The 72,089-nt window shown below is 34.7% G+C and overlaps 3 protein-coding genes across 4 annotated transcripts; 1 reads left to right on the forward strand and 2 right to left on the reverse strand.

The window, feature by feature from the left end:
* The first annotated feature begins 3,976 nt into the window (after positions 1 to 3,976).
* LOC115975123 (MICOS complex subunit Mic10-like) lies at positions 3,977 to 9,316 on the forward strand. Of its 2 annotated transcripts, XM_031095781.1 has the most exons (4): positions 3,977 to 4,090; positions 4,291 to 4,552; positions 7,008 to 7,150; positions 9,001 to 9,316. In XM_031095781.1, exons 2-4 carry the CDS (start codon positions 4,411 to 4,413, stop codon positions 9,013 to 9,015), a joined length of 300 nt encoding a protein of 99 aa, XP_030951641.1. In that variant the 5' UTR covers positions 3,977 to 4,090; positions 4,291 to 4,410; the 3' UTR covers positions 9,016 to 9,316. The 2 variants fall into 2 exon arrangements, with proteins under 2 accessions (XP_030951641.1, XP_030951640.1); XM_031095780.1 differs by lacking the exon at positions 3,977 to 4,090 and having other exon boundaries at positions 4,244 to 4,552.
* A 4,354-nt stretch (positions 9,317 to 13,670) lies between these two features.
* Positions 13,671 to 14,738, reverse strand: LOC115962081. The gene has a single exon (XM_031080957.1). It carries the CDS (start codon positions 14,736 to 14,738, stop codon positions 13,671 to 13,673), a length of 1,068 nt encoding a protein of 355 aa, XP_030936817.1.
* A 16,779-nt stretch (positions 14,739 to 31,517) lies between these two features.
* LOC115975124 (probable aquaporin NIP5-1) lies at positions 31,518 to 39,035 on the reverse strand. Its single transcript, XM_031095782.1, has 4 exons — positions 38,067 to 39,035; positions 34,237 to 34,656; positions 34,075 to 34,136; positions 31,518 to 32,174 (listed from the first exon to the last, which is right to left on the reverse strand). The coding sequence occupies exons 1-4, from the start codon at positions 38,280 to 38,282 to the stop codon at positions 31,976 to 31,978; spliced, it is 897 nt and encodes a 298-aa protein (XP_030951642.1). The 5' UTR covers positions 38,283 to 39,035; the 3' UTR covers positions 31,518 to 31,975.
* Between the last annotated feature and the right edge of the window lie 33,054 nt (positions 39,036 to 72,089).

Genomic DNA, 72,089 nt, shown 5'->3' on the forward strand with positions numbered 1-72,089 from the left:
GAGCCTATGTGAATGTGCGCATACATTTAGGTCTTAGAGTTCGTCTATGAGTCATGTGAATAGATAAAACAGAAAGCAGGAGATAGATCATGTGAAAAGCAAACAATCATGTTAAGGTCAAAGAAATGTATCAGCATATGTATATCTAGTCATGTGAATATCAAAACATGTGGATATGTAAGCATGTAAACATCTAAGCATGTGAACATAGGAGCATCCGAACATGAGAGCTTGTGCTTCGCACAAGTCAATTACTAGTTGTTTCTATGAGAAACTTTTTAAAGTCTTATGTTTCTTTAAAAAAAAAAAAAAAAAAACTTTTTAAAGGCTTCTTCTTATTTTTTTTTTTTTTTTTTTATGTATGATTTTGCTTTTACATAATTTATTTTGTATTAAAATAAACCAACAAAAATAAGCTAATTTATTTTGTGTAAATATCTTTTTGGTCCCTATATTTTGGCAATTTCCACTTTGGTCCCCACATTTTTTGCATTCCTATTTGGATCCCTAAATTTTGAAAATCGTTTTTAATTTAATCCCTACTGTCATCTTATTAATGAAAATTGTTTACGTAGTAGATAGAGTGCACTGTTGGCATGTTAAGCGCTGACAAGACTAATAAAATAATTTAAAAAGAAAAAAAATGTCATGTTAGCTTATGATTTGAAAAAAAAAATATTAAACACAAAAAATTGTTTAATTTCCCAATTTTAAAGATAAAAAGTAAAGGTCGGAATCCTAAATTTTCTTGTATTTTCTTGAACTTTCTTGATAACTAAACACACTCTTCACCAAAGACCCACAACAGCCTTAGAAACCTATGACAAGTCACACCCCATAGATTTTCTTGTTCTTCCCTAAAGACTTATGGTTGAAAACCCATAAGTTTTTCTTATTCTTTGCCACTCTTAAATAGGCTGTTGGGTTCTTAGGGTATTCTTCGGCTTGCCCTCTCATTAGAACAGTTCTTAAGGAAAGTGATAGACCAACACCCATGGGTGAAACCCTTCTTCCCAAAACACTTATGGCCAAAAACCTTCTTCCTTAAAGACACAGATCTAGGAACAAAAAAGAGAAAGACATAGATTTAGGAACCCAACCACCACTAACAGTTTCAGTTCACACCGGCCATTAGTAGTTATCTCTCTCTCTTCCTCTTTTATTTTAGGTGTAAATACACTTTTAGTTCCTATATTTTGGCTTTTTCCATTTTGGTTCATACATTTTAATCTTACTATTTTTAGTCCCTAAACCAATTAACGCGTGTTATTTTCATCATTTCCATCAGTCAACTGACAGAAATATCTGAGGTGGCTGACGGAGGAATTAAAATATTATAAAAAAATGCCACATTAGCATCTAATTTTTTTTTAATAATTTATCAATTTTAACTAAATAAAAAAAAAGAAAAAACAATAAAACACATAAGTTTAGATCTAATTCATTTTGAACAAGAACACACAAGAACACACAAGAACATGATTACAGATTTAAACATCAACACAAGAACATAAGAGCACAAACGCAGAACCAAACACAAACTCAAATTTAAAAACACAAAGAACACAATAACAAACATCAGGTTATTCAAGTCATTTTTGTATTTTATCAAGTTACACATAGCTAAGCAAAGAAAAATTGATCTCCTGCAAAATGTTTCAAACTCGGTGAGTTGGCGGTTACAGTTACAGCTACAACTCTCAAACCTAGATCTCTTGCAAAATCAATCTCCTAGAACCAAATCCGAATCTCCAGCAAAACAACCAAACCTAGAAGACCCATAAACCCAACAACCAAACCAATCTCCAAAAAAGCAAACCTTAACCTTCAAACCCATAAATTTTCTTGAGAAACAAACACAAAAAATCCAGATTGGTTGAATTGTGAGAGAGAATGAATCGTCAATGAAGATCGGATTAGATGCCCATAGGAAAAACAAACCAAAACCCCCAATTTTGTTAAACCCAAACAAAATAATTAAATCCAAAAATTATCAAACCAATGGCGAGCAGATCTGCTTATCCCTCTTTTGGGTTTTGATCATGGATGCTTCGGTGCTTGGTGGGCAACATGGATCAGAGAAAACGATGGGCAACACAGCTTCTCCCCCTTGTGTGTGTTGTGAAACTCAGATCGGTGGTGGTGGCTGTGGTTTCCTTCCTCACCATTCACCGCCACCAGCCACCATCAAGGTAGCCTCCTTGATCTCTCCCTCTATTTCTTCTTTTCTTGGACTCACCCACTCGGTGCCTCTTTCTTTAATCCGTGATGGTGTGGGGAGTTTGGGTTGTTCAATGGTTCAAAATATGTTTGAGTTGTGGTTGAAATTTGATTGTAGGATTTGGTGGTGATGGATCTGGTAGTGGTGGTGCTGGTGGATATGGGTTAGTGTGGCGGATTGTAGTGGTGGTCATTGGGTTTGATGGTTTAGGTTTTGATTTTTGTGGAAGAACACAACACCCATTTTTTATTTAATTTATAATTGATTTTTGGTGGAAGAATGTATACAAATTTTGGAATAGAAATTCTTTGAGTACTGTTCTTGTTATCTGGGTTTGTGTTCTTATGATTTGGGTTCGTGTTCTTGTGTTCTTATGATCTAGGTTCGTGTTCTTGTGTTCCTGTGATCTAGGTTCGTGTTCTTGTTTATTTTTATTCAAATCTGATGTATTTTTATGTTTTTTAATTTTGTTAAAATTAATATATTTATTTAAAATTAGATGCTTACATAGATGCTGACATGATATTTATTATTATTATTATTATTTTGCCACGTTAGCATTTAGCATGCCACCTCAGATATTTCCGTCAGTTGACTGACGGAAAAGATGAAAATAACACGCATTAATTGGTTTAGGGACTAAAAGTGGTAAAATTAAAATGTAGGGACCAAAATGGAAAAAAGCCAAAATGTTGGGACTAAAAGTGCATTTACGCATTTATTTTATTTTCTATTTCTCTATTTATTTTCTTTTCACTTGTGTTGTCTCTTTTGTTTGGGTATGGTCGAGACTTGTCGTTTGTTTTATTTTTGGTTTGGTTTGTTGGTTGGGTTTGATTGCAAGAAGTTGACGAGTTTGGCTCTGTGTTTTGATATGGGTGTGATTTAATTTGGGTTTTGGATTGCTTTCAAAATGGGTCTGTAAATTTGGATTAATGTGTGTATTGTTGAAGTGTTTGTGTTTCGAATTTTGATTTGTAAATCCATGGGATTTGATTTGTGTGAGTACTTGAGTGTTGTGTTTACATTTTAAATGTGTTTCCTTGTTGGGTTAATGAGTTTAATTTGCTGGAGGTTTCAGGTATGTATGTGTTTTCTTGTGTTCTGGAAGTTCATGTGTTTCAATTTTATAGGTTTGTGTTTGTGTATTCAGTGTATTCATATTTAAGATGAACCCATATTGTGTATTTTGAGTTCATTTTTTTTCATTTTTTATTTTGTTAAAATTGATAAATTATTTTTTTAAAAAAAATCAAATTTGATGTGGATGCTAACGTGGCTTTTTTTAATTATTATTTAATGTTGACATGAAATTTTTTAAATACCAAATAAATATATTTTTTATTAGTTAGGTCAACGTCTAACATACCTACTTTACACTCCGTTTATCACATAGACATTTTTTGATGGTATGGACTAAATTGAAAATGATTTTCAAAATTTAGGGATCCGAATAGGAACGCAGAAAATGTTGGGACCAAAGTGAAAATTGCACCAAAAATGTAGTTATTAAAATGGTATCTAAGGGTTTTTGTTTTTTGGGGTGGGGAGCTTTTAGATGTTTAAAAAAGAAAAGAAAAGACAGAGATTGAGTTGGGCCTAATAACTGTTGAATTGAGGAAAACTAAAGCAAAACAAAATAGTGGGTTGGGTTAAGTTGGGGGAATGTTTGAGCCCAAAGCGGTGGCACGAACATATCACATATGAGATGAAGGTGTTTCTTAATTCTTTTCTTTATTTTATTACCCTAAAAAAAATTGGAAATTGGTGAGAAAAAGAAGAGAATCCTAGTCCTAGAGAAAGGGCAGGAGCGAGTGAGTGAATAAAAAAAAGCTAAGAAAATAAAAGAAGCAAACGAGAGGAGAGGAGGCCAACCAACGGTGTCTTGGTCTAGTGGTGCCAGGGGCTAGACTTGGTAGGGCGAACTAAGGTTCGATCCCCCGCAAGCCCGTTGGGAGGAGTTTAAAACCTTAACCCCGGGACCCGCTCCGAAACCGGATTAGTCGGCCCAGTGGGTTCGGATACCGGTTGGGAAACCAAAAAAAAAAAAAAAAAAGAGAGGAGAGGAGGCCTGTCTTTCTCTTTCTATAGCCGAGGAGGCCTCAGACTCAGAGACTGACATTACATACAGATACAGTTACTACAACAAGAAGCAAATCAATCAAATTGAAGAAGAAGAAGGGGGTGGAATGGCGGCTGAGAAGAGCAACCAGATTGTGGGCCAATCCAAATACGACTTGGACGCTAAGTGGGATGCGTGTCTCGATCTGACGGTTCGCCGCTTCGTCTACTCATCCTTCGCCGGCACCTTCGGTGGCCTCCTTTTCTTCAGTTCGTTCGCTCTCTCTCTCTCTCTCTCTCTTAATTCTTATTTTCTTTATTTGCTTCTGAACACAATTAACCTCGATTGGGGGATTATTGGTTGCTTTTACATTTCCATCTAATTAATTTACACTATTCCTTTGTTGTTGTTATAGTTAACAAGGGTTTTTGGAATTATAAATTTTTTAAGATTCTTTTCTTATGATACATAATTTTATGTAATGGAATGGAACAGAATCGAATCTACCGATTTGCTTTACTTGCCTTGCCTGACATACATACATTTTACATGGGTTTGATCATAATCACTATATTTGTACCTGTAAATAAAACACATATCCTAAGTAGAAGTAGGTAATTTAGGAAGGGCAGCAGCAAAGCCTCATTCGTTGGTTCTAGATAGTAGTCAAATGGTAAGTATGGTGACCATGTTTCCTTCTCTACTTGCTCAAAAATCTTTGAATTGAGTCATTGATTTGCCTAGTCTAATGGGGCTGAAGGGATTCAGCAAAGACTGCGTCTCAGTATGTTGGTACTAAGTTTAGTTCCTTTCTGCTTAATACTAGTGCCACTTGAGGCTACAGGCAGGCATTCGATTCTGTTATAACTGCATGTTATGTTAGTATTGTGAGTTCTTTTTCTTTTTGATGTTTGGTTGAATTTAAATTTAACACTTTTTTAAAATTTTTTTTTTTTTTTAATTGGTAAATTACACACCACCCAGTGGACTCTTGAACCCCACAACCTCATCCTCCATCCTATTATTATGAGAGAAGGAAGATCCAGTTGAGCTATAGCTCATTGGCTAAAAAACACAATTTTACATCTTCAATATCCTATTCTTGTTGAAATACTGTTTTTATGTTGTCATTGCGTGCATGTTTTTAACATGTTTCGCATAAAAAATTCCATAAATTTTTAAATTTCTTCCAGCTTTATCTCTTTGATTCTTATATGCTGCAATTATTTTTTTGGTTCATGGGCTGTTTTATGTCCTGGTTGCTGCCTCTCAAATTTAAACTTGCTGTTCAGGTAAGTTGAATTGGGTTGCCTTAAAGGTCAATCTGTTGTGTACTCATATTGGGATTTCTCAATCGAAGCTGTGGGTCACATGATTCCTTTTCTGAATTGTCCAAAACTTAAATATGTCATATAGAATATATTAGAAGTGACTTGAAACAGATTCTAATGTTAGGAAACAATCTTACAGTATGTGAATAATATGGTGTATCAAATGCTTTATAAGCAATTGTAGGCAGGACTCTTTGTTATTACCACAGTGTTGGTAAAAGTGCAGGGCACACTTAAACTCAAAGGCCTCTTGGAGCCTAGGCACAAAGTGCAAGTGTGCGCCTGATTGAAGTGAAGCACACATTTAAAAAAAAAATTATAATAAATTTACAAATAATTATTAATGAAAAAAGAAATACAACAATCAAATTATCATATAAATTTATATAAAACATTTTATATAATTCATATAACATTAATACAAGCCCTACTTTTGCAATTTTAACACAAAAATTGCAAGTCAAGTAATTTTAATTTTTTGGATCAGCTAGATATGAGTACTTCCATGTAATAACCTTTCATAAATCTCCGATAGCCATAATGCCCTATGACTAATTTCTAATATTAGTTAATAATTTAATCACTTATGGACTATAAGTCTTTAAGAATTAGTCTTCTATGTTCAACATCAACTACTAAAGTAAATAAACAATTACCCCAAATATATTATATCATACTTTTTCTTTTTTTTCATGAATGACCTAAGAATATGAAGATGTAGTAGTATGGTAATTAGTATGAAGTAGATATTCAAAAGGGAAAAAATAGAAAAAGAAGAAGAATAAGCTGTGTGGGTAATTGTTTTGGGTAGAAAAAACCAAGAGCAAATACAAATAAAAATAGAGAAGAACTAGGGGGTTGTGGGTTCTTGGACAAGTTACACTCAAACTTGTATGTATTTTTGATATGTAAGTTGCACTAAAAATATGGCAAATCAATTGTTTATATCAATAATGTCAAGATCCTAAAGTTATAATTCAGTTTTGGTTTTTTTTTTTTTTTTTTGGAAAAATATAAGAAGTGCAAAAAAGCGTGCTTTGAGCTTTTTGAAAAAACCCAAAAAAGCACGCCTAAAGCATGCTTCTTTGAGTGCACCTTGCTTTAGAGGCAAAAAGCACTAGAGCCTTGGGGCTTTGCGCTTAATCGCGCTTTTACCAACACTGTATTACCATGACTTATCTCATTGGCACTGAAATTGAAATGTATAATATAATCACAATGGGCATTATACATTTTAAGTTTCTACTAAATGTTCATCTATGATGATGTCACTGGAAGCTTTTATCCCTGGCATAACGATATAAATTCTTTTGCAATCTGTTGATTAGAAGCTAGTGTTTTAACATCCACAAATTAATTATCTTGATCAATGTATCCTGATTTGTCATACCAGGGAGTCCTGTTTCTCGTTGGGCATCTGTAGCTTTTGGTGCTGGAGTGGGTATTGGATCTGCATACACAGAGTGTTCTCATTTATTTGATGGATCTCCTGCAAAGTTGACAGCTCCTAAGATTACAGAGACTCCTGCTCCTCAGGTAGGACTCCTATTTTTTTTTATTTTTTTTTTATTTTTTTAAATAACTAACATAATTTTCTATTTTGGTAGACATTGCCTTCAAAATTAGAATCAGATAAAATTATATGAGGGATGCAATATTGCAATTTAGGTTTGATCAAGTGATTTTGTTGAGAAATCCATTATGTTTTGTGAAGAACCATAAGAAGAGTAGTTTTGGATAGCTCAAACCTAGGAACAGTGCCTGGGTACAGGTACTGCTCTAAGCTGTGCTTTCAAGATACTGGAAAAAAGACGATAAAGCTTAATATATAGGCAGAAGTAATGATGTTCACCTTTAAATAATTTCTACACTTCATATGGACTTGAAAGTCAATGCAAAGTTGGAAATGAGCCAGAGAAATTGATTTAATGTAATACGCTCAATGAAAGTAGCTAATTATTTGAATAGGAAAAAAAGGAGAAAATTGGTGCTGGACACTTAAATTTGAAATGCAACTTTTGTAACTTTCAACAGGATCAATTTTATCCCATCAAGAAGTAGATTAATCATCTGATTACTGTAAATATTAGAACAATTCTACCTATCAAAAAAAAAAAAAAAAAATTAGAACAATTCATAGTTAGTTTAGTTTTTTATTTATCAGCTGTACCCAATGGGACCAATTTGTTTGCTTGATTTTTGACAACTACTAAGTAATGCTTGAACAATGTGAAGTTTAGAGAGAGCAGTGGCATGGTATAGCTAGCCCCTTTATGTTGCATGCATCAGTAATTGGATAGACAATGATGACTACTATTACGCGTATGATTTAGATGCCTAAGTATTGGTGAATAATTTATCTATATAAATCTTCTTAAAGAGACATGTTATTGCAACGTGACATCTTTGTTACATGTTTGCTCAGATTCATTTTTATTTCTGAATATTCAGTGTTGGTAAAATTGTCGGGCGCACTTTAGTGCAAAGGCCTCCTGGAGTCTAGGCGCAAAGCGCTAAAGTGAACCGCACATTAAAAAAAGAAAAGAAATTAATGGTCAATACAACAATCAAGTGATCGATTAATCATATAAATTATACATTTATATAATTGTCTTGTGCTTTACGAGATATATGCAACCATGATATTTGATGGCCATGATTAAAATGAAGATAATAAGACTACATGCCAATGCCAATGCCAAAGAAGGTTGGTGCCCTTTAATTTAGAGATTTTCAGTGGGTTATAGCTTAAGTATGGCCAAACCATATCAAGTGGGCTTTGGGAAAGCTAATGTTGGTTTCTCGAAATGAACTTGTGGAAACAAGACAATTTTGGATTCAGTTTTTTGTTTAAAATGAATGTTTGAATGGAATGCTAGAATTAATATCAGGGGTTGTTTGCAAATTGTATATTTAAAAAACTTATGGTATTGTCAATGGGAGTGCTTCATTCATGCCCCTTCTGTCCAAATTGTTTGGCAATCTTTGAACATTTAACCCTTATGTCTTTGAATTAAAAGTACCAGCTTAAATTCAAATAATATACAGATGGAAAAATAGTAGACATATATAAGAAGACTAACAGATTTGATATATTTCACAGTTTGTTATACTCTTTTACTCTTTTTTTTTTTTTTTTGGTATTTTGGGGGGGCGGGGGATGGTTGAGAATTTACACACGCACTTGATGGAGCTTAAATTCATTATCTGATCCTCCAACCAATTATTATGCAAGAAGGAAGTGTCAGTTGAGCCATAGCTTATTGGCTTTACTTTTCAAATATATCTGTTATTACTTGACTATTGTTTTGAACACATTGTATGTATTTTAAAGAAGAAATTATCTGCTTATTAGGATTTTTATTTTTATTTTCACTCTCTCCCAGGATGGCCAGGACTAAGAATGGACTCTTGACGTTACAATCAAGTTGGCTGGCGTGCAGAATCATAATTTTATTGAAGTTGTTGGTGTTTTCTTTCACCGGAGAGGCTTTTAAATATGTAGTACAAACATTGTTTTGAATGGATAAGCGACTAACCTGTTGTACGTCGAATTCTATTGTTTCTTGTTCTGCAGTCTTATTTCCTTGAATGGAAGTTTACTTTTGGGGAAAAAAATGAAGAAATAAATTGCTTTAATGTAAACCCTGCTCTTGGTATTTAATTTATCAACTATAGAAATGGTGGTCAGGGTTGCTGAAAGCGGTATTACTTTCGTGGGTGAAGTTGTCCCGGCCCAACCTGTTTTATTTGCTTTCTTCTTTATTGGGCACAGCACAAACATGTTCGCCGACTTTCACTTGCACGCTTTTATGTTAATGTCTCAAAATTCTGAAACCACCTACAATAATTCTCGCAAGGAATCATCAACGACATGAGTCATAATTTGGGAATGAGTATTTTCGTCTTTATTGCCGTTTCGGGAGTTATGACTCACAGAGACCACATTTGAAAATGTCTGAGGGAAATTTTGCAAATGGCCTAAGAAGGAAAATATCAGATTATCAAATATTCCAAAAAGAAGAAGAAACAAGGATCGTACACGATTCCCATAAAATAAAAGTTAAAAATAAGATTGTAGATGATTTCATAGAATTTATGAATTAAAAGCAGAAAATCTTATGGCTTTCATTCAATGGAAAAAGAAATAGAGGCTTTAGCGGGCGTGTGGCACAAATGAAATTAAGGCAATGTTTGGATCCACGTTTAACCACGTTTGCATTTACGTTTGATATAAATTGTTGGGACCCACGCTACAAAACGCGGAAACGGGAAATGCAAGCTGAGGAGAAACGCGCAAAGCTGAAAGCTGGGAAACGCAAAAAATCATTCGCAACGCACCGTTTCATTAATCCAAAGCGTTCTGTACTGTTCATGGACCACGCTCTCTTCATTCTCATCACAGATACGCACCGTTTCATTAAAAAACCGGTCTTGCGCGTCCTGTTCATTCTTGCGCGTCCTGTTCATTATTTTGTGAGCGTACTGTGTGAACAAAATCACAGCTGTTCTGATGCCCATCACAAAACGGTACGCTGCCTCTCAACGGCTATTTTCTTCTCTCTCTCACAAACCTGAAAGCTTTCTTTTCTTCTCTCTCTCAACTACCTTGGTTCAATGCCTTCAATGCTGGTTGTTGCTCCATCCGAATCGTCTTCAATGCTTTGCACCTACCCACAAACCACAAAACCATCAAAACAGAGAAGGAAAGGAACTCAGAAACCCATTAGCCGAACCTCTCTGAACCACTCCCCTCTGTTCTTCCTTCACTGAGTGAACCTCCTCTCCGCTGTGGACACCGTTGCCGCCGCTATGGGTCTCCGCATTCACCGGTAAGAGTCATTAAAATTAAAATGCTCTCTGATCTGTTGGTGTAGTTATATTGTTTTCCATGAGGCATTTCATCAATCTGTGGTTTTCTTTGATCTGTTTGTGTTCAATGTTTGTGCCTTTTTTTTTTTTTGTGTTTTCCATGACACTATAAAAGTAGGTTTCTTGATCCTTCGTGTAAACCTCTGTTGTATTTGGATATATGTGTGAGTTTAGTTTTCATTTTGCCTAACTGATTATGATTATGCACATGAACTGCTTGTTGAAATGCGTTAATGAGGCATTTCATCAATCTATGGTTTTCTCTGATCTTTTTGTGTTCAATGTTTGTGCCTTTTTTTTTTTTTTTTTTTTTATGTGTTTTCCAAGACAGTATGAAAGTAGGTTCTTTGATCCTCCGTGTAAACCTCTGTTGTATTTGGATATATGTGTGAGTTTAGTTTTCATTTTGCCTAACTGGTTATGATTATGCACATGGACTGCTTGTTGAAATGCGTCAATGAGTGTAGAAGGAAGTTGTAGGAAAAATGGTTAAGGAGAAATTGAAGGACGGTGGTAGTAATGATCAGAGAGCTGACTGGAAAGACCCTAAGGAATTACAAGCTTTTTGTCAGTTCTATGCTGCTCAAGTCCTAGCCGGCCAGAGGAAAGGAGGATTTCTGACCAAACTTGGGGTTGACAACGTGATTGAACAGTTGGGTAACATGGGAAAAGTGGTGACTCCACTTTAGATTAAAAACAAATGGGATCATCAAGGTTTTCAGACCCGGACTGTTCATTGAACCGTAAAAGGGAGAGGTTCAAGGGTTTTGAGGTCGAACTGAGGTTGAACCGGGGTCGAACCGTGATGACGTCATAATTAATTTAATAATTATTTTAAATATATATAAAAACATTAAATTAATAAAAAAAAAAAATTTAACTAGAATAGTCTAATTCATTTAAAAAATGAAAATGTTGTTCACATTCCCCTATATTTCAGTTGTGTTGTGCAATCCAAATGAACATTGTTATAATTTTGTCAAGCCTGCATTTACAAGTATGTGAGAAAATAAATTAAGAAAAGAGAGAAATCATTATTCTTAAAAAATGCAATCCTCAAACAGCACTTAAAAATATAGGTGGGAGTTCAGATTTTCAATAGGCTGCAGTTTGCCAACAGTGTAAACAATGCTTAACTTAAAGTTTAAAATATTATTAAAAAAAAAAAGAAACTTTTAATAATAAAAACCTACATCCACAAGTATACAAACTTTTATTTAGAAAACTTAAAGCCACTTCCAAGTATCTGTGCAGAGTCTTTAGTTAATGATTGTTGAAACTTTCACTAAATAGTAAAGCAGCATTTATAGCATAAATTTCGCAACTAATATTTCCATAATTAACTACACCAAGAAAAATTCTCACAATACCTTTTGAAACAGAAAAACAACTCCAAAACTAACCATAAGAACCCTCATGAAACTCCCTTAAAAAGCCCAAAAAAACCAACCGAATCCCTCTGTAAAACCCAACCAGTCCCAGGAAATTTCACAACCAAAATCCCAGCAAAACCCACTGAATATATCACCAAAAACAGCCCCCATGAACCCAGAAAAATTCACAACCAATCACCAAAAACAGCCCCCATGAACCCAAAAAAATTCACAACAATCACCAAAAACAGCCCCCATGAACCCAGAAAAATTCACAACCAAAATCCCAGCAAAACCCACTGAATATATCACCAAAAACAGCCCCCATGAACCCAGAATTTTCACAACCAATCACCCAAAACAGCCCCATGAATCCCAGCAAAAAAATTCACAACAATCACCAAAAACAGCCCCCATGAACCCAGAAAAATTCACAACCAAAATCCCAGCAAAACCCACTGAATATATCACCAAAAACAGCCCCCATGAACCCAGAATTTTCACAACCAATCACCCAGAATGAACCTAGAAAAATTCAATTAAAACCTCATTGCAAACATAACACAGGACACGAAATTCTTAGCCAAACACCATAGGAAATCAACCAAGAAAAATTCTCATAATACAACTACACATTGTGTACAACCTTGTTTCTCATAATAATGTTTTCCAAGTTATAGTACACAAACATAATACAAAGTATAAAATACATAGAAATTATCTCTAAAATAGAAATTATCTCTAAAATGTTACAGTACACAAACAAAATACATAGAAATGTTTTCCAACCTTCTTACAAAAAGACATAGAAATTATCTCTAAAATACAAAATATAACTTCAAAGTTCAAACATAATTATTATGATCATAAATCATCAATGTCATGATAGTTATCATGCTCATCATCATTCCCTGGAAATCCAGGAGGAGGGCCAACAGGTTGTCCAAATGTTCCCAAATCAATTCCTTCAACCTCACTGCTATCATTTACAGATTCTACACACAAGTTTGAACAAAATAAAAAGAAAAATCATAATAATGTTTACACAAGCTTAAAAAAATAAAAGAAAAATCAATATAGGTTATTATATTTTTTTACATATAAACTAACATTCAATATTAGAAGAAGGCCCTGCACTTGCTGGATATGCACCCTCTTCATAAATTGCATTCTCCAACTCTTCATAATTAAGATATGAGTCTTCCTCTTCCACAAATACCCAAAAATCAGTTTTGTCGATACTTGCATAATCAATGGGGTCAAAATTAAACTTTTTGTTGTAAAGCCTGCATCATAAAATGTCATGCTCATTATTGGAATTTGAACATAATTAGTAACTAACAATTACATTATATAAATGACTTTTTAAAAATTTATATAATGACAAGATATAGCATTTAGTTACCTATGTTTCAATCGCAAGTTATGATGAACAAACACAAGATCATTGAGCCTTTGATGCTCCAATCTATTTCTCCTCTTAGAGTGTATTTGGTCAAATAAACTCCAATAACGCTCACATCCAGAAGAAGCGGAAGTTTGGCTAAGGATTCTAATTGCCAATTTTTGCAAGTTTGGAGCATCAGCACCCCATAACTTCCACCATTCATCTAATTTTCATAACACAACATAATCTAATATTAATTAACATAAACATATAGTCCAAGACTAGATTCTCAACATATAGTATTAAAGTAATTAGATTCCCAACTACATTACTTGAATGCAGCACTATATCCTTTACTTGAATGCAACACTAATTACTTGAATGCACACTATATCCTTTAATAAACATATGGTATTAAAGTAAACTAATTACTTCTCACCTGGATGAGTGGTTGTGCTTGTTGACAATGCAAGATCTCTATCAAAGCTCCCAATACGGTCTCGAAAAACAATTTACCAGCAGATACATAATTGGAAGCATTATCAGTAACCATGTGAACTATGTTTTTTGGACCAACCCATGTAATTACTTCATCAAACAGTTTAAATAAGTTTCTAGTACTCTTCACAATATCTGAGGTATCAACTGATTTTACAAATACCATTCCCCTAGGACAATAAACAAGGAAATTAATTAATGACCTATGTCTAGTATCTGTCCAACCATCAGCCATAAGTGTACATCCAACTTTTGCCCAATGCCTACGTTGTGACTCAACCAACAACTGAACCTCTTTCTTTTGATCCCTCAACAAAGGGACCCGTACAACATGATAAGATGGACCTTTGTAGTCAGGACTAGCAGCAGCTACGACATCAATCATCTTTTGGTAGTACACTGAATTGACTACATTAAAAGGTATGTAATTGTCATACAAAAACCTTGTAATAGTCATATCAGCTTGCCTCACCCTTTCTTTACTTTGGAACACACTTTTAAGACCAGGTTGAGCTCCTGGAGTAGTTCTTGGAGCAAAATAATTATCCACCGGATTTGTACCCTTTCTTTTACCTAAAACAAGTTTTTTAGGCAACCCACTACTATATACTTCTTGAACATCTTCATCTTCTTGTATATCACTATTTGTGGAAGGCACACTAAACATTTCTTCTTGACGTTGTTTTTCAGCTTTTTTCTTCAACTCAAACTCCTTCACATATTCCAACATTTGGTATCTCACATCATGAGAAACCTTTTTACATGATCCAATATCACCTTTTATCCCCGCAAGGTGTTTTTTCATCCTATTAATACCTCCACCTTTATATGTTTGCCTACAATACATACATGTGAAAGTATTTCGTCCCTTCTCATCTGCCCCAAGGCTAAAATGTTCCCAAGCCGGATCAACCTTTTCCCTTACTCTAGAGCTAGACTCCATTACATTGGAATCAACTTCATGTGATGGAGTAGACTTGGTCTCTGTTTCCATTTTAATCTAAAAGACTAAACAACCAATCAAACACGCATAGACCCATCAATTTTTGAAATACAAATAGTCAAAGAATCACAACTTCATACACAAAGTCAAATTAACAAACTAATATACACAAAGTCATAGAGTCAAAGAATCACAAATTGATCTATAGGTGCTGATATAGAGAGAATCATAAACTTCAAGCACCTAAAAAATATTAATGTTATTTTGCAGGGCCTAAAATATTGTAAAAGGTAAAATCACTGCCTTCAAGTAGCAGATAACACATAGGATGCTATGCCATTATTCTACAGCTACAACATCACAAACTATGACAGCAAAATGGGGATAGGAAAGGAATGCCACTATGGAAATACAGAGAGGTTCCAGAATGCTGAGGTAGTTCTGTTCAGTATGAAATTGGCTATATATGAATAATTGATCAATCAAGTGAATCATATACACCAGCAAAAAAATAAAAATAAATATATTACAGCCAATCATCCAAATCTGAAAATAGAGATTTATATATATATATATATATATATTACAGCCAAAAGGAAATATTAAAGTGCAGAATTTTGGTCTGTATAAACAATTGCTAGTAGTGTATTCACTTACATCAATGATTATATTAAATTTTCAGTAGGTAATTTAAATAACTATGCATATGACGTGTTTGAACTCTAATTGCTTACAAATATATAGTACCCAATTCAGCTATTTGTTATTGAAATTGCTCTTAATTTATAATGAATCTCATCCAAAATGGATGGTGGTTCTATCTCTTGGACCTTGGTTTTTGATAAAACCTTTTATTCATTTGAATATATATATAACTATATATATATTTATTTATTTATTTATGTAGAATGACACCTTATTGCAAATCAGCACTTGGGTCATCTCAAGTCCATTCATACACGATATGGTCAAGTTTGTTGTTCAAAATAAACCATATCTTCCAAATCAACAATGCTTTCAGCAAAAAAAAAATCAACAATCATCATCCACAATCATCCACATTTTCAATTGACCCAAATCAATTTACACACCAACACTTCAGATCTATATCATCATCCACAATCAACTTGCAAAAATTAACAAAGAAAAAACAGATTAGAGGTAACAAAGTACCAAACGACGGCGACGGCGACGGCGACGAGGCACAGAGTGAGCTGCGACGGCGACGAGGGAGAGAGGCAGAGATGAGCGTGAGTGAGTGAGCTGCGATCTGGGCTGAGCTGCGATGGTGAGAGAGTGATTGAGACTTTGAGATCAAACAAAGGTGGAATGACGGCGATCTGGGTTGAGCCAAAAGAAAGGTGGAACGGTGGTGGAACAAGGGTGGAATGGCGGTAGGATTTAGGGTGGAACAAGGGTGGAATGACGACGATCTGGGCTGAGCCAAAAGAAGGGTGGAACGACGGTGGAACAAGGGTGGAACGACGGTAGGATTTATGGTGGAACGACGGCGACAAGGGATAGAGGCAGAGACGAGAGAGTGATTGAGAGAAGTGAGGGTTTCGGAGTGATTCTTGAGAGAGGGTTAAAAAAAAGAAAGGTGGAACGACGCCGTATAGGAGGGGGGGAAAAAAAAAGGCTGGAACGACGTCGTTTTAAGGCAGAAGTAATGCAACCGTTCAAACTGTTTGAACCGCCCACGGTTCACAGAACCAGACGGTCGGACCGCGGTTCAGACGAGTCCATGTTTTTTTTCTCATGGAACGGTTCCTTACCTTAAACGGACCGTGAAACTGAACGGTTCACGGGTTTCTCGGTCGGACCGTACGGTCCGGTCCGAGTTTAACAACCTTGGGGATCATCTGAAAAAAGGGTGGAAGGATTATAACCAGTGTTTTGACAATGAGACTGGGTTGGGTTATGATGCTGGAACTGGGATGCTTGAGGCCCCTGATGAGTGGTGGACTCGAAAGATTGCGATTAGTTCACGTTACATAATTATGAAATTCTTTATTGTCTACAACTATATTATTGTGTTCTATCTATTGGTTGTCCACACGTAGGCATGTCCCCTTGCAAAAACCTTTAAAAATAAAGTTTTGCCGAATCGTGACTACCTGAACATCATGTATGGAGGCACGGTTGCAATGGGGAAAAATGCATTCTGCACGAGCGGTCAATTACCAAAGGAAACCACCGAAGGTTCTGGGGACTCTACTGATAGCACAGAATTTGTTGACCCCCAATGTGAACCGTTTGTGAATGTTGACGCAATGGAGGTTGAAGGTCCATCATTGTCAAGGGCAGAACCAGCAGTGAGTAAGGGGAAAGGCTTGGCAACCAGTGTCCACATTTTTCAAGCCAATGTACAAGAAATAAAAAAAAAAGGCATTCAGTTGCGCAAGAGATGTTCGACTCTTTGAAGAGTATCTCAAATGTGATTGTTGAGAGTAGAAGTGGAAGTACACGCAAGGATATTGCTTCCACAGCAACTACTCAGGTTAAAGCCATTTTGGACATGGTGTTGAGTCTTCTAGGGGTATACTCGGGTCATTACCTTCATCTGTTTAGCACCATCTACTTCATGGAAAAAGAGTGGGGTAGGCACATGTTTCCTGCCCTTGGTAATGACAAGGATATCCAACTGAAGTGGCTAGAAAAAGAGTACCAAAGGCACCCTGAATTTCATATTGACTGAAGGAAAGAAAATTGTCTCGATAGGAACACGGGCTTGGTGTAGTAATCGTATTTTCAGTGTTGTACTTGTTGCACCATTGTAGAAACTAAAGCTTACCATGGCTGTGTATGTAAGACAAAATTTATCATTCCTATGTCAACTTTTGGGTATATTTATATATGTTTTCCCAATGCCTCTTTTAGCTATTTTTTTTGTATTTTTGATGGTTATGCATTGTTATTTGTGGTAAACTTTGATGATGGTCGTTCATGTTTGGCAAGAAGAAGTCATGGCATATATATATATATCATTGAAGCAAGTTCTATGTCTTGTGGTTGTTTTTCTGGTTCTGTCAATATATTTATCCACGGCTGGTTGTTTGACTGATTGCAACCATTTGTATTTAACAGGGCTAATTGTTGAACTGTGCAATATTTTTCTTTATAACATTGTTAGACCATGCAACTAGCCCTGTTTGACTGTGCAATGGTTGGAGAAATTATGTTATGGCTGGTTGCACAGTCAAAGAGGGCTGGAAAAACAATGTTATGGCTGGTTGCACAGTCAAACAGGGCTGCAATATTGTTTCTAGCCCTGTGCAATATTGACTGTACTCTCACATATATATAATAGTCACATTTTTATTAACTCATCTATGTTAACAAAGAGTTTTCTTACTTATTAACTCCTTTAGTCACAGTACAAACCTTTTAGTCATAATTTATATTAGACATATATATAGCATAGTGTTACATATTAGGCTGTACAAATTGAACTCCAGGGCGAGTTGTTTGACTGATTGCAGCCATTTATTAGTCAACCTTGGCACCCTAATGAGTGTATATACACAGTAAGAGAAGCTGTGAGTGTATATGAGTGTTGGTTAGTAGTTGTAAGGTTGAATTTATTCAACCATCTAATTGGCTTTATTCCGTACCAAATTTGCTTGTAATTCAGCATTTAGTAACCCTGTATTTAGGTGGGATTGATGTAAGGGTAGAGAGTGAGATAGAGTGAAGTTTGCTCAAGAGTGTGCAAGAAAACAGAGAGTCGCGGCTGGGACTCGCGGGTGTTTCGCGGCTGCAAGCCGCCAAAAGCACACATGTGCCAAGCATGCTGGAAGATGAACAGTCATGCTAGCTGGAGCACTACAGGACAAAACAGGACAACTGGCCATACGGTTATCTCGCGACTGGATCTCGCGACTTAATCAAGCCGCGAGGTCAAGCCGCGAGCCACCCCTGTTTTGTAAAAACCTGACGTTTCACATTCCTCTCCACTCCAGTATAAATACCCTTATTACCCACGATTGAAAGAGAGCTTCCAGAGAGAATTTTGAGAGAGAAACCCTAAAGAAAAACTAGATTGATTCACACACAATCTATACCTTAGAGACTCTTCAAATTCCTCAACTCTCTTCCTCTCCATTGTTAAATCCTTGAGAGGCATTATACCAAACCAGGTTCTCACCATCATCATCATTGTGAGACTGCTGTTTGGATTTCTGGGAAGCAGTTAGGAAGGAGCCAATCTACATTGGTTGATGCTACGGTCTAGTAGCGGAATCCGGAAAGCTAGAAAAGAAAAAGGTTCGGCGCAACCTCGTTGGAGCAAGAAGCTTGGAGGGCTTAGGTGCACTGGGTAGATTAGGCTTGGAGGGTCTATTGTTATCCTTGTATCCCAACTATATTTTCTAGTAGATTGATTACCGCTTGGAGGGCGACGGAGAGGTTTTTCGCCGAGGGCTTCGGTTTCCTCTTCGATAACACATCGCGTGTTGTCTTTGTGTTTGCATCTTCCTTCCTCTCTATCTTTGCCTTTTATTTATCTGCTGTGGATTTTAATCTGTTATGGCTTAGATAGTATTTAACCAATTCGTATGATAGCATATGTTAAGTTTCCGCACACTAGTTGTTTGACATATTGCTTGAATTGATTAAGGTGTAATTTGGGGGTCTAAACGTTCAAAGGTGTTTTTTGTACACGTTTTTGAACTTTCAGTAGTCACCGGTACTGTTCACACAGCCCCTACTGTTTTTGTGCCCCTATTGTTCACACAGCCCATATTGGCAGTAACATTGAACATTGATTTCTAAACTTCCTTTTCAAGGCATGGTATTAACATGATTTGAACATGGTTGTAGGATATCTATTTTGCAGTTCAGACTCAAACTCAGGGGGTGCATCAGGGCTGCATTAGTCGCTGCATCAGGTGCTGCATCATAGTGCATCAGGTGCTGCATCAGGGTGCATCAGCTGCTGCATCAGGGGTGCATCAGGGCTGCATTAGTCACTGCATCAGGTGCTGCATCAGGGTGCATCAGCTGCTGCATCAGGGGGTGCATCACATGCTGCATTAGGTGATTGATAATGAGTAGGTTAGTGAGATCTTAAGTTATATTTTTATTGATGCTACATGTCCTATATAGTGAAGCACCATATCAGAGTAGGTTAGACTCTACAAAATGACACTTTTTTTTTTTTTTTTTTCATGATTGATACAATTACAAATGGGTATTTCTTGATCTCAAAACTGTGGCAATATATGATTGATACCCGACCCGATTTAGGTGAACAGGTTTAGGGAAGTTGATAATGAGGCATTAGAGTTTTAAACCAAATCTTAAACATTGAAAACAATGTCTCCTTTAAACAGTCGTAGGATACTAGCTATCTTGGCATGAAGTGCATTAAGGGTTTAGCCTTTGGCTCCTAATGCAAAAAAAAAGCAGTCAACTATACTTGGTCAATAAGAGGCATGGAGTGGATCTAGTCCAATAATGAATAGACAGAGCTATTATGAATACAAAATATTGGCAATGTCTACTATGCATCCTTTTGCAAGAACATGATCCAGAATAATGCATGGGAAGATACAAGCTGAGAAACACCAGGCATATCCATTGGTAATTGGCAAGTTAATTTCTCACTTTTCTTTCAAAGGGGCATAAGTATTCATTTAACCATCCCCCGAAGCAAAAATTTTAATGAATTGATTCATTCAACCTTCCACCTAAATAAAAGTTTAAAAATAATTAATTTTTATTTTTTGTATCAAAATAGAAATAATTTTATGTCTTAGCATTTAAAATTTAATAATTTTTTTGAGAAACTACTTAACTTTTATATATATATATATATATATATATATATAAGCGCAAAAAAACTCAAAAGAAAAAATAGTATTTTGCACCAAATATGCCTTGTCAATGTGTAAATGCCAAGTACGTAAACAAAACATGTTGATTGATAAATTTTTAAAATTAAGTGCCAAGTATATATTATCCTACACTCTCAACTAATAATTTTATTCCACATGTTTTATTAGTTAAGTTGCAATATCCTTATGTTTGCCATAGAGAGTATTCTTGAAAAGATAATAGAATAAGTTTTATTTTATTCATGAACTGGGTAGAAATATATATTTTTTAAATGAAATTTATTCTCAAAGAAAATTGTAGTATTTTAGCATGTATGCAAAATTTAGACAAGAAGAAGAAGAAGTGGAATATATTACCTATCCACCAAAGAATTAAATTTTCTTTCAGTTTTTTCTTACGTGGTAACATAAAAACTAAAAAAATGACTTGTATAGTATATTATTAAAACAAGTGTTCCAATCAAATAGTTTTGCTAGTGAAATTGCTCGCGTGGATATATGATCTCAAAATTGCTAGTGAAATTGCTCGCGTGGATATATGATTGATACAAGAAATTTGTGCTTCTGCTTTGAACAGTTTATTATTGTTGCTAGCTTTTTTACCTTAAATTCATCATTTTCTGGTTTGCAGCCAAGGACTCTCTATCATTTTTATTGAAGTGCCTTGAGTGCTTTCCTCAGTTCAAAGGAAGGGACTTTTATATTACAGGAGAGAGCTATGCAGGTTGAGTTCAATCTCTGTATATAGTTATTAATCTAAAGTAATGCCAATGTTTTTGTTTCTACACCATTGAATAGATGACACTGAAAAGCCTCTGTAGGTCTGTTATTCCAAATACATGATATATGGGTCTTTTCCAAGCATCAGTTATTGTTGGGTTAAAATTAGGGACAGTGAATTATTGGTACATGTCATGTTATTCTGTTTTGCTGAATTTGAATATCTATTAAACCACAAGTATCTTGTTCTTTTGATTCTTTACAACCCTCATGAAGCAGATGCCATGGGTTCGGATCTTGTTTTTTGATATAGGAAAAGGAAAAACTTCTCAATAATAATTAAAAGACACAAACATAGTGTTTGTCATAGTACATGGTTATTTGGGAAAATAGAAAGAATGATTTACTAGATTGAACATGCTATATGGAGTCAGTGAGCCTAGAGTTTTGAAGATGTGAGAGAGAGTTAATAAAGGGACTAAAACAAGAAATGGAATTAAAAAATTTTCATTCTAATCACGGGTGGATCTTCATCTATTCAATCCTAGTAGGCCATTGTAAAGGACATACAAATGCTTTCTACCTACTAATCATCTGAAAGGAATTTTAAGGATAAATCCTTTAGATTGACCAAATTCTACCGAAATAGTCATAAAATGGTATCATTGTCGTAAAAGAATTACAAAGTAATATATTATGCTTATAATGTGGAATTATTTTAGTAATTTCATCGCCTTACTACCCTCCACATCCATCCCATTGTATAAATTTATTTTATATCATTGCAGCAGTAGTAATTACAACACTTATGTAAAACAAGGGAAGTAAGACCTCCATTTCATGCTTATATGCAATCGTTTGATTATTGGAGTAAGGCTTCCGTTTCATGCTTTACTTATTCTACTAATGCTCAAGTATTAATATCTGACATGATGTTCAATGGAATTGGTTTTGTATTTCAATGTTTTAAATCAATTTGCTTGTGCATTTTGGGAAACTTCTATATATATATGTAAGCAAGTAGAGATAATAAATTAAATATATGTATTTCAATATTTTATACTTCCACCTAAGTGCTGAGAGTTTCTTTGGTTGTGTTGGGATATACAAGGAGAAATAGGCATTAATGTAGACTCAAGGTATACAAAAGGATGGATTTGCTAAACGACTCATCAAATTCCCAACACCAGTAAGTTTCTATACTTTCCCCTCTAGATGTGAATATACAATTTGAAGAAATCTTAGATGAAATCATGAAAGCATATGCTTAGGATTGTTAATTTAGCCTACATTTATTTTTATTTTTATTTTACTAACCTATGTATTATAGTATCACATTAGTATTTGTACATATGCAGGGACAATGACTTCGACCTGAGCGACGACATTGTACTCGCAGCATATATAGCAGGGTGTTTATATGCATTTTACGTGGAGACCTATATGACTAAAATACCATTGCATACAAATATACAAAGTGGGTATGAATGGGTACAGTATACATTAACTGGAAATGAGGAGAAATGTCGAAGAAATTTTAGAATGTCAAGCCATGTGTTTGGACAACTATGTAATACATTGCGCTAGTATGGATATAACAGTACCAGAAGAATTTGCTTGGAAGAGTCTTTGACAATGACATTGGTGGTACTTGGTCATGCCCAGGGTAACAGATGGGTACAAGAAAGATTTCAGCACTTGGGTGAGACAGTGCATCGACATGTGACCACGGTAGTTAAATTGTTAGCCACCGTAATGGCACCAGACATTATCAAGATTGCTGATCGTACATTTCAGGACGTGCCAGAACATATTCAGCATTCAAGTCGATATTGGCCACATTTCAAGGTGCTTTCTGAATTTGGTATCTTCACTTGATTTTATTCAAATTATCTTTATGGTTATACCATGTATTTAATTTCACATTTGATTTTTGTTGCACTGGTTAGGGTTGCATTGGTGCGATTGATGGGGTCCACATCCCTGTGAGCATACCAGATGAGGAGCAACACCCGTACTATAGCAGGAAGGGGATCACCACAACAAATTGCATGTGTGCGTGTGACTTTGACATGAAGTTCACATTCGCATGTGTAGGCTGGGAAGGGTCAGCGCATGACACGAGGATTTTTTTAAGCTGTCTCAATAATGAGAGCGACAACTTTCCAAAAGCTCCAGCTGGTTAGTAAATATGCAGTTTAATTATAGTATTAAAGTATGTATTAATGTAGTGAAAATGCTAATGTAATAAACGTTTTCATCTATAGGAAAGTATTATCTTGTTGATTCAGGGTACCCTATGAGGAAAGGGTTCCTTGCACCATATAAGGGGGAGAGGTACAACATCCTCGAATTTCAGCCTTATGAAGTGCTGCATCGTCCAGAGGAGAGATTTAATTATCTCCATTCGTCACTCCGTTCGGTCATAGAACGAACTTTTGGAGTTTGGAAGAATAAATGGAAAATTTTGAGAAATATGCCAGGGAAGAGTATACATAGTCAATCGAAAATCATTGTTGCTACAATGGTTCTTCACAATTTCATTAGAGCACATGAGATAAATAATAATGTTAATAGTTCCAAATATACAGGGGGCACATCTGGACGTAGTGAGAGAGGTCATTACGATGCCGTGGCACATGCAATCTCAATCTTGGACGAACCTGAGATGAAACAAGTTCATGACAATATCACAGTATCGATATGTGCGGATGATAACTGAGTATGGTGACTATTATTTTTGTCACAATAGAAATTTAGTGTGGTTGAAAATACCATTGACATTATGGAAATTTTGTTTGTGGGGACCAAATTGGACAGTTCACAAACTTCAATATTGTATTACCATTTTTTGTTATATTGTTGGTAAGCACAACTGAGGGCTCACAAAACTTGATTGTAATACCATTGCAGTATGCATTTGCATATAATCGTTACACATGAAACTCATGGGTATTGCAACAGTAGATGTCAAGATTACAGGAAACTTATAAATAGACCCCAATCTTGTTTGAACAAGAGATAAACAATACTAGAAAACATAAAACCCGTTTGTATATAGGAGAGAGTATAGCTTCAATATAATTAAGATTGTACTCTTTCTACATATGTAGCAACCTAGCTTTGGGTCACAGAGTACCATTACATAGCAAAGCATCACGCCTAGTTAAAACTACATGAAAAAAGCCATCAACTTCCTTTGTAAGAAGATCTATAATCCCTATGGAAGTCCCTTTGCTCTCCTTGCCAAATCTGAAACGGAATTCTGGAATGCTTCCACTTTAATAGGGTCCACACCACCTTGGATCATGGGATACAATTTATTTACACTTGTATCAACTGCTTCAAGCTCTTTCAAAACTGTAAATCTTCCACTTGAATATAAATTTCTAATTTCGCTATTAATGCTAGTTTGCAAACTAGTAAAAGCTTGAGCCCACAAAACCCTTTGTCATCAACATTCAAATCAAACAACTCTATTGCAGAACCAGAGAAGGGTGAAGAAAAGACACTGTAGATAAATACCATCTCCACCTTAACCCCATACATAACACGCATTAAAACCTTCCCTTTGGCTGAGTTCGTAACCTGGTCCGTTGGGTTAAGCTTTCTCAGCCTCCCACCCAAGGTTTTCTCAAAAATTTTCAACAGTAAAAGAAGCCTTTTAGACAAATTGCAACCCTTGGGTGATATCATCTGAGAAGGATTTCCAAAACGGAAGAAGGGATGGGGTAAGTCATGTGGACGACTTATGTCAATGAATTAACTGCACAAGAAAGTTAAAACGGGCAGGGATGACATTAGAAAAAGCATCAGAAAAACCATATGACAAAGCACCAATTTCCTGCACCATATGAAAAAAATTAATACAATACAGCATTTTTGCTTGCAGCATAAACAATTCCTTGACACAATAGCAGGAAAGTAATCATTTCAGCAAAGATGTTTCTACCAAAACACCTACCTATGGATAATAATTAGAACCAAACAGAATACTTCTAGAACTATAAAGGTAAGTGCAATTATCATTCTGACTGATAATAACTCACCATTAGGAAACAACAACAACAACAACAACCATGCCATCTCAGCAATATAATCAAGCTACAGACTAATCCCTTGACTTTCTTCAAATCATATTCATACAACAGATATAGATCCCATAATTTCCATTTTCACAGGGTTACTCTCATGAACCCAGCTTTCAAGAGCAAAACCAAAACCAACAAATTTACAGCAAATAATTAAAACAGAATTAAAAAAAATAAAAAATAAAAACAATGAAGACCCAAAAACCCAAACCCTGTGCTTGGTATAATTATACATCAACAGCAAAAGGTTTAAACTTTCAACCATAAATCCCTTGCATCCAAACATATACCATTAGAAATTAAAACAGAGCTTTCATTAGTAACCATAACTATTTGTGTCACAACTTGAAGGTCCATGTTCAAGATTTAGAAAAGAATATACAGATTTCATTATCAACTACTGATATCAAACAAGTTCACAATTTTGCTGGTAAGACAATAACACATGCAAACCCCCAGCTGACAATTTAGCTCAGTTATAATGCCATTCGCAATCAAAAGGGAAAGGAAGAATGCTAATTTTTTGTAGTAAAAAAAAAAAAAAACTTGTCATGCCAGTTGACAGTTGCAAAATTGTTAAAAGCATGACTGAATTACAACTGCCAAATCTGTATGAGAGTAAAATTTTCTACATAGGGCTGCTTCTTGGAAACAAAATAATAAAAGTAGGCACTCAAGGAATCCATGGATCCCAATCCAAAGGACAGCAATAAAAAAAAAATAAAATAAAAAAAGTGTCATCTGACCTAGATTAGGCCAATCTGACCCAAAAATGCTCTTAGATATGGCATTAGTATCTTCTGATGCTAATGCTCTTACAAGTGATTTCCAATAGAAAATATATATATATATATACATATATATATTTTGTTAGTTTAAAATTCCATCGTCAAGAGAACAAAAAAAATTAGAGGCTCAAAAAACCACGTTTGGTCGGGTAGAGGTTTTTTAGGTTGGTTTAACTAGATATTTGAGGTGGCTTATGTGAATGTTCTTACATGATGCTAATGTCATAATTTTGGGTTCAAACAATATTATCATCATCAGGTTCTTAAGCAGTTTAGGTACAAGACATGTAGACAGGTGTTGCCTGCATCGAGTATATAGACATAATACCACGACAACTAGAACACCCCGAATGGATGTTCAATTCAATGGCAATAACAGTAACATCTAGTATATAGACAAAACCACGACAACTGGAACACTACTCCGAATGGATTTTCAATTCAATGGCAATAACAGTAACGCCTATTTACGGTCAATAGTGCAATTACCACATGAAATCATATTTACTATTCATTCGTTACACATCATTTATGGCCATCAACGTAAAGAAATCACACATTTTTCCCCAATTTCAGAAGCAAGTTATCCCTTCATCCACCTATGTTACTAGGACATGATGTACATATCAAATTACAGATGCATTGTCTAAATCCACAATCAGACAAAACTACATGTTGCCGAAAGTTTCTTCTTCAAAGTCAGGGAAAAATGAAGTTTCCTAGGAACAAAATGTGTTCAACAAATATTATTATTATTATTTTTTTGATGAAAAAAGAAAGTTGATACTATGCGATTTCATTGCTGTAAGCCTGTAACCCACTTAAACCTGAATTCTATAGAGTGAGATTACTGAAGCTGTTTGGGGCTATCCATGTGGGCATAACATTTTAAAATGAAGCGCCACAACTTGAACCACAACCCACAGACTCGCACGGGTAATGGTTCAAGGATTCTTACCATCAGGCTGCCACCCTTCGGTGGTTCAACAAACACGAACATGATGCGGAAGCTAATTCTATGATTTATTAATAAGCTTGACTATCTTGTATTATTTCAATTCCAAATTCTCGATAATCCTTAAAATAGTTTCGATCAACAAATCTCAGAATCTATAGCCATTTAGACCACTGCATTTATTGTAGAAATACTAATTTCTGAATTTATTTAAAAGGCCGTCCTTTTTTGTGGTAAATAAGGATTTTCATTCAAAAAGTAAGAAACAGAAATAACAGACTTCATAGACCAGTTATACACAACGCCGGCAGAATCTAGGCTAAGCAACATAGAAACATCAAAAGTTGGGACTAAGAAAACAGCAAAATCCTGTCCTAAGTATAGCTCCTCGTCTAGTGCATATGCACGTTTGTTAGCTTCTCTAAAGCAGTGTTGGATTTTAACCAAGGGGAGGCGGCTTAGACCATCCTCACAATCAGCAAATAACATCAATAGCATTTTGTTGTCAGTCAAATTTATCGAGAAGATCCCCAACCAATTTAGCATCTAGTTCAATCTCTACCGCAGGAATGCTTAAGGCTTCTGAGGTCTGCTAATACCAGAAAAGTATGGGGTGAATCAAACTTACCTGATATGATGAATGAGGGAGGACTGGATGTATAATTTTTATATTTTTGATTATATGAAATAAGAAAACACTCAAGAATTAAAATGATAGATACGCTTACCACCAAAGCAAACCTAAAGGGATACAAATATCACCACCCAAAAGAATTTATATTCTAAGTATACAGAACTGAATTAGCTCATCACTTAATGGAATATAGAATATCACCACTCAAAGAGATATATAAACTAAGGAATTTAGCTAATGATACAAAATTGAATTGACTCACCAATCAATGAGATATCAAATTTCACCACCCAAAGTGATACAAAAACTAAACTTGCCACGCAAAGAAATCTACCCAAAGGATAAGACCTAATTTAGAATAAATCCATCTTCTGAAAAGCACAAAGGCTAATTTTGAAAACACTCTACAATTTCATTTATTCACCCTTGAATGGACAACCCTATAAGCATGGGAGAACTTTGATTTATTCATTTTAGCTAAATGACTTATATAATGCTTAGGACAACCCTCTAAGCATGGGAGAACTAAAACTCACCCTTGAATGAACAACCTTATAAATGTTCTTTGACTAGATAACAAAGACATCTGAACATATAACATAGATGACACATGTCACCTATGTGACTGCCACATAATTTGCCCTTTGCTCCTACGCCATCAGCCCACTAGCATCCTAGTGGGTTGAACCTAAATATGTAGCGATGTACTTTTATTAATCACATAATACATCCATTTTAACTTGTCTACCTCTGATGCTTCAGCATGCTCCTTCAACCAATCTCATAGAACCAGATCACTATATCAAACTTGTATGAAAAAAAAAAAAAATTATGGAAAACTAATTTTAATAAGATTCACCAAAATAAATTAAAGGTTAAATTGCAAATTACACCCTTAAAGTTTAGGGATGTTTGGATTTTACACTTTAAAATTTTAGAATTTGGATTTTATCCCTTGAAGTTTAGAGGTATTTGAATTTTACACCAAGAAGTTTTAGAATTTGGGGTGTTTGAATTTTACACCATAAATTGTAACCCCTATACCCTAACCCCCAAATCTCAAATCCCTAAATCGCTAACCACTATATTGTAACCCCTAGCTTAACCCCTAAATCTCTAACCCCTAAACCCTAAATTACAATCCCCTAAATCTCTAACCCCTAAATTGCTTACCCTAAATTGTAGGCCCTAAATTTTAACCCCTAAATTGTAGGCCTTAAATCACTAACCCCTAAATCGCTAACCCCTAAATTGTAAACCCTAACACCTAAATCGCGAATCCCTAAATCACTAACCCATAAATTGTAATTCCTAGACCCTAAATTCTAAATCTCTAACCCCTATGATAGGCCAAGAATGTATTGACCCATTTGGTAATTTAATCAAATTAATTAGTCAAGTGAAATTAATTAGATTCAATTACATGCAATTAGCGTGGTAGCCTAAACCATTCACCAATAAAACTAAATGCAGTGGAAAATAAATTTGATACGGGTAATTTGTTTACGAATGGGAAAAACCACCGAGGCAAAACCCCACTAGGTCATCACTCCCGAGAATCCACTATTATCAAAACAAGCGATTATAAGTAAAAGGAATCCCAATACCTAATACCAACTTACAGTTGAACCCTTACCCTAATACCTAATTGGACTTGTAATGTAGTGACAATCTCTCATTTTAATGCACGGTTCCAAGTACGTGACTAACACATCAACTTGAGGAAGAAGTTGGCTGCAAAGTTTTTTAGTTCATCCAAATGATGAAGATCAAAAAACTCCTAGGCTACACCCTTGGCGTAAAAATGCAGCAGCTTTTACAAAGAATATGATGAACTAGGGCAAATTCTGTCTCCAGTCACAATTTGCATGCACAATCAATTTGCATTGAGTTGCATCACTTTGCATCAGCTTTGACGGCCCTTAAAATAATCCTTATATATGTCTAGGGTTGTGAGAAAAGAAACCCTACACAAATACACTTGGATATGCATGAAAACATATCTGAAAATTTGAATTTCATAATTCTCGATAGATACTGTTTTTGTCGAGCTGTTGTTGAGCATCAGCATTAAACTTCGATAGATATTATTTGTCAGGATATCTGTCGAGTTTTAATGAACAACACTTCTTCATTTATTTCTTGGATAGACTTGTATGGCTTTAATACTAGACTTGAACTCTTATTCCTTGAAGTACTAAACCCATCTTAGATCTACCAAATTACAAGTAAAGTGTGTTTTGTCAAAGGATTAGACAATTTACAATAACATATGTTCTAACAAGTTCCACATATGTCCTAACACCCTAAATTGTAACCCCTAAACCCTAACCTCTAAATCGCTAACCCCTAAATTGTAAACCCCAAACCCTAACACCTAAATATCTAACCCTTAAATCACTAACTTCTAAATTGTAACCCCTAAACCGTAACTCCTAAATCGTTAACCCCTAAATCTTTAAACCCTAAATCGCTAACCCTTAAATCAGTAACCTATAAATTGTAACCTCTAAATCTCTAACCCCTAAGCGCTAACCCCTTAATCTCTAACCCCTTAATCACTAACCCCAAAATCCCTAACCTCTAATTCTCTAACCCCAAAATAGTAATCCCTAAACCCTAACCCCTTAATCGCTAGCCCCTAAATCTTTAACCCCTACCCCCAAATTGTAACCCCTATATCGGTAACTCCTAAATCATTAACCCTTAAATCACTAACCCCCAAATTGTAACTCCTAAACCCTAGCCCCTAAATCGTTAACTCTTATATCTCTAAACCATGAATCGCTAACCCCTAAATTGCTAACATCAAAATTGTAACCCCTAAATTGCTAACCTCTTAATCTCTAAACCCTAAATTGCTAACCCATAAACCCTAACCCCTAAACCCTAACCCCTAAATCGCTAATCCCTAAATCTCTAACCCTTTAATTGCTAACCCTTTAATCACTAATATCTAAATCTCTAGCCCCTAAATTGCTATCCCCTAAATCATAACCCCTAAATCTCTAACTCCTAAATTTTTATACCCTAAATTGAGATGCCTAAATCTCTAACCCTTAAATTGCTAATCCCTAAATTCTAACTCCCAAACCCTAACCTCTAAATCTTTAACCCATAAATCACTAACCCCTAAATTGTAACCCTAAAGCCCTAAACCCTAAATTATCATGATTTTGAAGCCAAAGAAAGTCAAGTTGTAACCAAGTGATAGTTCCAACTTCCCAACCCAAAATGTTCATTGCCTCCCATGCCCCATATGTTTAAAAATAACTTTTCCCTTCATGCGACTTTGGTGACTATGGCATTTTTTCAAAGTAGCTTTCATGATGCCATGGTGATTTTATCATTCCTTTCTATATGAGGCTTTCATGCTACTCTGGGTGAATATAGCATGTCTTCTTTAATAGCATTTTGATAGGTATCTGGCACGCTACTTTCTTCTTTGTATATATCCCGAGCATTCACAGCATCTTAAAAAATTTAACTTTTAGGAACTTAAAAATACTATTTTATCTATTTTAACAACTCATTTTATAATATGTTCTATATTAAAGATTTTATATTAATATTCAACACATTAAAATATTATAAATAATACAATAAAATAATATATCTAACACAATAACTAACAACCAAAACCATCAATACATTAAAATACATTTTTTTTTAACATTCTACATTAAAAAAAAAAAAAAAGCTTTTTTATTTGTGTTTCATGATTAATTAATAAACGGAAAAATAAGGAAAAAAAAAAAAAAAAACTAAGTGTAGAAAATGTATCAAAGGCAATGAGGCAAGATACTAACAAACCATGCGTGCTAATGCACTTTATTAATAACATCCACAAAAGATTACAAACGCAAGCTCTTTAAAAAAGGAGACAAATTAAGCAAATTGCATACACACAGCACATTACAAGCAAGGTCTGCTCACAAAGGAGCTAAGGACCAAACGAACATCTAATTAAATTAAACATCACAGAAACGTCCAGCAAATGATCATGACCCCCAAGCCATAGAAAGGCAACATCCATTATTCAACTGTACTTTCGGGCCGTAGACTTTCGGTCACATCATCACACGCCCTCCACACCTTTATTCTTCTTACTATTATACCTTCAAGCTATCATGACATATGCTATTTAATCAATCAATCAAACAAGGTCCAAACAAAAAACAGCACAAAAGTAAGAAATAGTATTTAAACATTGTGGCAGCTATAGGTTGCGTCCTTTTCGTGCTCCTAGCTAGCTAGGCCTAGTTAGCGACGGAAGCTCCTGACCTCGCGCGGTGGTTCAACCACGTCCCCGTGTCGGAGCTTCACCAATGTGTAGGTTCCTGCACCAGTAATGGCCCCAAGTGTGGGGGCCACCAGGAATACCCACAAATCCTTGTAATTTCCTGCTGCAACTGCTGGCCCCAGAGTTCGTACGGGATTCATTGAACCCCCACTTGCTGGCCTGCCACGTTTAAACCTTTATCATTAATAATATGTAATATTAAAATTTATTACTAATTCCTCCTTAATTTGATACCGTGCACGTTTTCAATTTTGTGTTAAGCTGCTCAAATGAAAACAAAATCCACCACTTCCTTTCCCACAAATGTCATGTGTTTGCTCACCTACCAAAATGTCCTTTCCATCATAATCAGTGGGGGGACCCTTTCTTGCTTCCAATTGAAGCTAACAACCAACGGCAGAGAGGGAAAAGAGGAAGTGGAATTATATCCAACAATAATTATCTATATAGGTTCGGTTAACCTGTACTCTTTTAACCACATGTTTTATAAATTTTTTTACGAAAAACTAAAAGTTGTAAAAGTTTTTGATAGTTTGGCAACTTTTTCAATTTATTGAAAATAAAATTTCAAAATAATTTAATAATATATACCTTAAGGATATACATTAGTAAAATTCATTATATATATATAGCAATTTTCATAAAATATTTCTAATGATAAATTATAAAATGATATGCTTAAAATGAACCAATTCATTTAACAAGCAAAAAAATATTATAAAATTATTGTGTATTTAGCAACGTTTCCTCTTTTATACAAATTGATAAGTTCAAATCAAATTTTTTTTTTTTTTTTTTACTCTTAATAAAAGGTCATGTTGACAGCAAAATTTAATAATGTAGACAGGATTATTTGCTAATGTAGATAAGACTCCTTTTAATTCATCAAAAAAAAGAAAAGAAAAGAAAAAAGTAAGACTCCTTTTAAGTTTCTTTAACCGGTTTCTAAGATGCATTCATTATCAAAAGCCTTTAACAAATAAGTAAACAATCTTACATTTTAAAAAATAAATTAAATGATTTGTTCAAATTTTATTTTTTTTCATATTTCAACAAATAAGCTAGCAAAAAGAAAAAAAAAGAAAATACAAGAGGCAAAACTAATGTCCCTAACCAGTACAAATTTAAACAGAATATTTATTTTTAATGAAGCTCGAACAGGTGTTCTAATCTAATAATTTACCCGTCATAAAAACTTTAAATTATTTCAAAATTGAGGTGATTTACTTTTCAAAATTAATTCAAACCAAACGGAACAAAAATGTTAGTCTGATATAAATATATCTATACTTTTGCCTATTTTTGGTCTGGTTAATGTATGCTCTTACAGCACACATTAATAATCATCTATTTTATGAAACTTTTTATAAGAAATTGAAAAGACTGTCAAAAAAGTTAATCACTCTTTTACTTTCCCATAAAAAAATTTCTTAAAATAGTTTACTAACATATGCCCTAAAACCCTTCTATTTTTGCTACCTTGAAGTACTATCCTTATTCTTCCTCTTTTTTTTATAAGCTAATTCTTCAATTATTGAAAGAAATGAACATCTCCTTATAAAAATAATTTATAGACCTTCTGTTTGGACTTTTATATTGGGTCTTTGTCATTTCATTTTATTCATTTTTCAATATTTATTGAACTTAATTGATCAAACTTCTTTTCCACCTTCAATTTTGACATAATAAAATTACTAATTTCCTATCCCAAAAAAAAAAAAGTAAAAAATACTAATTAAGCGGAATGGTAGAAAAATTGCGCTCTTGTTTTGTGTAGGAAGTTTATATCATAATAATAAATGAGTTTTACTCACGTATGTCCTTAAGATATACATTAGTATACTATTTAGAAAAAAATTTATGGAAAAATGAAAAAATGATTAACTATTTATATTTTATAATTTTTTCAATTTTTTATAAAAAATTTCTTAAAATAGACGGGAGCCATAATAAATAAATAGAAATCGGAGCATAATAAGATCAGAAAGCAGATCCCATAATAATGCATGAGTTACGTAAACAATCTCCCTTAGATGAGAAAAGCAAAGAAGTTACTCACCCAGCCATGAGAATGTTGAGCATAACGGTGGCTCCAACTGCTATACCCGCTAACTCTCCCACCTGTAGCAGACAAAAAAGAGAGACACGATGTAAGCACATCTTAATTCTTATCAAATGGAACTAGATTACTGAATGTGATACAGATACATTAATTACATACCGCTCGGGTGTCAGTGGCGACGGCAGTGACAACAAACAAGAGATTGAAAGTGATAATGAACTCGAGCGCGAAAGCCTGGCCGGTGCTAACGGTAGGAACCGTAACTCCACCGGACATGTAGGGATGGAAAACACCCTTGAGAGCAAAGCAAGCACAAATGGAGGCTGAAACCTGTGCTGCAATGTAGGCTGGGACCTGGACCCAAGGGAAGTGACGCAGTACTGCAAACGCAATGGTCAGGGATGGGTTTAAGTGTGCCCCGGATATGTGTCCTGTCGCCAGAATCACCACCATCACTCCCAGTCCTGCACAAGCCGCATTCCCGATCAGTGACTCCGCTCCATTGTACTTTTGGTTCACAATGGGTCCTGCTGTTGCTGCAAATATAAGGATGAAAGTCCCCACAAACTCTGCTCCAAGCTGCAAATCCACCGACATATATTCAAAAATATAGGGTTTTACTCACGTGTGTCCTAAGACATGCATTAATTAATTATTTTTGAAAATATTTTCTCGACAATTGAAAAAGTATTAACAATTTTTTTAATTTTCGAGAAAAATATTTCCAAAAATGAATGGCTTAATGTGTGCTCTCCTTAATCCAGACCCAAATATATATATATATATATATATATATATGTATTATTTTAAAAGAGAATTTTTTTTTGAATTTTATTTTATGCAATTAATCGTGGTTCGAACTTGTGTCAAACCAGTTTTTGAATGAGGAATTATATCTGCGTTTTGTCCTCTTCAAATCAGAACCGTCAGAGGTCTGATTTTCGGTTTTTTCAATTCTCAACCGGTTTTCATCCGTTTTGACTTTTGACCGGTTTTTATCAAATCAGTTCTAGGTCCGATTCCTAGTTCAACCAATTTCTTTCTCCATTCCGATACCAATAAATTATCACAAGAAGTTAAATATTGCTTCAGCCTCTCAAATTATTACTCTTGCACCACTTATGTGGTGAGAATTAAATTTTTTTAAAATAAAAAAAATTTGTAAAAGCAACAAAGTTTCACAGAGAATTATCAAATTTAAAGAACTCTAACCACGTAAGTTTTGTTACAAGTTTCATGGCTCAAGTCGTCATATTAATAGGTTTTTGTCAACGAATGCCTTGGACATTCAGCCAAAAAAAGAAGTGTGCTTGTCGGTACTAGTTTACAAAAGACAGCCAAATATATATGTGCATTGACTAGAAAGATAAGACATCAAATTATATGGACATTACACCGTAGTCGTGTCACTCTAAGAATGCATTCCCTAAAGCATAATAATAGTAGTTCAATAATAGAGTATACAATACAATAGGTTTTACGTTAAAATCCTATATCTAATAATTAAAAAAGAAATATCAATGGAATTCTCCAATAAGCTAAGGAATTGAAATTGTCTGTGTAATTGACTAGATAATTATAAAAATGAGTGTGAAATAAGTTGTAGTCTTAGAATTTTTTAATTAAAAGCTTAATTAGTTACACTAGATAAGTTATGATTCTAAATAATTTTCAATCAAGAGCTTTGTTTTCTTAGCTGACTTTTGCCTACTTGGATATCCTCTTTTAAATAGAGACCGAAAAAAAGAAAAATTATCTTCTAACAATATTATATAACAATAATACGCCGTACCAACAATTATTAAGAAAGGAGTAGGTTAGAGTGATCACCGTGAGACGTATTCGCAAAAATTCTAATCTTTTCCAATTACACTATTCAACGTAATAACGGATTAACATATGGTAAGGTAACTGAAAAAATATATATTTTAATTAAAATATGTACAAAATGTCACTTTAAAATAGTCGGCAAAAACAAAAGTTTGAACACTTTTTTTTTTTAATTCATTAGTGTCCAAAAAAGAATAGGAATTATGTAAAGTACGGACCCTACTATACGCAACGATGTCTCAGTGAAAATCTCTAATTAATCTAATTATCTAACACACTGTCTTATGCAACAGATGCGTAAGGTAACACGTCCATTTCAAAGTCAACATTAGCGTTTAGCGTTATCAATGTCTGGTTTGAATTTTTTATTATTGCCTACGAATCGACTACTATTTAAAGATAAATAATTGGAGATTTATTATGTTTACGTATGTAAAAAAAAAAAAAAAGAATTATTTTTAATATCTTAATTGTGGGACCAGAATTTCAATAGGCTTGCTAATTAGAAACGCTCTAAATGTTTCGCTGACTCTTTTGCATTAAATTTCAGGTAGACAATCCGGCCATGTAAAACTATTCTCTCAAATAGACCAGAGGATGCTTTGAAAGGTGTTACTAGAAATGTATTCTTAGAAGTTAATTAAAACTAACTTTACAGGAAACTGATCGATTAGTATGAAAGTATATTATTACGAATCTAACTTGTGTGATGTATCCAATTTTTGGGCAAATTGAATTAATATGTATATGTGTTTATCACGTCTTTACGTATCAAGATATGTCTAGTTTGTATAAAGTTGAATTTAGGGGTTCTAGTTATAGTCAAATAGTTATGATATTTTCAGTTGTGTCCCATAGACCGGTACCCCACTTCCCCCTATCTTACTATTTAGGTATAATAAACCAATAAATAAATATCAGAAAAATTTTAGGATAAAGTTTAGTTATAAAATTAGTTGTAACCTTAGGTTACAAATTTAATATCTTTTTATTGGATGTGAATTTTGACAAATCCACCATTGAATCACATCTTTGTCTTATATCTTCTATGCTTGCAAAATTTCAAAAAAATTAAAGATTAATAGTTATGTCATCAATAAATTTTTTAAATTGCAAGTTTTTTCAATTTAAAATTATGCACAAAATATAAACTTATAGATCATATAGTAAATAATATCCTATTGACACAAAATTTAACATATGTATTAAGAGCGTAAAGAACATGCAATTCAACGGTTAGATTTTCAAAATATGTTGTAATATTTATTTTATTGAGTGAGTTTGTAGCTTTAAATTACAATCAGTTTTGTAGCTAAATTTTGTCCAAAATTCTATTGATACTCTACCTATAAAATAGATTCTTATCCTATCAAAAAAAAAAAAAGAGAAAAGATTCTTATCAAGGTTTTATTTTTTACCTCTTGTTTTATTCTTTTTTGATAATTTGATGGTTGGAACAGAAAGATATAACTCATAAATATTTTTATTAAAAATACTAAGAAGTGTTAATTGAGAAAGGAAAAAAAACTCGCATACTTTTTCCTTACTATCTTATATTTTATGAGAATCAAACAAACAAAACATTGGAAATATTAAAGATAGTTAGGTTGGTACACCCTGTATTTATGAGTACTACTACTCACTACTATTTCATTTATTGACAAAACTTACAAATTTTGGAATCGAATTTGATATTTCCCAAAAATTAATCTAAAAGTCCACAGTAGGTTTATTGATTGAAGACCGAAGAAACTCAAATTGAGGGTTTGAAAAAAGAAAAAGGAGTTGTGTTGTGGGGGGGAAAGAATTTCGTCAAATTGTGAGACACAAAAGACAGTAACTTTCGAAGAAGTCAATTCTACCTCAAGGATAAGACCCCACAGTCGAGACCAATTGGGTTTTTATGAGAAGTTATGACCATGTATGTAATCGCATTTATTCTAGTTGTGGTCGCATCGCATCAATATGAAAAAAGTCACGAGTTTTAGAGAAGCAACGTCAAACAAAAAAAAAAAAAAAAAAAAAACCCGAAAGGAGTCGAATCAATATTCAACCAAAAAAGAAAAAAGAATCATTATTCCAAATACTTAGTTTTACTTTCAAAAATATTATTAAAATAATCGGTCTTTCCCTGCAGAGACACAGAGAGAGAGAGGTACCTTCCGAGTGAGAGAGATATCAGGCGCGGGGAAGTCGGTGAAGCACGTGTGAGGGTGACCCCAAGTTGGAGCATTAACAGGCAAGCACTTGCATCGCGGCATTGACTTGCGATCATACGACATCGAGTCCACATGGAGAGATGAAAACAGTGGAGCTGGCGTCCCTGGTGTTGCCGGAGCCGACACCGGTGGAGTTCCTGCCTCTGATTCCGGCATTTCTTCTTCTCTTCTTCTTCTTTTTTTGTTTTTTGTTTTTTGTTTTTTGTTTTTTTTTTTTCTACTTATGAATTTAAAAACAATAAATAAAAACTTTTTTTTTTTTTTTTTTTGGGGTTATAGGAGCTGGCTAAGAACGAGGTTGATAGAAGTTACATGATATGGTAATTTTTATAAAGGTGTCGCTACACGAGGGTTGTAATCTTGGCCAGGATAACTAACAGTAACGAATAAAGATTATTGATAATTGTTATGACAATATTACGAACTAGGCTTAAGCATACTAATTTTTTTTGTTTTTTTGGTTGGTGTTTTGGAGATGGAAGGAAATAAGATTACATGTTTTTCAGGATTTTTATAAATGTGTTTCTAAGGAATGGGAGAGATGAAGCGAGCCAGGTTGTACACTACAACTGAAAGAGAGGTAATTCAATTCAATTCTTCAAATACATGCAAAAGATTAAAAAACTGGATGAGAATTTTTCTGGAATTGAAAAGGGAAAGGAAAATTTACATGCCTCAGCTGAAAACAGACAAAGAACAAGAGAAATGCAATCGCGAGTTAGCTACTGCAGCTAGTAGAGGGAGAAAAAAAAAGGCGGGGTTGGATAGTAATAAAAAAAACCTGAGTTGAAGAAGAAGAGGCAAGAGAAATGAGACAAGGGGATGAAAAATTGCAAAAACGGAAATATAGGTGCTTACTGGGGTCGGGAATGAATTGAAGGAAGTTAGAGGGGTGTCAGAGTTAGGTTGATTGCATGGTCGTATATATACAAAAGAGGGGGCCAATATAACCTCACTGATTCTTTATATGGAAAAAGTCAATGGCCATCCCATCATCTATGACAGCTACTGCCTCTACTTCTACTTGCTTTATGCAACTAATAATGCTAGAGTAACTGCTTCTTTGACGATGGCCATCAGCACAGCACCACACACCATAGCCCATCAAAACTAATTGCCTATTTTTTTTTTTTTTTTTTAAGAAGAAAAAAATAAAAAAAAATAACACAGAAAGATAAACCGTATAAATACTTCTGAATATATTTTTTTGATAGACTTGGATAAAGGCACACTATTCCGAGATTCAAGTTATGGTTGGCTATATTTTGTAATGGGTGCATGTTTTTTCTAATTTTTTATTAGAATACAACAGCTTAATAAATGTTGTATGATTAGAACAATTTTTGCATAAAGTGTTCAATCTCAAAACTTACTAGAAAAAACACCATTTTATTTTTTTATCAAGAATCTCTCTACTTTTTCTAGTTTATAGAATGCTTGTAATTGTTGTATATTTTTATTAGCGTAACGCTGTAATTTGTATCAAGCGTGAACTAACTGCCTAATTAGTGCATTCAAATTCAATTCATTTTGATTAAAAAATGAGCTGGCCCCCCATTGGTTTTGCGTTGCGTCCGCGGGTGGGTATGATTGATGACAAAGACAAACTCTCTCCCACTCGCAGATGCCCTTTGACGCTTTAATTTTTCCCTAAAACAATTCCCACCTCCCACCCAATCATGTATTATTAAAAACAAATTTATTAATAAGAAATAACAATAATGTCTCTTGTAGAATATCTTAATTTTTTTTCTTTCTCTAACATATCATTATCATTATTCATTAAAAAATTGTGTGCCACTGTGGCATTGTTTCATACTTTATCTTTGCTTTACTTTGTAAGAAATATAATTAATATGAGTTCTATAGAGCCTCAAAAGAATCCTAGTATATATACTTTAGCTTTACTTTGATTTACGACCTTAAGCAATTAAGCTTGTTCCCACCACCGTTCCTTTTAGTTTTTTTAATCCTTTCCGACATGTGAGAGAGCGCGCAAACCTAAGTCCCAGAATTATTTATAAAAGACAAGTCTAAGTATTTGCCAAAAACGAAAAGATGAGTAAAGTTAGCTACACCGCAGACAATTCCTATGCGCCTCTTCTTCTTATTGTTATCCATCCAATCAAGTGAAAAACGTGTTAAAACAGGCTGCTTGATTGATTCAAGTTGTGACGATTCGCGTTTATAGGGCAATACCACCCTAGGTAGAGGGCTGCCAAAGCCATACTAAGCATTAAAAACACGTCAAAAGGAGGCCCCTATCACCTATATATATAACACTAGTCTACTTTTTCTTCCCTAGCTCTAGGACAGATAAAGGAGGATCCCGATCACCATGCAATTGTGAGAGGAAAAAGTTGAAAATGTAAAATGATAAAAAATTAAAAATTAAAAGTTTTGAATATCATGGGTTTAAGATTAAAAACAAAATTTTTAACTTTCAAGCTTAACTTTAACCAAAAAAAGAAAAAAACTTTCAAGCTTAACTATCATAAATGTTATTGCATGGCGGCTATTGTACCAATTGTTAAATATATTAGCAACGCGATGTGTTATATCATGTTGTGTATGCTAAAGTAGATGCGGAAGAAGAAGCATAGAGGAGGAACACTGAGAACACAAGGGTTACGTGGTTCAGCCTTACGGCCTACATCCACAGAGGAATCCCTTAAGGGCTACATCTTTATTGTATGAGAGTGTAGTACAATAACCTCCTGTGTTACAATGAACCCTAACATGAGTATATATAGGCGACTAAACCCTAGACTACTAGTACAAGCAGGAATGGGCTTGGGCCTATTACATTGGGCTAATATGTCTAATATATATCTCTAACACCAATAAAGGAATACCCCAGCCGCGCCACATAGTATTTAATTTTGTTTTTTTACTATTTTTAAAGTATATGTTCATCACCTTAAATTGAAATTTCTCCTTGCCGTGGAGCTCTCTCTCTCTCTCTCTCTCTCTCGTTTTTGTTTTTTTACTATTTTTAAAGTATATGTTCATCACCTTAAATTGAAATTTCTCCTTGCCATGGAGCTCTCTCTCTCTCTCTCTCTCTCTCTCTCTCTCTCGTGTGAAACGAGTGTCTCCATCCCTTGACCTAGGTCTAAAGGTTTTGTTTTTTCTTTTCATTATTTTTGGTTTTTTGACGCTATGGTTGATGATGTTGCTGATGGATTGGGTAATATGAAGCTGACATATGATGAAGAGGAGGTTATTCCCATATCTGATGAAGGAAGATTGGAGGCTTTGGAGAGTTGTAGTTTGAGTCTTATTGGGAAGTTATTAACATATAAACCGTTTAACAAAAGAGCCGAAAAAAATACGCTGAGAAGGGCATGGGGATTGGAAAATAGTTTGCAAATCATTGAGGTAGGTCCGAGTCTTTTCTAGTTTAAGTTTCAATCGGAGTTTGATATGGCTCGAATTCTACAAGATGGCCCATGGTCTTTTGATAATTAGTTGTTGTTGCTTTAAAGGTGGCAGAAGGGGATGACTGTGGGCAACATAAAACTAGAGCATGCTTCTCTCTGGATTCAAATTTGGGGTGCACCGTTTGATATGGTTTCCCCTTAAGTAGCAAAGGAAGTTGGTAGTTGACTTGGCATTGTTGAGGAAGTAGAATGGAAGCAAAGACGAGATGATCCTAATTTTTTTTATGCAAGTCAAAGTTGCATTACCGATTGGGAAGCCCCTGCAGAGAGGAAGTTTTATTGCTGGGTCAGATGGTATTCGTACTTGGGTGTCTTTTAAGTATGAACGTTTACCTTTGTTTTTCCATTACTGTGGTATGTTAGGTCACGACGTGAAGCACTCTGCATCACACTTTGCTATTATTCAAAATGGGGGTGAGGTTGATTATCAATATGGGGACTCTTTATGTGCTATGGGAGGGCGTCCACGATCTTACTCACCAAGAAACACAAGTGATAGTGCTGGTGATGCAAGGGAGCAAGTGTTAGGGGAGTCTACAAGTAACAGTTCGATGGTGGAGGCATCATCAGCGACGGGGTTAGAGAACACAAACCCTAGCAAGCAGATTGAGATTGATTCCAAGATTTTAAGGGACATGCCTATTTTTCAGGAAGGTGATAACCTGGATTGGGAAAGAAAGGATTATGTACAGGACGAAAACTCTATTAGGATGACACCAAGTTCTTCCTTTCAGGATGATGATGTAGAGCAGCCATCTAGATTGGAATTAAATGAGGTGATAATGGGTAAGCCTGCAGATGAAGTGATCGGGTCTGATTGTAGCATATTGAATCAAGAAGAGGGTCAGGCTGTGGCTAACAATCTAAAGCCCAAATCCACTTGGACCTGGATTAACCGAATGGATTTTGGGCTTGGAGGGTTGTCTAAGGCTTTAATGTTACCAACCCGTGGGAAAAGAAGCAATGATTCAAATTTGGAAGAAGGCAGCGTGAGATTATTGAAACTAGGGAAGCTAAACGAGGAAGGGTAGGGAGTGGGGATGATCTTAATAATATTATATCGGCGGGGGTGGAAAGCCACCCTTGCCAGGAGCAACGAGGATCCTAAGTTGAACTGCCAAAGACTTAAGAACCCTTGGACAAGTCGTAGCCTTCGCAAATTGGTGGCTCCCACTGTGTGTTTTCTTATGAAGACACGTTTAGATATAGAGGGTTTTAATAATTTGTATGGTAATTTACCTTTTCCGAATAAAATCATTGTTAAACATCAGGATTCTGGTGGAGGATTAGCTTTTTTATGGGGGGATGATATAAAGTTAGAGGTAGTTAATTATACTGCAAATCATGTTTTAGCTAGGGTAACAGAAGAAGATGGCTTTGTGTGGTTCATGACAGGTTTTTATGGTTGGCCAGAGACATAACAAAAATATAAGTCTTGGAAGCTGTTGGAATATTTGAAGACTTATGTGAAGGGTCCATGGTTATGTTTTAGAGATTTTAATGCTATTCTCCATTCCTCGGAAAAGCAAAGCACAAGGCAGCCCCATATTGCTCAGATTAATGCATCTAGGGAGGCATTGGAAAGTTGTCAATTGGAAGATCTAGATTACAAAGGCTACTCTTTTACATGGACTAACAAGAGACCCGATGATGCAAATACCAAGTTGAAACTTGATAGAGCTGTTGCAACAAAGGGGTGGATAGATAATTTTCCGATCAACAACGTGGTGCATCTTCTTCCTCATGCTTCGGACCATATCCCTATTACTATCCAGGTTCAAAAGTTTAAGAAGAAACATAGAAGAGCTGATTGGGGTTTCAAGTTTGAGGAGAGCTGGCTTTTATGGGATGATTGTGAGGCACGAATTCAGCAAGCTTGGAGCTTGGTAGGCAGCAGAGAGGCAGGTCTAGCAGCTGTGCATTCGAAAATAAGGGCTTGTGGGGATGATTTGAAGGTGTGGGGAGACACAAGGACTAAACCCGAGGAAGAGATTAAATTCCCTCAAAACTAGCTAGATAAAATTAATAGAGTTGACACTACTGACGAAAGTAAGGTGGAATATTTGGAGATTAGTAAAAAGTTGGATGATCTTTTGTTAAAATAGGAGATTTACTGGGCACAATGGTCTAGGGTTGCATGGTTGAAACATGGGGATAGAAACACTAAAATTTTCCATTCAAAAGCATCACAAAGGTGAAGACAGAATCATATTAAGGGTATCATGAATTCACAAGAGCATTGGGTGGAAGAGGTGGAGGATGTAGCCAAGGTAGCAGTTGATTATTTTGAAAATCTATTTTATGCAGGTTCATGCAATCAAATGGACGAATGCTTAAGCATAGTCTTAGCCAAAGTAAGTCCAACCATGCAGGATATGCTATCTAGGGATTTTACTGCTGATGAAATCAAGGAAGCTATATTACAGATGGGACCAATAAAGGCACCTGAACCTGATGGTAAGAATGCCTTATTTTATCAAAAATTTTGGCATATAGTGGGTAATGATGTTGTGAATGCTGTGTTAGATTTTTTGAATGATGGAGTCATGTTACCTGATTTAATTCATACAAATATTGTGCTCATCCCTAAAGTGAAGAATCTGGAGAAAATATCTGAATACATACCAATCAGCCTTTGTAATGTTGTTTATAAGTTAATTTCTAAAGTTCTTGCAAATAGGCTGAAACAAGTGCTTCCTGATATTATTTCCCCCACCTAGAGTGCATTTGTGCCAGGTAGACTTATTACAGATAATGTTATTATGGCATATGAGATTTTGCATTCTATGAATGCCAGGAAGAAGGGCAAGACATGTTCTTTGGCTTTGAAGCTAGATGTCAGCAAAGCTTATGATTGAGTAGAATGGTATTTTTTACAGGGAATAATGCAGAAATTGGGTTTTCCAGAAAAGTGGATTGAGAAAGTGATGACTTGTGTCACCACCACATCATTCTCTATTCTACTCAATGGAAAACCTTATGGGAATGTGCTTCCATCTAGGGGAATCCGTCAAGGAGACCCTTTTTCCCCATACTTGTTTCTGTTGTGTGCAAAAGGATTCACATCTTTATTGGCAAAAGCAGAGAATGATGGCAAAATTCATGGAGCTTTTATTTGCAAAGAGGCATCAAAAGCTTCTAACTTATTGTTTGCAGATGACTCCCTTTTGTTCTGCAGGGCAACACAAAATGAGGTGGAGGTAATTTCTAAGGTGCTTCAGACCTATGCTAATGCTTCGGGACAATGCACATACTTGGAGAAGTCTTCGGTCTTTTTTAGTAGTAACACTTCAGCTAGTCAGAAGCAAGATATTCTGAGGGTTTTGGGAGTTCAGGAGGTAAACCGATTTGATTCATATTTGGGGCTGCCAACCTTCTTAGGGAGAACTAAATGTCATATATTCTCATATTTGAAGGATAGGTTATGGAAAAAATTGCAGGGCTGGAAAGGGAAGATGGGAAGATGTTGTCTAGGGCTGGAAAGGGAAGATGTTGTCTAGGGCCTGTAAGGAAATACTTATTAAAGCAGTTGCTTAGTCTATTCCTACTTACACCATGAGTGTATTTCAACTCCCTTTAAAGCTATGTGATGAATTAGATGCAATGTGTGCTAAATTTTGGTGATGGAAAGTAGGGAATGAACGAAAAATTCATTGGCAAAGGTGGGAAATGTTAACAATATCAAAGAAGGATGGAGGAATGGGTTTTAGGGATCTAAGGGCATTTAATTTAGCTATGTCAGCTAAACAAGGGTGGAGGTTGCTGCATGATAATAATTCTCTAGTATATCAATGCCTTAAAGCTAGATATTTTCCTAGAGCTCATTTATTTGATGCCAAGGAGTCCCCAAATTGTTCCTTTGTGTGGAAGAGTATTGTGGCTGCTTTACCTATTTTGAAGTTGGGATGTTGTTGGAGAGTTGGGAATGGCCTTTCTATTCGGGTTTTAGGGGATAAATGGATACCGAATTATCCAACAAATGCACCTTTGTATCTAGTCAAGGATGAGGTTCGAGAGGTGACTGTTGCTGAATTGATTGATCAAGATTTGCATGCATGGAGGTCTGAATTTATCATGGACATGTTTGAGCAAGAGGATGCTGAAGCCATTTGTAGAATCTTGCTAAGCCGAAGAGATGTGGAAGACATTATAATTTGGTTGCATCATAAAAAGGAGCTATTTACTATCAAGTTCGCATATAAGGTGGTGAGGGAAGTATTGCAAGGAGGAAATATATAGCTGAGAGTTCGAGGGGCTATGTTGGGAGACGAGTTTGGGCTGCACTATGGAAGTTTCGGATTCCAAATAAAATTAAAGTGTTTAGGTGGAGAGCTTACAATGATATTTTGCCAACAAAGCTGAATTTGTCAAAGTGAAGAATAATTGATGATGCGATGTGTCCAATATGTATGAGATTTTTGGAATCAGCTATCCATGCTCTTTGGGAATGTGAGGCGGCTAAGGATGTGTGGTCTGGTAGCTTGAAAATTCTGCAGAAGGGGGTCTTGGATTTGACTGATATGATTCACTTAATGGAATACTTGGAGGTAAGTTCCATGATCCGGGGTGGTTGATCAACCATGCAAGAGAGACATTAGAGGAGTATCGGACTACACAAGAACAGATAGGAACTGAACATGTGATGCAGCCTACTCGAGATACCCGGCAGCCTCCTCCACAATTGGTCTTCAAGCTTAATTTTGATGCAATGGTGTTCTCAGGCCTCAACAGATTCGGATATGGTGCAATCATACGAAATGAGAAACGAGAGGTAATGGAAGCCAAGGGAACTAAGGTGTCTTGCAGCGAGGAGGCTAAATTACTTGCACGTAGAAAAGCCATTGAGTTTGCCGTGGATGTAGGCTTCTCTGAATTAGTCATTGAAGGGGATAATAGCTTTGCCATGAAAGCTATTTCAAATTTGAAGGATGATCAGTTAATGCTTGGGAATGTGATTGGGGATATTCAACACTTGCTTAGAAATTTACAATGGGTAAGGATTGATTGTATTAGGAGAGGGGGGAATCGGGTAGCTCATGTATTAGCTCAATTTGCTTATTGAGGATATGTATTGGATGGAAGATGTTCCTCCAATAGCTATGGAAGCTTTGTACGAAGATGCTAATTTTTCTAATTAATTGAATGACATGCTTTTGTTTCAACCAAAAAAAAAAAAAAAATTGAAATTTTGAATTCTTGAAAGAAACCCAATAACAAATCAATTCAACACCAACATTTATTTTGGATTTTTCAAACCAAAAAAAAAAAAAAAAAAAAAAAAAGCAGCCAACTACAAACCAATATGATCTAAAATCCGATAAAAAAAAAAAAAAAGCAAGCTCAACAACAAAAATTAGTAATTTGTTCATCTTAAATCTCAGGGGAAAAAAACTAAATGGCTAGTAAAGTGTAAACAACTGACACTAAAAGACAATTTAGTGTGAGTTAGTGGAAGTGTGATGTCGGATAGTGGAAACTTGGAAGTGAAGATTTATTTTATTTTATTTAAGGATTGTATTATTGTGTTGAATTCTTAATAGAATAATGCAAAAGACACAAATTTTTTTTTAATGAATTATATAGACTAATAAGTTGTCAAAGTTGAGTTGAATTGTTAAATAAAATAATTGAAAATAGTAAAGACAAAACTTATAAATAATAAATTAAAATATTCTGATTTCCAAGATTTAATTTTAGCAACATTAATCTTTAATATACTAAGAAACAATATGCCCAATGAACTTATAGTTTTACATTTATTCTCTTGTTGTATTATGGATACATTTTTTATAAAGAAATCACTTATACTGTAAGATTCATCTCCTACCTAAGATTATTATCTAAATGAACTTGTGTTGACTTGAAAAATCTTTCTTCGAATCATAGGTTGTGAAAGATCTCATCTTATCATTCCAATAATCAAGATGAAATAAGAAAATATTATTTACAAAAGAGGTGCTTGTCAACCTCTTCAACCCAAATTTGAATGACCCTCATAGAAATATTCCTAAAGCTGCTGCTTGTTGCAGTACAAAGCTCCATTGCCAATAGAATTTTTGCAAAAGTTCCTTTATTCTAACAAGAGATTTCACTTCCTAGCATGATTTTACTAATTGTGTTAGGGTCACATTTTTATGTAATTGACATATCTTATGACAGGATGCACTTTACTTGTATTTGGGTCCGTATTAGTTCTAGTGTATTTAAGAATATCATGAAATACTTTTATAAGTGGTAGTATTGAGGACATGAAGAATACTCATGCAATTGTACAAGAAAAGCTAGAATAGAAGATCTCAACACTTGGCTCAATTTATCGAGATTTAATGAACCTCGATAAATACCTTGATACCTCTCAATTTATTGAGTTTCGTAGATTTTGAAATTCCAAATTTGTTTTCAACCCATGATGACAAGGTTTTTCTAGGGTTACATGCTATATCTTTCCAGAGGATATAAAAGTAATATTTTACAGCCTTTATCATAGACACATGATATACGCTTTACAAGAGCTGCTGGGACTTCTTGTGCGCCTTAAGGTTATGTATCAAGTTGCTTCTGGATATACAAGTATGGATTGAAGAACTTTGCATCAAACAACAACAATCAAGTTGCTATGCTGTTAGTCACATACTAGAATCCTTGTAAAAGAGAAGTCTTTATAAAAACAAGTCCAATTATGTATTGGAGTTGATATTAGTATAGGTCAATAGATTCAACTGTAAATTGGTATTTTGGAGTAGGCTTGTAAGGTAAGATTGCTTATACTTGTAAGCGCTTGATTCTTTATTAGTGGATTCTTTGAGAGTGGTAACCTGAAATTCACCTGGTGGAATTTTTTTCTGTGAAAATTTTCCCCATTGTAATCAAATCGTCGTGACAAATTTAATTTTCACTGCATTTAATTTAGTTTGGTGATTTGATTGTGCTTCCACGTGATTTGCATTAATTTGAATAATTAATCAACTTGGATAATTGAATTAATTAATCGAGGTCAATCAATAACCCAACACATGGTATTTTCTTTGATATTTTAAAATTAACGCATAATATTTTAAGCTCTTATTTAAAATATATATATATATATATATATATATATATATATATATATATAATTATACTTCAATTAACTTTCAGTATCAACTATTAGAGCATTTGAATCAATCTGTGGATTTCCTCAATTCTTTCTTGCCCAAACTGTGTTGATCTTATAAATTTGGGGTACATGAATTGTCTCTTTTTTCGCAACGAATTTTCCTTCATCCTCCCTTTTTCCCCACCATAATTTTTTTGTCATGCCTTCAATGTCTTGGCACTGGGAATTTAAAACAACTTATGATAGAAGTAGGTATAGCTTAGACCATCGCCTAAATTAACACCTCTCAACCTGCCCAATAACAATTTTTTTTTCCACCCCTAAAGTTTATTCCACACCTTCTCATTAATGTAAGCAAAGCTAGCCTTTTTCTTTCTCCCTACCAATGACGGTAACTCCAAATATCGTTCATACTTGATGTCTTTGTTAAAATTATGATTAAATGATTAAATTTACAATTTCTTAATAGTTTAAACTTTTGGGATAATCGGTTATTTTATTAATATGGTATTAGAGCCAAATTGTGAGGGGGTTTGAGCTCACATGTGAGGGATAGTTTGATACTTTAAAATTAACGTATAATATTTTAAGCTCTTATTTTTTTAAAAAAAAATATATATATATAATTATACTTCAATTAAATTTTAGTATCAACTATTAGAGCATTTGAATCAATCTATGTATTTCCTCAATTCTTTCAAACCCAAACTACGTTGATCTTATACATTTAGGGTACATAAATTGTCTCTTTTTTTGCAATGAATTTTCCTTCATTCTCCCTATTTCCCCACCATAATTTTTTTGTCATGCCTTCAATGTCTTGGCATTGGGAATTTAAAACAACTTATGATAAAAGTAGGTATAGCTTAGACTACTGCCTAAATTAACACCTCTTGACTTGCCTAATTACAATTTTTCTTTCCAACCCTAAAGTTTATTCCTCACCCTCTCCTTAATGTAAGCCAAGCTAACCTTTTTCTTTCTCCCTACCAATGATGGTTACTCCAAATATCGTTCATACTTGATGTCTTTGTTAAAATTATGGTTAAATGATTAAATTCACCAATTTTTAATAGCTTAAAATTTTGGAATAATCAGTAATTTAATTAATATGGTATTAGAGCCAAACTGTGAGGGGGTTTGAGCTTGCATGTGAGAGAGAGTTTTAGAATTATGTGGTTAATTAAATGATTAAATATACCATTTCCCAATAGTTTAAGAATTTGAGTGAATTGGTAGTTTAACATAGTATTAGAGCAGTAGATCTTAAGTTTGATCCCTAGCTTTACTCTTTCTCCCATTTAAAATGTTAAAAATCTCACGTGTTGGGCTCCATTTATTAAGGGGATTTTTTTTTTTTTGAGATAGTTTCAATTTATGGCGTCTGCTTCTAATGATAATTCTTTATCATCAAACCAAGACACCAAACAATTTTTGGTATAGATAAGGATTGAACTCTAGATCTTACGTGTTGGGCCCCATTTATTAAGGGAATTTTTTGTTTTTTATTTTTTGAGATCGTTTTAACCTATGGTGTCCGCTCCTAATGATAGTTCTTTATCATCAAACTAAAACACCAATCAATTTTTGATATAGACAGGGATTGAATTCTAGATCTCTTATTCAACTATAAGAGACTTTACCAATTGAACTAACTAGAACACACACTTATTAAGAGGAGTTTAGGCGCACACGTGAGGGGAAAAGTTTAAAATTATGGTTAGATGATTAAATTCATAATTTCCTAATAGTTTAAACTTTTTGAAAAATTGGTAATTTAACAGTCTTTTAACAAATTCTAAGTCTCTTCTTGTGTGGGCTTACTACAAAAATAATGTTGTTTTAATTTCCTCTATTAATTTGTTGCCCCAACCCCATGGCCCACTCATATTTGTGGAGGATTTCTTGAATCTTTTGACCATCCTTTAAAGCTGATTTCCAAAACAACAAATTATCATTTGCAAAAAACAAGTGAGTAATTTTAAGACCACCTTTACTGATGGAAATACCACAAATATTACCAATTCTAGCAATTTGATTTATAAGAGCATTTAAACATTTCACACCAATAATAACAATTGGCTCTTCTTGTCTAGTCCCTTAGGTAGTTAATTAATCCCTTAAGTTCCTTATTTACCATAATAGAGTAGGAGACTATGCTTATACATTCTATCATCAAAGTTATCGATTTGTCATGAAAACTAAGTCATCTCATTATTTGTTTCAGAAATACCCATTCCACCATGTCATATGCTTTGTTTGTGTCAAGTTTGACAGTTATAAATCATTTTCTCCTTATGTTATGGATTTTCATGTGGTGAAGAGTTTCAAAATTCACAAGTATATTATCAGTAATCCAATGCTCTAAGACAAAGGCAATTTGAGACATCAAAATAATAAGAGACAATACCTTTTTAAGTCTATTAGCCAAGACCTTTGAGATCAATTTCTAAATAACATTACGTAAATTGATATGTCTAAACTTAGTCACCAACTCAAGGTTTTTCACTTCGGGAATGAGAGTAACATACGTTTGATTAATTTGACTGAGAATACAACTAGTAGAATTTAAACAAGATCACACATTATTGGTGAAATCAAGCCCAACAATATTCTAGTAATTTTGATAAAAATATAAGGTTCATACTGTCAAGTCCAGGTACTTTCAGGGAGCCATTTTGTTATGAGTTTTGCTAATGGGTACTCTTAGACAGTGCCAACTCTATAGATGCAGTCGCTTAAGGTCCCAAGTAGAAAAAATGCCCCAAATTTTAATTTAATTAAGCTCAAATATTAGCCATTACTTAAAATAAATTTTTTTTTTTTATTATCAAGTAGATGTGTTACATTCACAATATTTTTACAATAAATTCTAAGTAGTAGGTTATTAGAGTTTGTTACTTATTGATAGCAAAAAAAATAATTTCAGTAATAAGTTTAAATTAAAATCAGTAACAACTTAACAATTAGGATTTGTTGTGAAAAATATTTTGAATATAGCACATCTAAAAAAAACAATATACAAAAAAAAAAAATTCACAACGTTTTCCATAATAATTGAGTTAACAAACTTTTATTAGTTTTTACCTAGGTCCACCACTAATATTACTCTTTACTTTCCACTATCAATCTATCATATCAACAGGTGTGAAAGTTTTATCAATTTTTTGTGTCTATAGATTTTCTAAAAAAAAAAAAAATCTACATTGTTCATGTTAATTAGTAGTAATTTTGCATCTAAAATAAGATAGTAGAATTTAACTAATATATATATATATATATATATATATATATATATTTAAGTCATATTTAAATATATTAAAGGCCTCTATTGCGGTTTTCACCTTAGGTTCCCAAATGCATCAAGTCGTCTTTGCTCTTAGAGCATTTGTTAATAAATCATTTTAGAAAAGTTTTTATACCACTTTTATGAGAAATATAAAAAAACTATCAAAAAATCGATTACTTTTTTCTTTTCCCATAAAAATTTTCTATATGTATATATTTTTTGAAGATAATTACAATATGCTACTACTTCCGCAACTCAAACCTCGAACCCTTTCTTGAGTTCTAAAAATATTTTCTAAACCAATACTTTAGGGCATTCATTAACTTTTTCATTAATATATTTCATTAGAACGAAATGGAAATCATTAGAGCATTTGCAGCAGTGTAGCTAAATAGCTATATTGCTATTTTAGCTACACCAAAACACAAAAAAGAGGGTAGCAGCAGTGGAGCTATACTTAAATTTTTTTACTTTTTTGCTACAGTGCACATCTATAGATTTTTTTTTTTTTTTGAGGATCAAGCACATCTATAGATAGATGTGCACTGTAGCTGAAAGCTAAAAAGAAAAATAATTTTTAATTCTATGTTCACACTACTTTTTTTATTTTTTATTTTTTATTCTTTCATTCTCCTTTCTCCATCTCTCTCTCCTCACTGCCTCTCCATCTCTTCTTTCTTCCTCTAGACCCTTCTTTCTTCCTCCACAGATCCATCGCCGATCTGCACGAACCCAGCCGTGGCTGCTCGTTGAGGGAGGCCTCTCATTCGGATGTTGTCCGAATTGGCCGGGCCCTGAGAGCGATGGCGGATATAGATCGAGAAAAAGCCCATGAAGAAAAGAGCGGCGATTAGCACCACCACGATTATCGCCATTGACGGATTGAACTTGGCGTATTGGTACGGGTCTAGGCTGGGCTGGGTCGCGGTCCATTTGATCATCACCTCCGGACATATAAAAAGAACTCCGATCAGAGTCTAGATCGAATGGTTGGGATCAGGCTGTGCTTGTGTTTCGGTTTGGCTGTGTTGATTTTTCTACTTTCTTTTTTTGTTCTTCTTCACTGGTTTTGATGGGCACGGCGGGGTTGTGGTTGTACAGTGATTTTTATGGGTTTGATGGTGGTGCGTTGGTGGTTGAATGAAATATTATTTTATTGTAGTGTTTATATTATTTTATTGTGTTAAAAACTAAAATAGCTCCATTGTTGTAGGATGTAAGAAGGTAAAATAGATAAAGTGACTTTTTGTGTAAATAAAAACCTAAAAATTTAGTTCTATTGCTATGGATGCTCTTAAAAAACAAATGTCCATATATGTATTTGGAGGTAAAAAGTGTTATTTTCCAAATAAAACCGAGACCCAACTCCAATATATACCCGCAACGGAATGGAGTAGCATTTGACTATTTAAAAAACATCGTTGAGTGCGTTCAAAGAAAGGACTTCATCGTTAATTAATTTCCAGAACATGTAGGACAGGTTGTAAGACCATGTCAACACCATTAGCATACGTGAACGCCCCATTAATTGGAAAATTATTATATATTTTAGGAGAACACTCTTTTGTCCTACGTGATAGGAAGGAAATATACTCCTGAAGTACACAATAATAATTCTTATAATTAATTAGGTCTCAAATTAATAACTAGTACAAGTCCGGGATGTGGTGATGATTGATGAGTGACACCATTATTGGCGGTGCTCTCCATTCCTCACCATAACTATAGGAGAGGATACCGCCGACTCTTAGTCTTTCTTGTTATAGTTGAGAATACTAAGTATTTTAACACACATACGGGGAGAGGCAAACAAATCTTAAAGAAACTGACAGTAATATATATTTAAAAGTGCCTAATTACTCGTCTAAATTATATTATTTCTATCTCATATACATTGGAGTCTGGAGCCCTAAATAGCTCACGTTAGCAATGACTCAAGTGTGATGACTCCTCCCAACTACAGGTTTTTACCACTTCATAGATAATTAATGTTGTATGCTAATAGACGCAATAAAAGCGAATGAGAAACAAAAGTTATTTATTTTAATTTTACATCGCATTCACACCTTTTGTTGGATGTACATGACGTATATATGTTATGTACTGCAACAAAAGCATTAGTTTATTGACAAGCATAAAATAATATAAAGTACGAAATTGATTAAGAATAAAATCATCTAATTGGACGCCATCACTAAGGTAACCCCTCTATATATCCGTGTGGGGGTTGAGTGGAGTTGATGCCACTTTTAAAACTTGATTACCAAACTCTATTATATTGTATAGTGTGGAGATTCCCCTACCACTCACTTCCACGGGTACTTTAAATATTCTTTACTTAATTAGCGAATAGCTATGCTGCAGGCATTAATCAGAGAATATTTGATGGCTGATGGCCTAATCAGAGAATATTTGATGCCTGATGGCCAAATCTCCTCCATGTCTCTGATTACTGTGTTTGCTACCTTGACGCGCTGTATCAAACAAGTATATTTTCTGTACGCTTCAGTACATGCATGCAAAGTAATTGGCTTATATTATTATAACTTTTTATTTATTTATTTTTAGAATGGCTTATATTATTATGATTGTTGCCCCAGTTTTGCTTTTCTATTGATTTTCCAAAGATACTCTAGGTGAAGGTGACCCAGTTGAGAAGTAATCAGGCATTTCATAGAAAAATAAAATCGAATTTTCCTGAAGAACTGAATATAGAACAAAAGTTAGAAATGGATGTTTCATTAATTAGTAGAGTCTAGAGATGTTGGAGACAATTCCTAGTGGAAGTCCTTTTTGAGAGACTTCCAATAATGAAAGTTGAAAGAGAATTAAGACGGAAACTTCCCAGCTGCTTTCCTTTCGGTTCTCCACTGGGAACTGGAACTCTTTTTCTTCATTAATTAAAATTCTTTTTGATTGGTACTACGTATGCAAACAAACAAAAACTAAATGCGCGCGAAATCCCAATTGGAGAATCCACATTCTCTTTAGTTTTTCCATATAATTACTAAGCCATTAAAAGAAAAATTCTTTTCCGCATAAGCGTGCCCCACTCCAAATGTATCATAATTGGAATTATGAAGTGCATCGTTCCTTTTGATTGCACTACAATTTAGGACTAACTTTAGATTGCCACTATAATGATTGCATGTGAAGAAAGCCGGAGAGTTTTGACCTTCAAATAATCCTCCCCTAATAAAAACCTATAATATTTAAAATTTTATGTGGCAGAAACTTTGGGACATGGTTGTGGAGTAGAAGATACTCCACCTGATTCTCATCAATAAGTTGTAGGTGCATTAGTCAGTTCTCTTTTTGCCCATTTTTATTTCCCTCCATTCTTTTAAAGCCAGTGGACGTGGCCCTATCAACTTTATGCACAATGCAAGCCATAATCATATGACGAACCAAGCAACAAGTACAGTAGATCACTAGAAATTTCTGCTGGGCTGCAGTGTGAATTATTTGATTTTCTGTGAGAGAGAGGTTTTATTGAGAAAGAAAATTAGATTAGGATTCCCTCCCACTTCCAACATCCAACTATTCTTGACATGAAAGGGGAACAAATCAACATATCCTAAAAAGACATACATTGGTCATTGGTTATTACTCATTGAGATCTTTTTTTATCATTTCCTCAGGTTTTGTGGGTTAATTTTTTAGACTTATATTTAGTGATCGAAAGATATTGTCAAAAGAAAAAGATATGTCAAAAAAACCTCTAAGTTGATGAAAGAACTCAAAGGGTGGAAGAATGATAACCCATTTGATCTCAAGTTAAATCAAAAGATTTGGGAAAGGAAATTCTCCAAAATTGTCATATATCATTCGTTGGAAAATATAAATAAAAACAAATTAACAAATGAGCCAAGTTGCAGGAGATTGCTTAGCTAAATTATAAATAAACTAGTTCAACTCAAATTTGATTGGTTTGGTCAAGAAGTTCAAGTTTGACCTCAACTCAACTACTAGCCTCCGACTTGTTAGTGCATTAGCCTTTATACGATTTTTTATTTACATATATAGCTTTTTAGCTTGCGCACATGTATACGAATTTTATAATTCTATGAATAAATGAATATATATTTTTTATATGCACAAAAATATAAATATTTCTTTGGGTAGGTCTCAAGCTCAGGTTTGCAACAGAAATGAGAGCTTCAGTTGTAGAACCTTTACCCCAAAAGAAAAAATCTATTAAATCAAAATGGTTAAGAGTTTGAAAAATTAAATTAAAAAATATTTTGAATATGTTATACTCATTTAGAAAATGAACTAATAAAGAGGTTTATGAAGCAAAAAAAATGACATCAGATGATATTATAAAAGTAGGGTTTGGCTTACTTCCGGTACTTTTTTGACTGAAATCTCCTTTTATTTTAATGAGAAATTGCCACTTGTTAAATAAAATGTGAAAATTAAAACTTACTACCACTTGTTATTGTTATTTAAAACAAAAGAAGATATCCAGTTAAAAAAAGTATTGAAGATAAGCCAAATCCATAAAAATGATACTAAATGTTGCTATTTTATTTTAAGACAAAATTTAGATTCAGTGTTTTAGGTAATATTTATATATTAGGTACCCTTTTAAAATTCAGCCACTTGTCTACTTAAATAACTCACTTAATGACGTCTCTTTCTCTGTGGATTCCATACTCACTTAGACATGACTTAGTTTTCATAATTCCATACTCATATCTCATAACTCTAACTCATATCTCATCACTTATAACCCAAACCTCACTATCACTCAAAAACTCCAAAATTGTTGTTTGGTTATAAAACTTAGTCACCTATCTCAACTTTTAAGTCCACTTTTTGCCAAAATGGTGGAACCCACCCCACTGACACTACACAGGGGTTATGGTTGCTACCCACATCAATTTTCTTTTCCCGTCTTTCATATTCTCCTAAGTTCATCACCACCATCAATGGCAAACTCAGAACCCACCACTATCAACACCACCAACAACCACAAAATGGAAAAAAAAAAAAAAAAAAAAAAAATCTCAACCAAAAGAAAATCCAATCATCAGCTACACCTATAAAAAGAAAAAAAAATTCCAATCATCAATACCACCACTAACCACACAAACCCACCTCCATCACAGCTCAAGCTTCAAACCACAACTACAAACACAGAAAACCCAAACACACCAACACAAAATCTTCAGATCAGTGATCCAAAATTGCCAACCCAAATCCAAACCCAAGAATCCTTAGATCAAAGACCAAAATCATGAAAATGAGGAGTGGGTTTCTGTTTCTAGGTATATATTTATGCGTGGATGAACATGGTAAATGGGTCTGAAGAAAAAAGAAAGAAAGAGAAAGAAGAAAAGAAAGAAAGACAAAACCAGGAAGAAGAGGAGAAAAAAAAAAAAAAAAAAAACCCCTGTTGGTGGTGGAGTGGGTCAGATGAAGAAAGAAAGAAAAAGAAAGAAAAAGAATGAAGAAGAAGAAGAAGAAAAATGTTGGTGGTGGAATGGGTATGAAAAGAAAAAAAAATGAGGAAGCCGGTGGAACTCAATAGAAGAAGAAAGGAAAAAAAAAAAAAAAAAGAATGAAGAAGAAGAAGAAAAAAATGTTGTTGGTGGAGTGGGTATGAAGAAGAAAGAAAGAAGCAAAAAAAAGAAAAGAAAAAAAGAGGAAGCTGGTGGAACTCAATAAAAGAAGAAAGAAAGAAAGAAAAAGGAAAAGATAAAAAGTGGTATGACATTGTTACTTGATAGTGATAAGTCAGGAGTATGGGTCCCACAAATATGATTTTTTTACCATTTTGCCACTATCACTCATCATCCATAATCTGAAAACACCAAAATTGTGTTTTCAGTTTCCATCATCCAAACTCAAAATTTTGAGTTTTTGAGTGATGGAAACAAACATTTAAAATCAAGCCAAACACTATATCATTCGTGGGACCCACAAGTTTTGGATAATGGACTGAGTGATATCACTCAGTTTTTGGACTATCCAAACAAGCTCTTAGAGCATTCACAACTAGAAATGTCATCCTATCTTATTTTACCATCCCAAAAAGCTATTTTATCAATTATAGCATACCATTTTACAATATTTCCAACATCCCAATTTTTATTTTCCGATTCTACTCATTAAAATAATATATATTACCCACTAAAATAATATAATATATTTTAATACAACTCTCCCTCTCTCTTCTGCCCCATCTCTCTGTTTCTCTTCATTGGTGTCTCTTTCTTTGAACCACTATCCACCCGAAGCCAAATACCTCATCCACTGGCCACCGGCAACTAGCCATCACCCAAACCTAACAAGCCACTACCACCAGCCACAAAAACTAGTCACCACCACCATGCCACACACCAACCACCAATCACCAACCACTTAAAGCCATTAAATCAAACCCATTAAATCAGAAAACCAACAAACCCCGATCAAAAGAAATTAAATCCATTAAATCAGAAAACCAATAAACCCCGATCAAAACTCCATCTGCGTTGTCTCCACGCCTCACTGCCGTCGTCTCCATGCCTCCACACATACCTAGATCAACCCACAACCTAGACCAAGCAAACCCATACAAACCTAGACCAACTCACACCATAAACTCAGATTAACCCACCATCGAGACCTCCCCACGTCGCTGCCATCGATCATTAACCCAGACCCACACCACCACTATCGAAACCATGCCACATGCCACGTCGTGACCATACCATTACCACACTGAATCCAACCCAACTCCGATGGCATGCTTTGAACAAGAGAGAGAGAGAGTGAGAAAGAGAGTGAGAACTGCGGATGAAAGAAAGAAAGAAAGAATCAGAGAAAAAAGAAAGAAAGAAAGAAATAGCTGAGTGGGAGAAAGAGAGAGAAAAATAATATAATAATTATACAAGCTTGCTACAGTACCATCCTACATATAAGATGGTACTGTAACAATATTGTAAAAAAGTTTACAAGTTTAGAAGGCCGGATGTAGTGGGTTTTTTGTGCATTGATGATAAAATACACTAACATATGTCATATGTAATCGCCAATGGGAATACTCTTACACTCTCAGATTTCTAAATTGTTGAAGAAATCAAGATTTCAAAGGACGGAGGGCAAATAATTTCTCCTGTAATCCCCATGAGTTCTTACATAATTCCACCCAAACTAGCCTAAAAAAGCTTCAGCAATTTTAATGCTTGGACCAACCATGTTCCACGTCCAAAGCCCAATAGAACCCTTCGTAGAATCATCTTCATAACAACGTTGGGCATCACGGGCAATTTCTGCCATTCTCTTGGAAAAGAGTCCAAAGCATGCCACACAAGTTTATCCTCTTCAACCTTAGTCAACAGATATAGTAACTCTTCTATTGTTCCAAACATCTTTCTTAATTAAATAGAGCAAGACTCATAACAATTGCCATCCACTTCTGTGACACCATAAAACATCAAAGTAGCAATTCAGGAAGTTTAGCAATAATCTGGGTTGATAACTCATTAGGAAGACTCGGAATCAGCCTACCCTATCAATTTCAAGATCCAAATCAAGCACAATAGCCAGCCCCTCTCCTTCTGAAGTATCGATTTCTTAAAAACTTTAGAAGGCGAAGAGAGTGTAAGGAGCCAGATTGGGGCTTTGTGGGTCTCTTGCAGTTTTTCCAACAGAGGTAACAAGAAGCGGAAAAAAGTACAGTAAAAAGAGAGAGAGAGAGAGGGACGGAGTTAACACTATTTAGGTGAGTTATGTAATTGAATAGTTGGCTAAATTTTAAAATGAGTATAAAGTATTGTATCTGAATTTTGCCATTTTATTTTATACTAGTACAAAATCAAAGCTGGCCTTTGTAGTCTAATACACTATAAGGATAGATATGTGCTTATATAAGTGTGTAAGTTATTTTAGATTTTAGGATATTCTTTATCAACTTTATCCATTCATCTCTTTCATCACTTATAAAAGAAAATTATAATTTAGTAACAGTTCATTTTGTTCTTATTTATTGATGAGCTTTAGGAAATTTTCATCCACACTTTTGAGTTGTAAGAATCTTGGAATTTAGAGGTTGTTTTAGTAATTGTTAAAAAAAAATTGTCAATCTTATAATCATTAGACCCATAATATTGTATTGTTTTCCTTTTAATTTAGGCGAAAATGCATTTCTAGTCCCTACGTTTTTTGTCAATTCTCATTTTGGTCTAAAAATTAATTTCGTTACTAATGTCGTTCCTAAAAAAAGAAAATTGATTCTATTTTGGTCCTTTCCGTCAACCTACTAATGGAAACCTCCTACGTGATAGACAAAATGACCTGCTTGCTGATGTAGCACTGACGTTGCTATTAAAATATTATTTTAAAAAATTATATGGCATTTAAATTATAAAAATTTTAATTTCTCAATTTTAATTAAAAAAAATTTTAAAAATAAATATATTTATTTTAAACAAAAAATTTACTTTCTTTTAATTAAAATGATTTTTTTTTTTATTCCAATCTCTAAGATTCATATTCTTAGCAAATTAATTCTTATTTTCTTATAATTTTCTTTGTCTTTCTTGTACTTTCTTTATGACCAAACACATCAAAACAAAATAAATTAATTAAATGCATTTCTTGTCTTTTATTTTATTTTATTTTTATTGCTTTTGTTATTTTATTCTTTCTTGTTCTTCCCCATAATCAATCTCCAGCAAAGAACCAAACCCCAAACCCAGATCTCAACCAAACGCCAAACCCATATCTCCAGCAAAGCAAACCTTAGCCTTCAAATCCATAAATTTTCTTGGCACACACACACACACACACACACACACACACACACACACACAAAAAAAAAAAAAAAAAAAAAAAAAAAAAAAAAAAAAACCCATAGGAAAAACAATCAAAAACCCCCAAATAACCACCACCAAATCAAAGAACATGAATATCAAATCCAAGCAAAAGAATAGAAACCCAACATCTAGTAAAGCACCACCACCGAATCAAATCTTCCAAAATTTCCTAGCAACCAACAAAGCCTTAACATCAAATCTACAAAAATCCTAAGCTAAAAACTTCCAAATCAACCTTAAAGAGAGGAAAAGAGAGATGGTGAGGTAGAAAGAGGTGTGAGAACCACTGATCTCGGCTTCACAACCACTGATGTAGGCTCCAATACTGAATCGGTGACTGGGTTTCATACAACAGAGCCATAAGTACACAGAAACAAAACTATGGGTTTTCTTTCTGGGGTTTCCTACACCGAATCAGCGAACCTTCTTGATGGGTTAGATGGATCGATGGGTTTTCTTTCTTTGACGACAGCAGCGACCTCATCACTGAGTCTTGAACGAGATTAGAGAGAGTTTGGGTCTGAGAGAAAGAGAGAATTAGAGATAGAGAGAGTTTAGAAATCTGATCACTTATGAGGTTAATGCTCTGTTTGTTTCGATGTAAAATATTTTCAGGAAAATATTTTCCCATTTTACAGTGTTTGTTTTGCAATAAAATATTTAGTCAAAAGTAAAATATTTTTAGTCAACCAAATCAACCTAGACAAATTTGTGTAAAATATTTTACACTTAAAATTTTGGTAAAACATTTTACATTTGCTCTCCTCCCTCTTACCCGATACTTTCACTTCCTTACAACTAAATCCCTCTCAGTTTTTTCTCTCCCTCTCTCACGACTACTATATCTTCTCACTCTCAAGTTCTCCCTCCTCTTTCTTCTCTTCTCTTTGGCAGTCCATTGGGACTCCTACTGGTGAGCGGTGAGGCGGTCGGCGTCGATGTCTCCAGCATAGAGGTTGTGGCAGTAAGTGCGGTGCCAATCGTCAATCTGGGTTGCTGTGTCTCTCTCTCCTCCCTTCTACACTCTTCCTCATGTTCCTAATATCTTTCAGGCTACATCTCTCAAATCTGGATAGGTGGGTTGTCGGTAGTGGGTTTGGTTTTGAGTTTGGTAGGTGGGTTTAGTTTTGGGTTTTGGTGGCTGGGTTTTGTTTTGATTTGGCAACTGGGTATGGTGTTGGGTGATTGATGGTTTGTTGTGGTGGTTGGGTATGGTTTTGCTGGGTTATGTTTTGAGTTTGGCGGCTGGGTATGGTGTTGGATGATCAATGGTTTGTTGTGGTAGTTGGGTATGGTTTTGCTGGGGTTTGTTTTGAGTTTGGCGGTTGGGTATGGTGTTGGGGGTGGGTTTCGGTGTTGATGATGGCCGGTTGGTGGCAACAACAGTGATGGCCTTTTATTTTCCTTCTTCCCAATCTGGATTTGGTACTATTGTTGGTGGTTTGTGCTTGCACTCAGTGGTGGTTGGTGGTGGCTGATTTGTGCTTGCATTTTCAAGTGTCTAGGACAATCCAAACACTTGAAAATGTTTTACTGAAAATATTTTACTGTAAAATTTTTTACTTTTAAAATATTTTACATTTAAAAATATTTTACTTTGAAACAAACGGAATGTAAAGAAAAAGAAAAAGAATTAAGGTTAAAGAAAAAGAAAAAGAATTAAAAGGATAATTATTTTTGTTTTTTTAAGAAATAATTCTAATTAAATTAGATTTAAGGTTTTTTAAAAATTTAATTTCTTTTTTTATAAATTTTCTAATGTGGCTTTTTTAAAAATTTAAATGCTGATGTGGCATTTAAAAAATGCCAAATAATTTTTTTAAATAATATTTTAATGGCAACGTCAACACCACATCAACAAGTAGGGTATTCCGTTTGCCACGTAAGAGGTTTCTGTTAGTGGATTAACGGTAAGGACCAAAATAGAATCGATTTTCTTTTTTTAGGAACGATATTAGAAACGAAATCAATTTTGGGGTCAAAATAGAAATTGACCCAAAATGTTGGGACCAAAAGTGCATTTTTACCTTTAATTTATTGTATGGAGTATAGACAATAGTCTAAGCATTTTTCTTGGTCTTTCACGCCAAAATTAAAAATTTTCAAACTCTCAAAATCCTTACCCTTTTATGGTAATGGTGGAAGCCCCAACCGGCCAAAGAACCTTGAATTCAAACTTTATGTTCTGTGTGGAGCCTCGTGGTACAAATATATGATATGACTAATTGGTGTTAGACAAGAAAATGTGACTTGACCATTGTGGAAAATTTTCTGATGAGAATTTGAAAGAATTTTGCATAATTTATCTGAGTCAGAGGTGGTAACTACTACCATATCAAGCACCGTTTTAGCGGTGGCTACGTAGTAAAGTCAGACAATTGTGTTAAACAGGTAATTAATTCAATATAAAATTACTTTTTCTCAACAACAAAAAAAATTCAATATAAAATTACCAAAATCTGGTTCTACTAATAATTATTCAATACCAAATAACTAAGCACTTTATGTGGGTCTAAGTTTTGAAATTATTTTCATGAAATGGGTATTTTATTGAGCAAAAACATATAATTTGAAACGACAATTGATTGCATTTGATATTTTCCGCAGGGTTTGATAGAGCAAGATGCTATATGTATCTAAATGTTTATACATTAAGGGTCCATTTGTTTTGACTTCAAACGGAATTCAGAAATCATTTTTCGGAAAATAGCATGTTTGGTAGGTCCGGTAAATTGGGTCAAACTGAAAATATTTTCAGTTTGACCGTAAAATAAGGCTTATGAGGCGGAAAATGAATTCAGTTCTCATTTTCGCTTCAAAGTATTTCCGAAGAGAGAGAGAGAGAGAGAGAGAGAGCCCAGATCGCAAAGAGAGAGGAAGAAGAGACTTCGTCGGCAACCACAGACCGAGCTCCAGTCTGACGATCGCACCACGCCGATCGTCGATCGCAGCACCGCGCCGCTCGATCTCGCCTCCAATCTCACCTCCGCTCGATCTCGCTTCCACTGCGCGATCTCACCTTCTCCTCTGCCGCGCGATCTCAATTTGATTGGATTTAATGAATTTTTTTGCTGGGTTTTGTTTCTTTTGTGAATGAGTGTGGAATTGATTCATTATCCACATGTTTACAGCTGAGGAAGTGTATGGAAAATTGGGTGGCTTGGTTATATAAAGCATTTTCTGTAAAAATGTTTGAACGAACCAAACACCAGAATTGATTTTCCATAAAATGAATTTTGAGGCAGCCAAACAGCTTGAATACATTTTTCTTTCCTGAAAATAGCATTTCCAGAAAATAAATATTTTTCGAAAAATATTTTACGGGAACCAAACACAGCCTAATATAAAAGTAGATGGAGATTTTCTTCTATAATCTAATAATATAATAACTATGCACATGGGACCGTCAACTCGTAACTTTTAAGGGTTCTATTCTGTTGGGGGGAAAATCCTAATCCCCACTATGTCTATGTGTGAATTAAAATATATAACTACCAAGCAATAACAATATTATGGAAACAAAAAAATTCTAGCAAGCATCACATAAACACAACCACACAAGAACACCAAATCTTACATGGAAAACCCTCTAGTGTAGAGGGAAAAACCACGGGGCAATTCCAAAAAATATCCACTATGAAATAGAAATTACAATTATCAAGTTTATACTAAACTTGAGTTCACAATAAATTGGATATACAACAAATGAATCTCAAGGAATAAATACAATCTCACCACAAAGCCAATAGCAAAATCTTCATCTGAATACTCCAACTCTCCATGGTTGTTGCACTCAAAAACTCCATGAGAAATCCACCAATTTATCTACCTTGTGTGTAACTTGAGCAAAGAAAAATGTCTCCTTTTTTCTTTTTCACTCTCTCACACTCTCACTATGTTTCTCTCTATTTTTCGGACTGCACCTCTTAGCTGAAACTCTCTCTTTTCTGTGTTTTGCTCTCTCTGGAACTCACACAAAAATTGGCCGAATTGCTCTCTGTTTCAACTCTCTATTTCCGCTTCAGCTCTCCACAAGGCCGAATGGCCTTTGCTTCTTTCTTTTCTTTTTCTTCAGTGTGTCCCACACGCCTTGCAACACTTCTCATTAAGAGAAGTCAGACCTCTCCATGCTTGGGTCACTTCTCAATAAATGAAAAGGCTTGCTTTGAAGACTTTTGGAACAAGCTCATAAATGAGCTTTGACAAGGCAAGTGGGCTGGAAGAAAAGGGTGTCACGTGCACCCAACATATTCCTATCAGCAGGTTACAAAGAGGTTGTGTTTAGAATTTTGCACATTAAGAGTGACTGTTCTAACACAATGCATGTGTGTGTTTGTTTGGAGAACAAGATCAATCAATGTAAATGCAATTATCATATTCAAAACATGGATATTATTTTATTCTAGTGTGTAATCCCTTGTATATGCACGAGAATATTTAAAACAATCACAATTAATTAATTAATTAATTAATTATATATATATATATATAGTGTGTGTGTGTGCGTGTGCGCGCGCGAGTATGTGTATATAATTTAGAATTTAATTGGATCTAGATTTTTCGGTTTTTGCATCCAATAATTTACTTGCCACAAAAATTTAAAAATTAGATAGAACACATGGTGCAAAATTAAACTCCAAGTAAAATTCAATTTAAAATCTAATTGAATTTAGACTCTTTGTTTTTGCACCTAATAATTCATTTGACATACAAATTTAAAAATTAAATAAGACACGTAGCACAAAATTAAACTTCAATATAAAATTTAATTGGATTTTCTCCCAGTTTGGCTATATATATATATATATATATATATATATATACTAGCTTGTAACCCCATGCATATGCATGAATACACTTAAAGATATATAATAATATGAATAATATAATTCCTATATATATAATTTAAATATCATTGATAGTTATTTTTATATTTTATTAACTCTTTAAAAAAATTTGTAAGAATATTATTAGGTATAAAATTTAAATTTTCCATTAAAAATTTTTTTTTATTTTGAAGCACCTTTTTTTAAAAAAAAAATTTTTACGATTTATTTATTCTAGACTTTTGGTTTTTGTACTTAATAACTCACTTGGATGAATATTTAAGATGTGGTCTACATTTTATTCTAAAATTAAGAAATAAAACTCTTTAAGAATAAATAATGTAAGACACATGGCGCAAAATTTGAACTTTAATTTGAAATTCTAATTTGAGTTTTTCTCAGTTTCACCTATTATTTATAGGAAATTAACCCGAAATTCCCAACATGTGAGAAACAAAAAAATAGAGAAAAACACATGCCAAAGAAAAACAATCACATGCACAAGACAATATTTATGTGGTTCAGCAATTTGCCTACGTCTACGGAGTTGCAAGGATTTCACTATTATCAGGGAAAAAATAAAAAGTGTGGCTACAGTTTTTTTTCACTCTCTTAAAAACTACAACCAAAAAACCTTAATCACCAAAGTTGCGTTTTCTATATCCTGCGCACAGGATTCACAATGGGCTACAAAATAGGGCCAAAATTTTTTTCCCGAGGGCGTTGCCCCCGAACCCCCAAGAGACTTGTCCATGAGCGCTACGGCTGTTGCCCAATCCTCCACTCCATAGACTAAGCCTCAAAAAATCTCCCATTAAAAACCATGTAACATTATTCAAGTCAAGTCAAGTTGTCAATTGAATCAAACATAAGTAGGCTCCACGAAGCCCAACAAATTTCCCACTTGGAGACTAGTTCAATCACCAACATCAGCCATAATCCTCCAAAAACAATCCCTCATCCCTGCAACTCATCCTCCTGTCCTCAAGTTAGAAGACCAACTAAAGCTACACACAGTTTTAGCTTCTCAATAGTGGCACCCTTAGTCAACATGTCTGTCGGGTTCTTAGATCCACAAATCTTCTCAAGTATTACCAGCTTATCTTCAACAAGGTAATAGATAAAGTGGTATTTTGTCTATATATGCTTCGACTTTGAATGAAAAACCGAATTTTTGGCAAGAAAAATTGCACTCTAACTGTCACTGTGTAGAATGCCTATCTCTTGCTTTTTACCTAATTCATCTAAGAAGCCATGTAGCCAAATCATCTCCTTTCCAGCTTTAGTTGTTGCAACATACTCAGCTTCTGTAGTAGACAAAGTAATAATCTTTTGTAGATTTGAAACCCAGGATATAGCTGTACCACCCAGAGTAAAAACAAACCCAATAGTACCCTTTCTACTATCAATATCACCAACAAAATCAGCATCTACATTACCCTGCAGTTTCAAATTTGTACCTGTGAAGTAAAGACATGTATCTGATGTACCCCTCAGGTATGTTAGAATCCATTTGATTGCCTCCCAATGCTACTTTCCAGGCCTACTCATGAATCTGCTCACAACTCCCACTACATGTGCAATGTTTAGCCTTGTACACACCATAACATACATCAAGCTGCTAATAGCTGAGGCATAGGCACCTTGCTCATATGGTCCCTTTCTTTTTCTGTCTTCGTTAACTGTTCTTTACTTAGTTTGAAATGACTACCCAGAGGTGTACTCACTGATTTGGCTTCATTCATATTGAACCCGTTGAGAACTTTCTTCGCATACTCTGATTGTGAAAGCCTCAATGTACCATTAGCCTTGTCTCTAATGATTCTCATACCAAGGATTTGCTTTGCAATTCCCAAATCCTTCATTGCAAACTGTTTTGACAATTGCTTCTTTAGATCATTAATCTCCTCAATGCTAGACCCTGCAATAAGCATATCATCCACATACAACAGTAAAATGATATAAAAATTGTCAAAGAACTTAACATAGTAACAGCGATCAGCTTCACATCTCTTGAACCCAATTGTATGCATAAAATTGTCAAATTTCTTGTACCACCGTTTTTTAGCTTGTTTTAGGCCATACAAACTCTTTCTCAGTTTGCAGACTAGATTCTCTTGTTCCTGAACAATGAACCCTTTTAACTGAATCATGTAAATGTCTTCCTCCAAGTTACCATGAAGGAATGCCGTCTTCACATCTAACTGCTCAAGATGTAAATTTTTTGCAGCCACTATTCTTAGTACCAGTCTGATTGTTAACATCTTCACAACTGGAGAAAATATTTCTGAGTAGTCAATGCCCTTCTTCTACCAGAACCGTTTGACAACTAATCTAGTCTTGTAACGTTTGCTACCATCATGCTCATCCTTTATTCTGTATACTTACTTGTTGTGCAAAACCTTCTTTCTTACTGGCAATTAAGTTAATTCCTATGTTTGATTCCCTAATAAGGAATCCATCTCATCCTCTATGGCTAACTCCCACTTGCTTGAATTTTCATCATGCATGGCTTCTTTATAACACTCTGGCTCACCACCATCAGCCAACAGGAGATAATTTAGAGTGTGTGAATAACGTTGTGGAGGTCTAATAGTCTTGGAAGATCTACGGACTTCAATTTAAGGTGTATTCTGATCTATCTGTGAATCTACATTCTCCTTATCTTCTTCACCCCTTTTCTGGACAGTACTTTCAGTCAATTCATCTAAGTTGACAAACTTAGATTTCTTTTGATTTATCTCTGTAACATCTGACACTATAGTTAACTTGTCCTTGTACATAACCTGTTCATTAAATATCACATTTCTACTTCTAATGATTTTCCTGTTTTATTCATCCCAAAACCTATAGCTAAATTTCTCATCACCATAGCCAATGAAAAAACATATTTTAGATTTGCATCAAATTTACTACAAGCATCAGAATCAAAATGAACATAAGAAATACAACCAAAAACTTTTAAATGTGAAAACTTTACCTCTTTACGGCTTTAAACCTCCTTAGGAAGTTTGAACTCCATGGGAACTGATGGCCCTCGGTTTATCAGGTAAGTTGCAGTGCTAACAGCATCAGCCCAGAAAGTTTTTGGCAGTCCAGCATGCAACCTCATACTCCTGGCACGCTCATTGAGAGTTTTGTTCATGCGCTCAGCCACACCATTCTGCTATGGTGTCCTAGGAATGGTCTTCTCCATCCTAATTCCTTGTGCAGCACAATACTTACTGAACCCTCCATTTATGTACTCTCCTCCATTATCTAACCTCAAACATTTTATTTTCAAATCTGTTTCTGTCTCAACCATGGTCTTCCACTTCTTAAAAGTTTCAAATACATCAAATTTATTTTTCAGAAAATAAACTCATACCTTTCTGCTTGAGTCGTCAATGAAAGTGATGTAGTACCTTGAACCTCCAAGGGATGCAAACGGAGAAGGCCCCCACAAATCAATGTGTACTAACTCCAATTTTTCAGCCTTCGGTGTCCTACTAGTTTTCAAGAAGCTCACCCTTTTCTGCTTTCCTAAGATGCAGCTTTCACACATGTCAAAATCAACAAACTTCAATTCTGGTAGTTTCCCTTTCTCACTCATGTGACTAAGTCTGCAGTGTCATAGGCTTGTATCAATACTTACTTCAGCAACTGCAATTGTGTCTCTTGGACTTGAGGTCATATATAAAGTACCAGTCTTCTTTCCACGAGCCAATACTTTGGCTCCCTTTGTAACCTTCCAAGTACCACCAACAAATAGTATTGCATGCCCTTCATCATCAAGTTATCCAACAGAAATCAAATTCCTCCTTAGGTCAGGAATATGTCGAACTTTCTCTAGTAACCAAACAGACCCATTGGGTAACAATATCTGGATGTCTACCATACTCACAACATCCAAGGCTGCACCATCAGTCAAATACACCTTACCAAAATCACCCGTAACATAATTCTGTATGATTTCTTTGTGTGGAGTGGTATGAAACGAAACTTCTGAGTTCAAAACTCAATCATCAAGTGGACTGTCTACTACAAGAAGTAATGCATCCTGTACCTCTTCTATTACAGCATTAGCGAATTCATCTTCATTCTTCTTCTTAGGACTTTTGCATTGCCTCCTAAAGTGACCCGTTTTTCCACAGTTCCAGCATTGTACTTGTTGGCCTGATCTAGATTTACCTCTATTCTGATTAAAATTTATGAATTTTGATCTGCCCCGATTTGAATTTCTGTCATTACCTCTGTCTCTTGTCTCAAGGTTTAGGGTAAAACAAGATTCTGAGGTTTCGCCTGCATCTCTTCTACAAATCTCCTCAGTCAGAATTAAATCTCGTATGTCATTGTACTTCAACTTTTCTTTTTCTGTAGAATTGCTTATTGCCATCCTCATTATCTCCCAACTATTGGGCAAAGAAGTCAAGATGATCAGTGCACAAATTTCATCATTAAAATCAATTTCTACAGACGACAATTGATTTGTGATAGTATTAAATTCATTCAGATGTTGTGCTACTGATATGTTCTCTGCCATCTTCAGATTAAATAGTTTCTTCATCAAATGAACCTTGTTGTTTGCTGACGGCTTTTCATACATACCAGACAAAGCCTTCATCAAATCTACAATGATCTTCTTCTTTACAACATTGTGTGTAACAGACCTAGACAGAGTTAACTTGATGTTGAAGACCCTTTTTTTGGCCCACGTGGCATTACTTCATTGGCAACCCATGCCACATCAACATATTATTGATTTTTTGGGGTAAATCTATTTAAAGTCTAAAATAAGCTCATATCTCATTCAACTACATCATCAACATGGCTTGCGAGATCCTTACTTCAAGAGGCGGATTCATGGTTCACATTTTCTTTTCATCAATTGGGATCATAACCCCACGACATCATCAACATCACCATATGGATTAGGCTTAAGTAATGAATCAAAACTCACGGCCCATATTACCTCTCTTACACTCATGGCAAGCGGCTTCTTCAACAAGAGCCCATATTTACACAAGGCGTAAATGCACTTTTAGTCCTTACATTTTGACTTTTTTCCATTTTAGTCCCTACATTTTATTTTTTCCACTTTTAGTCCTTAAATCAATTTACACGTTTCCATTTAAGTCCTTGAAGCTACTTTCCATCACTAATCTAACGGGCAAACTAACAGATGAATAAAATAATAATAAAAACTTTACTGTAGCATGCCACGTCAGATTATAATTTAAAATATTTATTTTTAAATTTTAACAAAAGAAAAAATATGAGTTGCCCAGATCTAGATTCATCTTCATCAAGAACACCAAAGAACACAAACCTAGATTTTAAACATAACAACACATGCCCAGATTTTCTTGCATTTTCTTGCCGTTTCTTGTCAACCAAACACAAACACGAATCAATCTCCAGCAAGAACACAAACACAAACCTAGCAGCAGATCTTCTCAGATTTTCTCAAACCACAAAACCCAGATATACAAAATCTCAACTCAAACCCAGATTTTCTCATCTTTCAATCAACAATGAAATCTCCAGCAAATAAATTTCATAAACGCAGAAACCAAATTCATAAACCCAGAAAATTCAGCATAAAAACACCATTAAAAAAAAAAAATCATAAATTCCGAAGCCCCCTATCCTCAAACCCTCAAACCTAAGCAAAATCATTTCTCAGTTCTTTTTCATTCATTGTTTGGTTGCCAAGAAAATGAAAGAATAAAAATTTGGACAACTCCATCAAAGTCCATTCCGTCTCCATAGTCTCTCCAGAGGAAAAAAAAAAAAAAAAAAAACACCTAAACTACAAAAAAAAATCTCACAATGGAAAAACCCACAACAAGCTCAACATGTCAACGGGTCGACTCGTCGTGATTGAAGATCTCCACGGCGATTTGGAGAAGCCGAAGCAAGAGTTACGACATAAACGACTCCGGCGACTGGACTGGCGGGTTAATGACCGTGGTTCAAGTCGGCGATGTACTCGATCGCGGCGGCGATGAGATTAAAATACTCTATTTTCTCGAGAGACTTCAATGGCAAGCGGTGAAAGCTAGCGGCAAAGTCATCACCATGAACGATAACCGCGAGACCTTGAACGTGGAAAGAGACTTCCTGTACATGTTGGAATCGGGTTGTGAAGAGTTTAGGGTTTGGGCGCACAACAACATGATGCACCGAGAGCCATTGAAATCCTCTGTCGACATCCAACCCAAATGGAACATGCTTGACCAGACTAGATCCCCTTTTCCACCTTCTGTTCTTGTTGTTATGTTTCTGGTATGTTCTTCTTCTTCTTTTTATTTATTTTTTTTATTTTTTTTAATTCTTAACTCATATTTTTTCTTTTGTTAAAATTTAAAAATAAATATTTTAAATTATAATCTGACGTGGCATGCTACAGTAAAGTTTTTATTATTATTTTATTCATCTGTTAGTTTGCCCGTTAGATTAGTGACGGAAAGTCGCTTCAAGGACTTAAATGGAAACGCGTAAATTGATTTAAGGACTAAAA

Source organism: Quercus lobata, chromosome 2 (genome assembly GCF_001633185.2).
Source record: "Quercus lobata isolate SW786 chromosome 2, ValleyOak3.0 Primary Assembly, whole genome shotgun sequence".
In the NCBI taxonomy this organism is placed as follows: domain Eukaryota; kingdom Viridiplantae; phylum Streptophyta; class Magnoliopsida; order Fagales; family Fagaceae; genus Quercus; species Quercus lobata.

Excerpts from the sequence above, each read along its gene's own strand:
- LOC115975124 (XM_031095782.1), bottom strand. The coding sequence starts at position 38,282 with ATGCCGGAATCAGAGGCAGGAACTCCACCGGTGTCGGCTCCGGCAACA. Across the intron at positions 34,657-38,066 it reads ATATCTCTCTCACTCGGAAG|CTTGGAGCAGAGTTTGTGGG; the intron begins GTACCTCTCTCT and ends GTGGATTTGCAG. Across the intron at positions 32,175-34,074 it reads CTCAACATTCTCATGGCTGG|GCCAGCAAGTGGGGGTTCAA; the intron begins GTGAGTAACTTC and ends TAAACGTGGCAG.
- LOC115975123 (XM_031095781.1), top strand. The coding sequence starts at position 4,411 with ATGGCGGCTGAGAAGAGCAACCAGATTGTGGGCCAATCCAAATACGAC. Across the intron at positions 4,553-7,007 it reads CGGTGGCCTCCTTTTCTTCA|GGAGTCCTGTTTCTCGTTGG; the intron begins GTTCGTTCGCTC and ends TTGTCATACCAG.
- LOC115962081 (XM_031080957.1), bottom strand. The coding sequence starts at position 14,738 with ATGGAAACAGAGACCAAGTCTACTCCATCACATGAAGTTGATTCCAAT.